The following is a 72,089-nucleotide window of genomic DNA, read 5'->3' as shown; positions in this document are numbered from 1 at the left end:
TCTTCAAGAGATAGGAATACTAGACCACCTTACCTGCCTCCTGAGAAATCTGTATGCAGGTAAAGAAGCAACAGTTAGAGTTGGACATGGAACAACAGACTGGTTCCAAATTTGGAAAGGAATATGTCAAGGCTGGATATTGTCACCCTGGTTATTTAACTTATAGGCAGAGTACATCATGCAAAATGCTGGGCTGGATGAAGCACAAGCTGGAATCAAGATTGCCAGGAGAAATATCAATAACCTCAGATATGCAGATGACACCACCCTTATGGCAGAAAGTGAAGAACTAAAACGCCTCTTGATGAAAGTGAAAGAGGAGAGCGAAAAAGTTGGCATAAAACTCAACATTCAGAAAACTAAGATCATGGCATCAGGTCCCATCACTTCATGGCAAATAGATGGGGTAACAATGGAAACAGTGTCAGACTTTATTTTTGGGGGCTCCAAAATCACTGCAGATGGTGACTGCAGCCATGAAATTAAAAGACACTTGCTCCTTGGAAGAAAAGTTATGCCCAACCTAGACAGCATATTAAAAAGCAGAGACGTTACTTTACCAACAAAGGTCCATCTAGTCAAGGCTATGGTTTTTCCATAGTCATGTATGAATGTGAGAGATGGACCACAAAGAAAGCTGAGCACTGAAGAATGTCTGCTTTTGAACTGCGATGTTGGAGAGTCCCTTGGACTGCAAGGAGATCAAACGAGTCCATCCTAAAGGAAATCAGTCCTGAGTATTCATTGGAAGGACTGATGCTGAAACTGAAACTCCAATACTTTGGCCACCTGATGTGAAGAACCGACTCATGGGAAAGGACCCTCATGCTGGGAAAGATTGAAGGTGGGAGGAGAAGGGGATGACAGAGTATGAGATGGTTGGATGGCATCATCGATTCAATGGACATGGGTTTGGGTGAACTCCGGGAGTTGGTGATGGACAGGGAGGCCTGCATGCTACAAGTCCATGGGGTCACAAAGAGTCGGACATGACTCAACAACTGAACTGAACTGAACTGATAGCTTATATAATTAGGGACTATTTGCCATGCTCCTTCAAAAAGAAATTGGAATAATATTGGGGGGAAAATAAACATCTTGTAAATCCCCAGTTCCTGGTTGTCTTGCAGAGAAAGGCCGCTTACACTGTTAGGATCACCCCTGTCTCCCGTTAAGATGGAGACATTCAGTGCCCACCTTCTTCTAGTGAAGCAGGAGGATGTAGAGAAAGTCCGTTTAGAGACAGAGAGGGAGTGGATGGTGAGTGGTGGCTCTGACGGTGGAAAGGAGAGTTAGACCCCTGTGTTTTGGTGCCTTTCTGCTGGGCAACTTTCAGCATGAGGAGAAAGCTGAAAGGGCTTTGTGAAAGGGCTCGTGCCCTGCTTCTGTTTGACTTAGCTTAAGAGCTGATATGGGCTTCCCTGGTAGCTCAGATGCTAAAGAATCTGCCTGCAATGCGGGAGACCTGGGTTCGATCCCTGGGTTGGGAAGATCCCCTGGAGGAGGGTATGGCAATCCACTCCAGTATTCTTGCCTGGAGAATCCCATGGACAGAGTTGCCTGGTGCTCTACAGTGCATAGTCGGGCACAACTGAAGCAACTTAACACACATGCACAAGAGCTGATACAGTGGATTGTTCAACAGTGATGCAGAGAAGTGGGTGGATGGATCAGCCTGAAGCAGTGGTCCCGGCTCTGATGTGACCTGCAGTGGATCCTGGTGAGAGAGCACAGAAATAAAGATGAGGACAATTAAGAGGCTGTAGTGTGTAGAGCAAATGACCTAAACCACAGACCCAGTGATGATACCAGCACACTGCCCAGAGACCGCATAATACTGGCCACATCTCAAAGGGGCCCTCGATGGCCACCAGTCCACAGAGATGCCATTCTGCCACAGGGACAAATTTGCATCCTGAGACCACGCAGAGATCCGAGGCCTCTCCTCTCCTCCCCACCACAAGGTCACAAATCCTTCTGTACATCCAGACACACTATTTGGAAGAGAAGCAAGGTTAAGGGAAAGTCATGTGAAAGATTTTTGCACCTACCCAAAAGAAAATGTATTATTCAAAAGTAACTATTTATAGGAATTCCCTGGTGGTTCAGTGGTTAAGACTCAGAGCTTCCACTGCAGGGGGCACAGTTGGAGAACTAAGATCCTGCAAGTCATGAGGCCAAAAAAAAGTGACTATTTTTTTAAACTGAAAAAAAATAAAAAGGAAGCTTGTCAGCCTTGAATTGACAAGCTTAAAGGTTGAGTCTTTTTTTTTTCCCTCCCAGTATAGAAGTTTACAAAGAAAATTCGGTCCATCAAAGAAAATAAAGGGCAACTTTTTTTTTTTTTTTTTTTGCATATTGGAAGCACAGTGTGGATACATTTTTGGCCCCACTATACACATCTTTCTTTCACAAAGAGTTAGACACGACCGAGCCACTGAACTGAACTGAACTGATACACATTTTAAAGGATTATTTTTCAGATTGTTTTTTCTCCTGATGTTAATACCCTTCCTTGATTCGCTTGCATTAGCACATCTGAAATTAACTGCAGTCCCCATTGTACTGGCTAAGGAGGTTCCAAACGCAAATACCAGCTTCACCTATTCTGCAACTGGCAGGTGTAAAGCGTGAAGCAAAGGGCGCTAAGTTTGAGGACAGACTCAGTTCTTTGTGATCACAAGAAAATGCCCACCCAGCCATTCTGCTCTTCTTTTTAATTTGTTCCTTTCCTTTGGTTTAAATGCATGGACAATTAGAGCCACAGAAAGCCATGTGCACTGCAACCACCGTTCGTCACCACTGTGACCGTTCCCCTGGGTAACACGAAACATTTAAGAGGCCGGTCCCAGCATCTATCAACAAAGAAAAACCACATGGCAGATCACAATAATGATTTTGTGTCTTTCTGTAATGATGAAAGGAAAACCTGATCCTGCATAATAATCGCTTTGTTATTCATGGAATTTAACCGGCATTTCCTCATGAATTTTAATGGGCCATCCATTTTCTCACTACTTATCCCCACAATTCTTTGTGAGCCTTTGCAGAACATTATTCTCTTATCTCTTTTTTTTCCAACAATGTAATAATTCTATCTAAACCAAAAGGCTTTAGGATGTTGCCTTTTTAACTGTGTTGGTCAGAGAGCTGGTCTAGGTGGACATTAAATAACCTGGAAAGATTAGGCTGTGCACTTAGGATTTTTCTACTCTTTTCCAAAATGCATGTTATTTAATTTTAAAAGCTGCTTACTTTTAAATAATAATCTAGGTCATCATGCAATCATGAATGTGTGCCTTCTTAAAAGAAATTATAATTAGTGGCATTCATGAAGTTACCTGTTATCATTCAGTGTTCTTTTTAGAAAGGGAATTGTTTGCAATATTTTTTCTTCCTGCTGCTGCTGCTGCTAAGTCGCTTCAGTCATGTCCGACTCTGTGCGACCCCATAGACGGCAGCCCACCAGGCTCCCCCGTCCCTGGGATTCTCCAGGCAAGAACACTGGAGTGGGTTGCCATTTCCTTCTCCAATGCATGAAAGTGGAAAGTGAAAAGTGAAAGTGAAGTCGCTCAGTCGTGCCCTACCCTTTGTGACCCCATGGACTGCAGCCCACCAGGCTCCTCCGTCCATGGGATTTTCCAGGCAAGAGTACTGGAGTGGGGTGCCATTGCCCTCTCCTTTTTCTTCCTAGTCCTTTTTAATAGGCATAATACATATGGAAACTTAGTATCATCTTATTTGTAGACAAGTAATCTCAAAACTGCATAAAACTAGACTAGATGTTAAGCTATTTAAGGACACAAACTATCTTACTTTGTATTCTATGAAGTATTTTGCTCAAGGACTTTCAAATAGAAAGCCTTCATAAATATTTGCTTAATAAATTAGAAGTATCTTTTGCTGAAAGTAATTCATGGTTGCCAGATCTGAGGGTTAGAAAGATAGAGCTTCTTGCAAAGGGGGGATAAGGGAACATTTTACAGGGATGTTAATATTCTACATATTGATTGTGGGGTTGATTACATAACTATGGATTCATTAAAGACTGTACGTACACTGAAAACTGATTAATTTTATTGCATGTAAATTATATCACAGTAAAGCTGATTAAAGAATGAGTCTTGTGAGAATATTATGATTTCATTATTGGAAATAACTAATAACAAATGCTGTTAACAAAAAACTAGCACATTCTTTACATGATCAAATAACCCGATCCAGATCAACCCTGAAAATTCCTTATTTCTTGGTTTCCAACAATTTATTACATACTACCATGTGTCTGATCCTATACTAGATGATTTATGTTCTTTTTTAAATTCTTGTGCCAAGGACTTCCCTGGCAGTGCAGTGGTTGAGACTTTTCCTTCCAATGGAGGGGGTGTGTATTCAATCCCTGATTGGGGAGATAAGATCCCACATGCCTCACAGCCAAAAAACCAAAGTAGAAAACAGAAGCAGTATTATAACACATTCAATAAAGACTTTAAAAATGGTCCACGTTAAAAGAAATCTTAAAATTCTTGCACAAACAAATTCTGTGAAATAAGAATTATTATTTCCATTTGCTATGCACTGAGGCTCAGCGAGGTTAGGTAAACTGTCCAAGACCATGCATTTTATTTATTTTAAATCAGGACATGCATAAATAGTTTCAAGGAGGCTAAACTAAACACTTATATTTGTGATTTAGGAATTTCAAGAAGTCTGATGCTTTTGTTCCCAGAAGCACTTATGATAATAAAAATAAAAATTTAACTTCAACAAATAAGTGTTTACTAACTTTGTGATAGGCACCATACTAGATATTTCAGGGAATGTAATGCTGGAAGAATATAGACTTTGCTTTCAAAGTATATACCATTTTATATGGATATGAGGTACATAAATAAATAATAATAATGGAGCTAGAATAGATTAGAAGCAATCTTGCAGTGATGTAGCTTCGATTTTTGATGTTGATTAATTTAAAAAATACCACCAGCCACCAAGAGGAATTTAGGAGAGGTTCAGACTTAGACAATTTTGAGATAAAATGGAAAGGCAAAAGCTTTTCTCTTTCCCTTACTCTATATTTATTCTCAGTTCAAAGCTTGAGACTTCCCTGGTGATTCGGTGATTAAGACTCTGCACTTCTAATCCAGAGGACTTGGGTTCAATCCCTGGTCAGGGAGCTAAGCTCCCACATGCCATGCAGTGCAGCCAAAAAATTAAAAAAAAAAAAAAAAGCTAATCCAACAAATGTCTTATGAGTGTGCAGAGCTGGGTGCTAGTCCTTGGACTTTCCCAAGAATCCTTCTCTGACCCCATGAAAGTCTCAGCTTAGGTTTCCTTCACAGAGAGGCCTTCTCTAACCATGCTCCCCAAAAGAACATTTCATCACTCTTTCCGTCCTCTGCTCTATTTTTCTTCATATCGTTTATTACCACTTGACATTGCATCATCAAATAAAATATTAAGTATTTATTTGTCTGTCGTTTGTCTCTTTCAGTGGTATTTAAGCTTCTTTCAGAAAAAGGGTCCATACGTTTTGCTCACTACTCCAGCACTTGTTATCTCCAGCACCTACCTTAGTGCTTTATACTCTTTGTTGAGTGAATGAATAAATTTTTAGACAACTTTTTCTGACTACAATAACCCATCTTCATGTCTTTCAGTCTTCACTTGAAATTCTACCATTTACTTTATGCTTATTTGACTTTTGCTAGATAGTAATTTTTTAAATTTTTAAAAATTCCAATCCCAAAGAAAGGCAATGCCAAAGAATGTTCAAACTACCACACAATTTCACTTATCTCACAAGCTACCAAAGTAATGCTCAAAATTCTCCAAGCCAGGCTTCAACAGTATGTGAACCATGAACTTCCAGATGTCCAAGCTAGATTTAGAAAAGGCAGAGGAACCAGAGATCGAATTGCCAACATCTGCAGGATCATTGAAAAAGCAAAGGAATACCAGAAAAATATCTGCTGTGCTTCTGATTACGCCAAAGACTTTGTGTTCAGTTCAGTTCAGTTCAGTTGCTCAGTCGTGTCCGACTCTTTTGACCCCATGAACTGCAGCACACCAGGCCTCCCTGTCCATCACCAACTCCCAGAGTCCACTCAAACCCATGTCCATTGAGTCGACGATGCCATCCAACCATTTCATCCTCTGTCATCCCATCTCCTCCTGCCCTCAATCTTTCCCAGTATCAGGGCCTTTTCCAATGAGTCAGCTCTTCACATCAGGTGGCCAAAGTATTGGAGTTTCAGCTTCAACATCAGTCCTTCCAATGAACACCCAGGACTGATCTCCTTTAGGATGGACTGGTTGGATCTCCTTGCAGTCCAAGAGACTCTCAAGAGTCTTCTCCAACACCACAGTTCAAAAGCATCAATTCTTCGGCACTTAGCCTTCTTTATAGTCCACTCTCACATCCATACATGACTACTGGAAAAACCATAGCCTTGACTAGACGGACCTTTGTTGGCAAAGTAATGTTTCTGCTTTTTAATATGCTATCTAGGTTGGTCATAACTTTCCTTCCAAGGAGTAAGCATCTTTTAATTTCATGGCTGCAGTCACCATCTGCAGTGATTTTGGAGCCCCCCCAAAATAAAGTCTGACAATGTTTCCACTGTTTCCCCATCTATCTGCTGTGAAGTGATGGGACCAGATGCCATGGTCTTAGTTTTCTGAATGTTGAGCTTTAAGCCAACTTTTTCACTCTCCTCTTTCACTTTCATCAAGAGGCTCTTTAGTTCTTCACTTTCTGCCTGTGTAGATCACAACAAACTGTGGAAAATTCTTAAAGAGATGGGAATACCAGACCACCTTACCTGTCTCCTGAGAAATATGTATGCAGTTCAAGAAGCAACAGTTAGAACTGGACATGGAACAACAGACTGGCTCTGAACTGGGAAAGGAGTACATCAAGGCTGTATATTGTCACCCGACTTATTTAACTTATATGCAGAGTACATCATGAAAAATGCTGGACTGGATGAAGCACAAGCTGGAATCAAGATTGCCAGGAGAAATATCAATAACCTCAGATACACAGATGACACTTCCCTTATAGCAGAAAGTGAAGAAGAATTAAAGAGCCTCTTGACGAAAGGTAAAGAGGAGAGTAAAAAAACTGGCTTAAAACTCAACATTCAAAAAAACATAAGATCATGGCATCCGGTTCCATCACTTCATGGCAAATAGATGGGAAAACAATGGAAACACTGAGAGACTTTTTGAGGGGGCTCCAAAATCACTAGATGGTGACTGCAGCCATGACATTAAAAGATGCTTGCTCCTTTTAAGAAAAGCTATGACCAACCTAGGCATATTAAAAAGCAGAGACACTACTTTACCAACAAAGGTCTGTCTAGACAAGGCTATGGTTTTTCCAGTAGTCATGTATGGATGTGAGAGTTGGACCTAAAGAAAGCTGAACACCAAAGAATTGATGCTTTTGAACTGTGGTGTTGGAGAAGACTCGAGAGTCCCTTGGACTGCAAGGAGGTCCAGCCAGCCCATCCTAAAGGAGATCAGTCCTGAATATTCATTGGAAGGACTGATGCTGAAGCTGAAACTCCAATACTTTGGCCACCTCATGCGAAGAACCAACTCATGGGAAAAGACCCTGATGCTGGGAACGATTGAAGTCAGGAGGAGAAGGCGATGACAGAGGATGAGATAGTTGGTTGACATTACCAACTTGATGAACATGAGTTTGAGTAAGCGCTGGGAGTTGGTGATGGACAGGGAAGCCTGGCGTGCTGCAGTCCATGGGGCCATAAAGAGTCGGACACGACTGAGAGACTGAACTGAACTGAATATTTTAAAATATATTCTCTCATGTATCTCACTTTCTCTCTCTCTATCTCTCTCCCTCTCTCTCTCCCCCTATATATAGGGATATATATATATATATGGGGAGACCCTATACATATAGGGAGACATATATATATATATATATATATATATATATATATATATATATAGGAAGAGAGAGAGCGGATATGTGGTTTTTTCCTTGGTTGTACCTTGTGGCATGCAGAACTTCCCTCATGTGTGGGATCGAACACATGTTCCTGCAGTGAAATTTTGGAGTTTTAACCACTGAACCACCATTGAAGCCCCTAAAGTGAAGTGAAGTGAAGTCGCTCAGTCATGTCCGACTCTTCGCGACCCCATGGACCGTAATCTACCAGGCTCTTCTGTCTATGGGATTTTTCAGGCAAGAATACTGGAGTGGGTTGCCATTTCCTTCTCCAGGGGAATCTTCCCGACCCAGTGATCGAACCCGGGTCTCCCGCATTGCAGGCAGACCCTTTACCGTCTGAGCCACCAGGAAAGCCCTAATATTTTAACTATCAATATGTTGAAGTAAAAATATACCCTCTTTGCCAATAAGACACATGACAGAACACTTTGAAGGCTAAGATATGTCTTGATAATGTAATGTTTGAAACTGAATTGTGACAAATCCCTCTTCTTTATGCCCTAGCCTGGGTTTTCTAGCCTGGGACAAAGCTTTGTTGTTGTTGTTCAATTGCTCAATCATGTCTGACTCTTTGCAGCCTCATGGACTGCAGCACACCAGGCTTCTCTGTCCTTCACTATCTTCTGGAGTTTGCTCAAACTGATGTCCATTGAGTCAATGATACCATCCAACCATCTCCTCCTCTGTCGCCCTCTTCTCCTGCCCTCAATCTTTCCCAGCATCAGGGTCTTTTCCAATGAGTCAGTTCTTTGCATCAGGTGGCCCAAGTATTGTGCTTTAGCTTCAGCATCAGTCCTTCCAATGAATATTCAGGACTGATTTCCTTTAGGATTAACTGGTTTGATCCCCTTGCAGCCCAGGGGACTCTCAAGAGTCCTCCAGCACCACAGTTCAAAAGCATCAATTCTTTGGCGCTCAACCTTCTTTATGGTCCAATTCTCACATTTGTACTTGACTACTACAAAAACCATAGCTTTGACCTGACGGACCTTGGTCGGCAAAGTGATATCTCTGTTTTTTAATAAGCTGTCTAGGTTTGTCATAGCTTTTCTTCCAAGGAGCAAGCATCTTTTAATTTTGTGGCTGTAGTCACCATCTGCAGTGATTTTGGAGCCCAAGAAAATAGTCTCTTACTGTTTCCATTGTTTCCCCATCTATTTGCCATGAAGTAAAGGGCCGGATGCCATGATCCTACTTTTCTGAATGTTGAGTCTTAAGCCAGCCATTTCACTCTCCTCTTTCACCTTCAGCAAGAGGCTCTTTAGCAAGCTCATTTTTATTGCACATAGGGTATGGGTGGAGAGGGAAGATGAATGCAATTCCAGGGAAGGAAGAGTAAGGAGCAGAGGGCTGTAGCTACTCATAGAAGCACAACTGGTTGCTCGGTCACATGGGACCCTCTGGAGAGGATGTATGGGCCTCAGAACTATCTGTTAGTTCTGAGGCAGGAAAGAGGGGCAGGCAATCCTGTGCATTTTCTGAGTTACCTGCTTCTCCAAGAAAACCCTGGGGAAGCCAGAGCCTGCACAGGTCCAGGTAGGTGGAACCAGGTTCCTGAAACCGCTGTTGCAACCCAGTCCTCATCCCAGGAAGCTACCTCACCCCATTCCCATGGTTATAAAACATTGATTCTACTATCATCTTCTAACTTCTCTGGCCAGGAAGCAAACCAGGTTGCCGAGCCCTGGGGACAGTGAAGATAAGCAGATCAGGAGTGGCAGAAACTTTTAGAAATTATTCAGGGCAATTATTTCTAGCAACCAAGGCCCCACCTGCATGTGTGATAAATAACCAGACTTAGACTGTCCTCAAGTTCTCACTCCTCAGTGGTGCTTCTAGTCTGAACTCCCTAATTCTGTACCTCATTTCTTCCGCTTGTATATATACTCTCCCGAAGTAATGGGCTGTTGTTGTTGTTGTTGTTGTGTGTGTATTTTGCGTTGGAGAATTTTGTCTGACAATTTGAAATGAACAACTGCAGTAAACCCTATGCACAATATAATCTTAAATATTCTTTATTATGTTGATTGGACATCATCAATTTTATGAACAGATATTTACTAAGCACCTACTATGTGTTAAGCACTAAGCACTAGGACTACAACAGTGAATAAAGCAAACAAAAATTCCTGCATTAAGGAGGATGCATTTTAGTGTGAGTAAGTAGACAAATTCTGGGAACAAAATATTTTTTATATTGCAGGATAATAATCATTGTGGGAAAAAAAGAGAAGGTTTTTAAATTATTTCTTTACTTTTTACACTTTTTTTTATATTGGAGTATAGCCAGTTAACAATGTTATTATAGTTTCAGGTGGACAGCAAAGAGACTCAGCCATACATATACATCTATCCACTCTCCCCTAAATTCCCCTGGAAAGGGAGGCTTTTTAAAAATCTGTGATCTTTTGAATAGACAACTATGATGACCTTCAGGAAGAAGGAGGAAGATGTGCCTGGAGCATTTAGGGAATGTAGAGAGTTCTTTAGGACTAGAGCTGCAGGTCAAGCCTGTGGCCAGTGAGTAAAGAAATAGCCTGAGGGATATAGAGCATTGTGGCTTCTCTGAGCAAGACACAACTTTTGATAACAACTTTCTCCAAGCACATTGCACAGAGCATTGTACCCCTGGGAGATACAGTTGTTGTTAATTCAGTTTTCCCTCCCAGATAGGTTATATGAAGTACAAACAGTTGACAGTTCCTTCTATACCACTGCCTGGTGACCACTCCTCCAACTTACAAGAGGCACACAAGTTACGGAACTGAATCAGTCAGAGAAGCAAAACTTTACTTTCCAAGGAGATTTCATGAAATGCATGCTGCACAGAGTTACCTTCCTTCTCTTTGTCAGCTACAAACACTGGAAAGTGAGCCCTCATTTGTAGGATACCTGAAATGTCTTTAGCCAGGAGAAGAATTTGGAATATCTAAAAAACAACTCTGGCCTAGAGGGCTCGGGGTGGTGGTGGGGGGTGGGGGGTGGGGAATTCTCATGTGCTAAATATCAGATTGAAATTAGGTAGAGATGAAAGATTTCTCAAAGAATTAGGCTGCATATATCGGTTTCTAATTATTATCTTGATTGTAAGACATCTAAACATGAAAATCTACAAATAAGATTTACTTAAACTGGACAGGTATTTGATCCCCGAATCATAGAATTGGAAGGTCAAGGCCAGGTTAGATGGTCATTTCTTATGATGTCAAAACTCAGAGTAACGTCTGGATGCCCAGAAACTGAAAAGTACAAACATTAAAGGTTCCTCTTTTAGAACTCACTGTTACAGAAGGAGCTCAGTCACTTTTTTAACTAATTTCAAGTGCTTCAGATTACCTATGCCATGTACTTTGCTAGATGTTGGAAATATAAAAGTGAGAAAAAATTGACCTAACTCTTGCTCTCACAGAGTTATACTTACAACTGTAACTCTCACAAGGGCTATTAAGAAAAGCTCAGTTGAAGGCTGAGAGCATATATTGGAGGACAGACAAGATCCAGGAAGTGAGGCTTGAAATTGAGATTTGCAGGCTAGAGGGAGGCAGGAAAGTGAGTGCTCAAGGATTTGTAGATCATTCAGGATTTTGATCTTTATTCAAAGATCGATTGGAAAACTATTGCAGGACTTGAATTTTTAAAAAATCACTCTGGATGTTGATGGCGAGCCAATTGTAGTTGCACAGAGAAAGTTCAGGAGACATCATTTAGGAGGCTACTGTAGCAGTTCCAGGCAGGAGACAGTATTTTTTGGTCCTTTAATTAATTACTTATTTACTTATTTGGCTGCACCGGCTCTTAGTTGAGGCATATGGAATCTTCAGTCTTCATTGCAGCTTGTGTGATCTTTAGTTGCAGCATCCGAACTCTTACTTGTAGCCTGTGGGGTCGAGTTCCCTGGCCAGGGATTGAACCCAAGCCCCCTGCCTTGGAATCTTAGCCACTGGACCACCAGGGAAGTCTCTGAGATAGCAGGGTTTTTTTTTTTTTTTTTTTTCTGAGACAGCAGTTCTGATCAGAGAAGTGCTCCACTCCCTCCTTTGAATAGCTGCAAAAGCTTTTGACAGTAAACTTAATAAGTCTTTGTCCCTCAGTCTCCATCTCCTTTTCTCCCCATCCCATCTCCTTTTAAAAGCCTTGTTTATAAGGACATGCAGCCTTGCAACAGTGAGGTCACAACCTCCAAAATGCAGATAACTAAATGTTTTAAAATGTCTTTACCTACATTTTTCCGGATCCCAACAGAAGATCTCTAAGCCTCCAGCATTTAATGAGGTTGTTTCAGGCTGATGTGTGTTCCTTGAACCTTGTTTTATGGTTCTGGGTAAAATAATTGAGAAAATGCCCCATAATGAGAGATTTTCTAAGAAAATAAGTGGATGGTGCTTTCCCTTTTTTGAGAGATTCTCTAGGAAAAGTCTTGCTTTCTACTCAGTTATATACTCAAGTCATATTCTACTTACTATGAATACTGTAAGAAATGGGGATACAATGGTGAAAGATACATAGTCCCTGTTCTCATAGAACGTAAATTCTAGAAGGGAAGCAACTGGAATAAAATATACCAAGTACTATAATGAAAGAGGGCTTCCCTGGTGGCTCAGAGGTTAAAGTGTCTGCCTGCAATGTGGGAGACCTGGGTTCGATCCCTGGGTAGGGAAGTTCCCCTGGAGAAGAAAATGACAACCCACTCCAGTATTCTTGCCTGGAGAATCCCAAGGACGGAGGAGCCTGGTGGGCCCCAGTTCATGGGGTCGCAATGAGTCGGACACGACTGAGTGACTTCACTTTCTTTTCAAATAATGTAAGAAGTACCGCAGACTAAAAAAGAAGTGATGACTAAATGCAATATGTTCTCCTAGATTGGACCCTGGAACAGAAAAAGAATATTAGTGAAAAAAATTAGTCTGTCGTTTAATTAATAGTATCTTATCTGTTTTCACATTTTAGTTTTGCCAGACGTATCACTATATGCAAGATGTTATTAGTAAGAGAGGCTGGGTGAAGAGTATATGGGAACTCTATACTGGCTTTGCAAGCTCTTCTATAAATTTAAAATTATTCCAATATGAGAAGTTTAGAAGAAAGGACTTCCCTGGTAGTTCAGTGATTAAGATTCCACACTTCCAGTGCAGAGGGCATGGGTTCAATCTCTGGTTGGGGAACTAAGATCCTGAACGCTGAGCTGTCTGGCCAAAATTAAAAGAAAGAAAGAAGTGCAGGTTTGGTCTCTAGTTGGGGTACTCAATCTAATTAGAGATTCAAGGAAGGTTTTCAAGGGAAATTATGTTTAAGTTGAGAGCTAAAGACAAATAGAAGCTAACCAGAAAGAGAACTACAGGGAAAGATGTCCAGAAATCATATGTAGAATGTTTGGAGGGGCAGAAAGAAGAGAAAGCATGACAACTTCTCAGAAATGAATAAAATTCAGTGTAGTTGGAGCTGAGAGTATACAGGGGGGATAAGAAAGAAGAGAGAGGTGGGAGATAAAGCAGAAGTAGGACGACATGAAGACCTTAAAAAAACCGTTGAGAAATTTGCATTCTGGGGCAATTCCAAAAAAATAAATAAAAATGACTAATATATACTGTTTAAAACTTCCTTTCCTAGTAGTCAAAGAAATAGAAATTAAGGTAACTGGATAATATTTTAGCTTATTTAATTACCAAATATTTCTTAATATTTTTTGCTGCTAAGGGAATGAAGGAGAGTTTCTTATACTTGGCTAGTAATAGTAATCTTTCTACTTGGAAAGCTACTTGACAATTTAAATACAAAGCTCCAAAATATTTAAATCTTCAGTTTTACTTCTGGGATGTTATTTTATGGAAATAATTAGAAATATATTTTAAAATAATACGAAAAGATGTTCCTCATCATTATCTATAACAGTACAAAATTTTATACAATCTCAGTACCAAAAATAGGAACATAAATAAGAAATTATGTTTCCATATTATGAAATATTATGCAAATATTTTAAACTGTTTATAAAGACTTTTAATGACAGATTAACAAATATATTGCATATTTATATTGTAAATGTTATATACTTAGTTGCTCAGTCATGTCCGACCCTTTGTGACCTCATGGACTGTAGCCCACCAAGCTTCTCTGTCCATGGGATTCTCCAGGGAAGAATACTGGAGTGGGTTGCCACTCCCTTCTCTTGGGGATCTTCCCAACTGAGGGATCAAACCTGAGTCTCCTGCATTGCAGGTGGATTCTTTACCTTCTGAGCCACCAGGGAAGCCCAATATGCATGTAATATATGTGTGTATAATCAGTACGTGTGTGTGGGCATGGACATCTGTAGACTAGACAGGTGACATCACTTGCAGGGCCCAGTACAAAATGGAAAAGCAGAAACCCTTGTCCAAAAATCATTAATAATTCCAAGACAGCAACGAGTCTTAAGCCAAAGGTAGGGTTCTTCTGAACGCGAGTACTGTGTGACTGCATGGGTCTCAGGCCCTTGACATGGATCTTATCTGTAGAAAGACGACTGAAAGAAAATATCCCAAAATGTCAATAGTCATTACTTTTGGGGCTTGGGATTACTGATGATTTTTATTTCATATATTTGATAGATAGATAGATATTTATTCACAATAGATACATATTTCTTTCACGATCAGTGAAAAAAACAGTATGTGTCTTTAAAAAAAAAGATTCAAATTATACTGAAAGCAGCTGTACAGTGAATTGCATTCTATTTTCCACTTAGGCTCTTTTAAATATCCATTTTGTGCCACTGAGAATAACAGATACTCTTGAAAATTTCTATATTTCTAAGTCATTGTACAGAAGAGAGCAGGATATAAAAATGAAATCAGTTCTGTGCTTTCAAAAAAGCAAGCCACGCTGAACCACAAATAACCCATTTCCATCTATTTTTGTCCTGTGTAGAATTAGCTCTTTGGTTGGACATTAAACATTTGCCTGAATGGTGCGAGGCTGAAAATCTCTTCTCCAGTGACCTTAGACCTACATTTGTGTAACTGGAAACCCTCACTGGCAAAAGGAAGGAAGACATGCAGGAGGCCTATTGCATCTCAGACACTTACTAGATCTAATGAAGGATTTAGCAACACATTTTTTTTTAAATAAAATTGTATCTCAGTTCAGTTCAGTTGCTCAGTTGTGTCCGACTCTTTGCGACCCCATGAATCGCAGCACACCAGGCCTCCCCGTCCATCACCAACTCCCGGAGTCCACCCAAACCCATGTCCATTGAGTCGGTGATGCCATCCAACCATCTCATCCTCTGTCATCCCCTTCTCCTCCTGCCCTCAATCTTTCCCAGCATCAGGGTCTTTCCCAATGAATCAGTTCTTCACATCAGGTGGCCAAAGTATTGGAGTTTCAGCTTCAGCATCAGTCCTTCCAATAAACATGCAGGACTGATCTCCTTTAGGATGGACTGGTTGGATCTCCTTGCAGTCCAAGGGACTCTCGAGTCTTTTCCAACACCACAGTTCAAAAGCATCAATTCTTCAGTGCTCAGCTTTCTTTATAGTCCAACTCTCACATCCATACATGACTACTGGAAAAACCATAGCCTTGACTAGATGGACTTTTGTTGACAAAGTAATGTCTCTGCTTTTTAATATGCTGTCTCGGTTGGTCATAACTTTCCTTCCAAGGAGTAAGCGTCTTTTAATTTCATGGCTGCTGCAATCTAGAATAAAAGACATCTTAAATGAGAGTAAGTTTAAGTAAGTTAAAAATCATACAAAGGTCATTTGCCATGCATTCTTTTAGAAGTTATGTACTGAGAGTGGGCTCTTGTCTAGCACTCAGAAATGTGTGTCCTAGGAAACACATACTGACAGTGCAAAAGACTTTATTGGGAAGGGGTGCTCAGGTGGAGAGCAGCAGGGGAAGGGAACCCAGAGAAGTGCTCTGCCTGCTCACAGTCTCAGGGTTCCTGGTGGTGAGGTTAGTCCTTCCAGGTACCTCTGGCCAGTCATCTTGCCTGGGCCCATATTTGGTCCAATTCCAGGGCCTTCCTGGTAGCATGGACCTCTCTCAGTCAAGACGGTTTCCAGCGCGAGAGTTTCTGGGAGGTTGGCAGGACATATTATAAGCTGGCATCTCCTCTCTCCTTTTTACAAACTCTCCCGAATTCTCCTGGTTGGCAGCAGCTTGTGTCAGCTCCTTTCTCCTCATCAGGACCTCCTGTTGTGGGATAGCTCATACAAGCGATTATTATCATGCCTGGCCAGGGCAGAAGGTTTTGGCTGATGGTTTCCTAACAGTTACACAGAGAAGCCTTACCTGTTGAGGTGTCAGTGACTTACAGCTAGCCACTTTGGCACTAATGAGGTACAAAAGCCCAGACAAGTCACTTAATCCTTTCGGTGCCCAACTGACCATCTGTTAGGGTACAAAGGATTGTCTCTGCAGGCCTCTGAGGAGCAGGCTTTCTACTTCAGTGTTTTCTCTATGGCTTTGCACACTCAATTCCTCATCTTATGCAATTTCAAACAGAAGGAATATGAAAAAGAAAAATGTCTAGTTATTTGCCATTCCCTCCTTTCTCCCATCTTCTGTTAATGATGAAAAGCCTTTCTTTAGAGTACCTGCTGAGGAGGTAGGGATGCAAACTGCAGATGCCAAAAGAGGGCCGCCTCTTCCCCTGTAGAAATAGGAAGAGGTGGGCAGTTAGGAAGAAATAGGATAAGGCTTGTGAGGCAAGTGTTGTAAACTGAGGGAAACTTAGCAAGTCCTGTCTGTCAGGATTCTTCTTCAGATCCACTTGTCTCAAGAGGTAAGAATGCTCCTCTCCTCCAGGCACAAGGAGGGCACCTCTCACCTGAGGCTTTTATAATCCGCTCCAGGGGAGAAGGGCAAGAGGAAGGTCACCATGACCTTCCTGCTTCTGCTGTTTTTCTCAAACTCCTTCAACTTAAAATATTCAACATGTCAAGGGCTGCCCAGTTGGCGTTAGTGGTAAAGAACTCGCCTGCCAATGCAGGAGACCTAAGACACCCGGGTTTGATCCCTGGGTTGGGAGGAAGATCCCCTGAAAAGGGCATGGCAGCCCACTCCAGTATTCTTGCCTGGAGAATCCCATGGACGGAGGAGCCTGGTGGGCTACAGGCTGTGGGGTCACAAAGAGTCGGACACGACCGAGCAACTGAACAACAAGGGGCCACAGTTTGGGGTAACTTGTCTTGAAAAGAGGAGAGTCACACTGTTTCGTTTAAATGTATCCAGTCTATAAATGGGCACACATTAAAATTTTACTCGCTCACTTATGACTGATATCTAACAAATATTCTGGCAGCTCCTACTATTTGCCTGGTAGTATGCTGATTTTTCCTGGAGATAAATAATAGACATCTGGTCCCTGACCTATTGGAGTTTAATTGAATACCTTATGGTCTAGTTCGAGGTAAAGACTAGAAACAAGTTATGAACAAATATAGCAAGTAAAGATACTATAAGATGTTATTTGTTTCATAGGAAAATCAGTTAATTAATTTTGTATATGTGCTAAATTGTGTCCTGCATTGGCAGGTGGGTTTTTTTTTAACCACTAGCGCCACCTGGGAAGCCCATGTGAAGTGTGTGAAGTGTGAAAGTTGCTCAGGCGTGTCCGAATCTTTGCAACCCCGTGGACTATATGGTCCATGGAATTCTCCAGGCCAGAATACTGGAGTGGGTAGCCTTTCCCTTCTCCAGGGGATCTTCCCAACCCAGGGATCGAACCCAGGTCTCCCACATTGCAGGCGGATTCTTTACCAGCTGAGCCACAGGGGAAGGCCAGGAAGCCCATAGATGGTGTATAAAAGAATGTTCATTTAGGTTAAATGGACAGATGATTGGTTTTTCCAGAATAGAGTCCTAACCAGTTACATTTCAGAAAACTCCTTAAGCATTTTATCAGGAATGCAACATCTTCCCAATCTAGGTTTGGGATCATTTCCCCCTCCTTAAAAAAATTATTTATTTAAAATTGAAGGCTAATTGCTTTACAATATCATGTTGGTTTCTGCCATATTAACATAAGTCAGCCATAGGTATACATATGTGCCCTCCCTCTTGAACCTCCCTCCCCAATTTTTCTCTTATAGTGTATTTTTAAAAGATATTTGAAAGTACTTCTTTATCTCATTTTTTAGTTGTAAATATATTCTATTTTCTTACATCAGCCTATACATAAACACAGTGACCATTTTGCTGTTGTTGTAGAATAAGGGGTTGAGATGGAGATCACAGTGGGAGTCCTAGCTTCTTTTTTTGCAGCTTGTGGGATCTTAGTTCCTTGACCAAGGAACTCGGGCTCCTGGCAAGGGGAGGGCAGAGTCCCAGCCACTGGACAGCCAGGGAATTCCCAAGGGAGAGCTAGTTTCAACAGAACTGTCAGGGAAAACCTCTTTGAGGGGCTCATCTTTAAGTTGAAGAAGTCATATTTGACTTATTGAGAAAAAAATTAATCGATAGTCAACCTAAGAAAAGAATGGAAATTTTTATTCGAGCCAATCTGGGACACAGACAATCTTTCAGAAAGCTCTGAGGACTGTTTTACCCACTAGAGGTCAAAACCCAGTTATACATTTGTGAGACAAAAAGTTAAACATCAAAAGACATAGTGAAAGTGAAAGTGAAGTTGCTCAGTCCTGTCCGACTCTTTGCGACCCCATGGACCGTAATCTACCAGGCTCTTCTGTCTATGGGATTTTTCAGGCAAGAGTACTGGAGTGGGTTGCCATTTCCTTCTCCAGGGGAATCTTCCCGACCCAGCAGTCGAAGCCAGGTCTCCCGCATGGCAGGCAGACGCTTTACTGTCTGAGCCACCAGGGAAGCCCTCAAAAGACATATTGACAGTTTACACAATCTGGGTCTGCAGGTACAAAGCAAGTCATGTGTCATCACGACCCTTTACAAGATGAAGAAGCGATGTTTACCCCCTCGGGAGATCTGGTAAATGCAGACGCACAACACACGCTACCGGGGAGGAAGAAGGCCCAGACGGTCAGAGGAAAATCTTACGTTTAAGTTTTTCTTTTCTTGCCATAAAATGTGACTTTTATTTCATCAGAGGCCTAAAAAAGAGATAAAAGGCTATTTAAGTGAGATGACAGTGAAAGCATTCCATTTGAAGGGAGAACTCGTATGAAGACCCGGAGAAAGGAGAGTGACTTTGAAGGCACTCAGTGTTATCTGAGTAAGGGGGCATAGAAGGTTCCATTCAGTTCAGAAAGTCCAGAGACCAACTCTGATTGTTCCATCCTGAGCTTTATGCCAACCCCTGAGGGTAAAGTACTGTGAGTGAGGTACTTCCCTGGTGGTTCCGTGGTTAAGAATCCACCTTCCAATGCAGAGGACACAGGTTCGAGCTGTGGTCGAGGAACTGAGATCTCACATGCCGAGAGGCCACTAAGCCCTCACACTGGAACTACTGAGCCTGGGGCCTTGGAGCCCACAAGCCGCAACTAAGACCCAATGCTACCAAATAGATAAATATATTGTTTTAAACAAAGGCACTTTGAATGATACGGGCTTCCCAGTTGGCACTAGTGGTAAGGAATCTGCCTGTCAATGCAGGAGATGCAAGAGACGAAGGTTCAATCCCTGGGTCAGGAAGATCCCCTGGAGTAGGAAATGGCCACACACTCCAGTATTCCTTTTTTTTTTTTTTTTAGAATTGAAAGATAATTGGTTTACATAATTTTGTGGTTTTCTGTCATACTCCAGTATTCTTGCCTGGAAAATTCCGCAGACATAGTAGACTGGTGGGCTACAATCCATGGGGCTGCAGAAAGTCGGACATGATTGAGTGACTTAGCTATAGCGCTATAATGTGGGAGGAGCTAGGGTGAGGCGCTAAGGAAGGGACAGAAGGACCCCAGAAGGGGAATGACTCTCCTTCACATTCCAGAGGAAGAGAGATTTCTGTGGAGGTTGGTTTCCTGAGGGCGCCATCCTTTTCTGCACCAACAGTGACTGATGTAATCAGTGACATCAAGACAAGCCACTGGAGACAGGAGCACGGCACTGCGAAGGGAGTTCAGAGGCTTCACCATCAGCTGCGTTTGCCATGCGCTCTGTTCTACATAGCTCCGCTGGTAAAGAATCCGCCAGCAATGCAGCAAGCCCCGGTTCGATTCCTGGGTTGGGAAGATCCCCTGGAGAAGGGATAGGCTACCTGCTCCGGTATTCTGGTGAAGAGTCGGACATGACTGAGTGCCTTTCACTTTCTGTTCTACAGGTGACAGGATTTCTGAGGCAGGTCCACCCAAAGCCAGTTGAGGGAGTGTCTTCCTTGCAGACCCACTCTCCCTAAAGATGGGTTGACAGGCCTTAGAGGAACTGAGGGCCTAGAGGAACTCAGGGAATTGAGATTAGCCCGAATTTAGCCTTAGACTGAAGCCACATTATATCAACACATTTTATTAATATTACTGTTATTATTAGCCGTGCCTCGTAGCTTGGGGGATCTTAGTTCGCCAGCCAAGGATCCAACCCAAGCCCGTGGTAGTGGAAGTGCCGAATCCTAATGACTGGACTGCCAGGGAACCCCCAGCACAGTTTATAAGGAAGAACTCTCTCTACCTCTCCTATCCACTGGGTTAGAATTTGAAGGGGAAGATAGGGGAGAGATTAGCCCCCAGGACTCCAGCAGATAGATTTTGGTTAGATATGTGAATATCTTCAAACAAACTTCTATTAGTGGGGACTCTTAATCATAAGGACAATAATTCAACTCAAACTAGCTAAAACAAAAATAAAAAGCCGCTCACTGGTTCACATATCGGGAAGAACAAGAAGTGTGTTAATTAAAAATTTATCTCATTTCTCCTCTCTGCTTGGCTTGGCTCCGTTCCCTAATTTTGTATCTTCACATCCTGGTTCCATATCTTCATTCTGGGTGCGGTGGGGAAGACGGCTCCAGCAGCCCCAGGCTACATCACAGCACAACTCCGCCACCTTCTTGTCCACACCTGTCCACATCAGGGCTTCCCTGTGCACACTGCTGAGTCCACGTGCCACAACCACCGAAGCCTGCCCTTCTAGAGCCTGTGCTCTGAAACAAGAGGCGCCACCGCGATGAGAAGCCCGAACACCACAGCTAGAGAAAAGCCGACACAGCAACGGAGACCCAGCAGAGCCATAAACAAAGAAACAACTAATTTCAAAGTCTGTTCACATGGAATCCTAGGGAAGGGCTGGTCAGCCCTTCTGGTATGGCCAACCTCTCTGGTTGGCCAACCAGGGGAAGAAAGTGATCCTGGTTAGATCATGGCCAGGTCCTGGTCCTGGGTTAACCTTTGAGACAAAGGCTGTTCGAATTTCGTGCCTCCAAGTCCTATGAAATGGGAACAGTCTGTTCCCCAACACTAAAGGTGATAGACAAAAACAACAAAATCTAGAATGGTAAGGGAAGTTACACATAAATTCTTTTTATGAACATAGCACAAAAGAAGTATAAAAATTCCTACAATCCAGCTTGGCTGTCTTCTCCAAGCATCCAATTAAATTACTCTTCTTAACGAGTAACTTTTTCATGAAGTGAAACTTAGGGTATTGAGAAAATGCAGCAGGACAGGAAATCACCTTGCTCTCCTGAGATGTAGAGAAGGGCTGTAAACGGGTTCCCCCTGCTGGGGTAAAATAGGCATAGAAAGGGACCAATAGCGCAGCAGACACAGCGACAGAGGATGGGCTGGTTGGAAGGCATCATTGACTCAGTGGACTTGAGTGTGAGCAAACTCCAGGAGATCATGAAGGACAGGGAAGCCTGGCATGCTGCAGTCTATGGGGTTGCAGAGTTGCACACGACTGAGCAACTGAAAAACAACACAGGAGCCGCAGAGGCTCGAACTTTCTGGAAGCCGCAGTAAGAGACAGCAGGCTACAGTCCAGGAAAGCATGGGCCCAACACGAGGAAGTTGGAAGGTCTTAGATGGCAGATGTTTAATGCTTCTCTACAGAGCTCTCCAAATACTGAGCGTCACCTATCTGTCAGATATTCATGGGGAGGTCATGGTGCTGGAAAAAAAGAAGAAACAGAAATCTCAACAGAATTGAGAGGCCAGAATGGGGAAGCTCTCACATTCTGCGCGGATAGCAGAGTCCAGCAGGAAGAAAGAAGGCTTCTTTCCTGGCAAGGACTCAGCCGATGAAAAGTTGTGGGCTGTGAAAACTGACTCTCACTGTCCGTTCTTCCCTCTTTAAGAGTGTTCTCCTTCCCTGGCTCTGTGGGGACTTGCACATGGCTCACCGTGGTTGTAGACCCTGAACTGTAATTCTCTGCTAAGCCCACATACACGCATCTTTGCTGGAGAAATATCTGGCAATCTGTTTCAGATCAGCAGTGAGTACCCAGTCCCCGGGATGAGAAGAATGGGGAGGGAGTGATTAAGATCAAAGCAAAGTCTCCAGGTCTAAAGAGAGGTTCCCAACAAGTTTCTAAGTCAGGGATTCAGGCCCAGGAAACAGACAGAGATGTAGAACTGATAACCCATCTAGAACTGATAGCCAGAAAATGTGGCCTTGGACAAGTCAGAAGCCCAGTTATTGAAGCTTGAAGTCAGAGCTGGTCTATCAGTAAGTATGACTTGTGTGTCAAGTCCCTGGACCATTGGTAGGATGCCTTCCAGATGCTGAGGTTTATTTTAGGGGCCAGATGGTTGGGGTCTGTGGGGAGAGGGAAGATAGAGAAGCTGGAAGTCAGGCAGGTTCTGACAGATTCAAGGAAAGATGATTTACTAAGCAAAAGGAATAGAATGTGTTTTGGTCAGATTAAGTCCCAGAGCTGTATTAGAGTTGTAGAGGACTTTCCCTGGGGGTTAAGAATAAGATGAGACTCTGACATGGGATTGATCCCTGGTCCAGGAAGATTCCACAGGCCGTGGGGCAGCTAAGCCCGTGTGCCTGGCGCCTGCGCTCAGCAACAGAAGCAGCCACTGCGATGAGAAGCCTGCACACAGCCCTGGAGAGTCCAGGCCCTGCTTGCTGCAAGCTGGGAAAACCCACGCAGGGCAATGGAGACCCAGCGCAGCCAAAGATAATTACAAACTGAAGTGGTAGAAGAGAGACACTTTTCAAAACACAGGACGAGTCCACACTTGATTTCAAGAATCAGACTGTGAGAATATTATGGCCACCAAATATTAGTACGATGTTGGGGGCACATGTGGATAGAAATAATTTGAGATTTGCATTTATCTCCCAAGATGTGTCTCTCTGTGTAAAGTCCTATGGACAAAGTTGTGATTTCAGTTTCAAGTTGGGCTTCCCTGGCAGCTCAGAGAGTAAAGAATCTGCCTGCAATGCGGGAGACCCTGGAGAAGGGAATGGCTACCCACCCCAGTATTGTTGCCTGGAGAATTCCATGGAGAGAGGAGCCTGGCGGGCTACAGTCCACGGGATCACAAAGAGTCGGCATGACCCAGCGAGCTACTAACACTCCAGTTTCAAGGAACCTGGCAACTTCCATTTACAACTTAAAAATACAATAGAATCATTTACATATCTCCTAGAAACCAAGGATGTTATACCTCCAGCGACTTGGATAATGTTGTGCGTGCTTTCTTTTTTAAATTCTAATTAAGCCATCCATCACGTCAAGGTGATAATTTTCTCAAGTATGCTCTTCATTAAACTACTACGTTTTAAAGCAATTATACCTCAATAAAAATTAAAAAACACAGAGTTTTATTTTGTCTCTAATATCATGAAGACTTTTGACTCCAAGGGGAAAATTTCATGTGAGTGGCCATCTGTTACTTTTGGGGTAGTGGATATGGAGGAGTCTTCGTCCATCCATTCCTTTTGAAAGCTCTCTCTCCCAATTCATGGGATTTGGGTGGACCTGTCAGTTACACAGGTTGATGAACCAGGCTGCCCACTCAGAGTACTTACTGCCCTTAGACAGACACTCAGTTGAGGAGGAAGCAAGCGACATCATCGAAGTTATTTTCAAAGATTGATGCAAATGTTAGGGCAGTAAAAGTTGCACTCTTATTTTTGGAATTGCTACTTGTGAGAATAATGTAAGCCTGGGCTGTTTGGTTGCTATTTTTGTTCCCATATGGAGAAAACCTGTCTGAAAATAAAGCCACACAGAGAGAAACAGAAGCAAGAGGGAGAAACGCAAAGAGAAAGGTGGAAGGAGAGAGCTAATGATGTGATTTGCGCCCTTCGATCCACTTATGCTAGAAGCAGGACCCATCCTCAGACTTCACATTGCCTGGAGCCTTTTCGTTCTCTTCTTGTTAAAATTAGATTGAGTTGAGTTTCCATCCTTTACGATTGAAAGTACCTGGACATTCAAAGATCGACAATCCAGATGCAAGGAGTCTCATGGCAATATCACTGGCCCTGGTCACCACATGAATACTGGCCAGAGGTAAGCATTTTTAGTTTAGTTTAGTTTTGTTTTTTTTTTGCTTTATTAGTGGACCAAAAAAACACTTATTTATATTTATTTGGCTTCCCCAGGTCTTAGCTGCAGTACATGGGATCTAGTTTCTTGATAAGGAATTGAACCCAGGCCCCCTGCACTGGGAATGCAGAGTCTTAACCACTAGGCCACCAGGCAAGTCTCTATTAGTGGACATCTGAGGATCAATTTTGTGTTATATAATTTCTACTTTTTAAAAAACTGTATATACTTCTTGTTGTGATGATTGCTCTTTGGCCGTGCTGGGTCTTTGTTGCCGCGTGGGGCCTTCTGTGGTTGAGGAGGGTAAGGGCTACCCTCTGGAGGTGTTGCTCGGGCTTCTTATTCCGGTGGCTTCCACGGTCGCACCAGCTCCAGGAACGCGGGCTTCACGTGCAGCCCGTGGGCTCTAGGACACAGGCTCAGGAGTTGTGGCACACAGGTTTTAGTTGCCCAAGGCATGTGGAATCTTTCCAGACAAGGGATGAAGCTCCTGTCCTCTGCGTTGGCAGATGGACTCCTATCCACTGTACCACCAGGAAGTCCTATAATGTCATTTTTTGCCTCCATTTTCTACCTGTTAGAATTGCATGCAATGAGGGCACCTTCAACAGACTGAATAGTTAGTGGTTTTAATTTTAATTTGGCACCATGGAACTATATCAAGCTACAAAATTCGAGACATGAACCTGCTTTTCATATCTGATGACTATTTCAGAAGACTTTAGTGGCGCTGGGGGGCTTCCCTGGTGGCACTAGTGGTAAAGAACCTGCCTGCCAATGCAGGAGACATAAGAGAGGCAGGTTCGATCCCTGCGTTGGGAAGATCCCCTGGAGGAGGGCAAGGCAACCCACTCCAGTATTCCTGCCCGGAGAATCCCATGGACAGAGAAGCCTGGTGGGCTACAGTCCATGGGTTTGCAAAGAATCAGACACGACTGAAGCGACTTTGCACGTGCGCACACACGTGGCACAGAAGTACTAGTTTCACATGATATTAAAGTAGATTGTTCTCTGTCACTGTGCATAAATGAAATAGGTTTCTCTGTATCATAAGACATATAAAAGAATGTAAAAAGCGCATGCTGACAACTCCCAACTGCTATCTGACACAGTTCGTGCTTTGCTCTTGGGAAGTTCAAAGCAGCTCTGATTCTTGATCTTATGCATGAATTTTCTCCTCCTCTCTGGAAGCTTTTCTCTGATCTCCTATAGTTTTGCAATCATGTATCTTGATATGGGTCTTTCCCCATTCCTTATGCTAAGGAATCTTTTGAATGTTAAGATCTTTTCACTCTGGAAATATGCTGAAATTTTTCTTGTATCTGATAATTTGCTCCTTTCTATTTTCCCTGTTCTTATGTCTTCAACTCATTTCATTTTTTTAAAAAAGTACATATTGAGGACGTCCTATGTGTCTGGTTTTGTTCTAGGCAATATACAAAACAAAACAAAAAATCCTTATCTTAGAGGTAGTCACGTTTTAGATAGAAATTGGATGTTTTGCAGTGATCCTATACTTTTTTTTCGTCTCCAATTTCCATCTTTTTGAGGTTTTTTTCCTTCTTACTGGAAGACTCCTCAACTGTATCTTCCAAATCATTTATTAAAGTTTTTGTTTCTGCTATAATATTTTCAGTTTCCAAGAGTTCTTTATTATTTCATGAGTTCATATCCTTGTTTATCTCTCTGAGGATGTTTTTAATAGCTTTAATGTTTTCACTTGCTCGAATTATCTCTATGCCTATAAATGTCTTTGTCTTGTTTATGTGCTTTTGTCTCTGTTTTTCCTGAAGAGAACTTTCTTTCTCACTTACTCATATTGAGTTCTGCAACTGAAACTTTAATTTTCATTTTAAAAGCTTAACTTTGGTGGCACGCTATTTTATACTTAGCTGTCTCTATTTTAGATGAATTGCATTTTTAATCAGAAACCATTCTCAGTGCCTACTTTGATCTTTTAAACAGGAAAGACAATCTGAGGGTTGAATATTTATCTAATGAATTCAGTGGAGCCAGTTAAGATAATTCAGGTCAATAGGAAAAAAACAATATATGTTTCTCACTTAGCTATTTCACAAGGCTGACAATCACTCACCTACTATAGCTGCCTCCAAAAAGTCCAGAGTAAACGCAACCTCCTTGGAGAAAAAGATGCTAGAAATTTTACTCAGAACTCATATTTTAAAACTTTATTAATTATACAAAATACACTGAAGTGGTTTTATCTATGCACATTTTGAGATGGTCTTCTCAGGGAGAATAAAGATTTATTGCAATGTTTCAATGGAGGATGAAATGACAACCCACTCCAGTAGCCTTGCCTGGGGAATCCCATAGACAGAGGAGCCTGGCAGGCTACGGTCCAAGGGGTCGGAGAGTTGGACGTGACTCGGCAACTAAAACCGCCACCACAATGGTTTATTATAGACATTCACCTGCTTATATGAAAAACTAATATAGTCATAGTATCTCAAGAAATAGTTAAAATAAGACGAAATATTTCACTAGATAAAACTTATGTTAAAGTGAGAGTGATACAGAGCCTAAAGAACATCTTTGCATACATACAGATTTCTTCAGAAATTTTCTCTCTGGAGATTTTTTAAATTAAACTGATACCTTGCTTAGATATGTGAGGACTTACAGATGAAGGATTAAATTTTAATGCTGAATTTAAATTATTGCTATATATTGTATATAGCAATATATACAGGTCAGAATCATTGGAATGATTTTCGTTTGATAATAGAAAAGGCAACATATAATGGGTGCTAAGTATATGCCAAGTGGACTTCTCCGGTGGCTTAGATGGTAAAGAATCTGTCTGGAAGGCAGGAGACCTGGTTTTGATCCCTGGGTTGGAAAGATCCCCTGGAGAAGGGGATGGTATCCCACTCCAATATTCTGGCCTAGAGAATCCCATGGACAGAGGAGCCTGGTGGACCACAGTCCACAGGTTCGGAAAGAGTCAGACACAGCCGAGTAATACCCGCATGTACATGCCAAATACCCTTCCAAGCACTTCACATGTTTCTCACCTTTCATCGTCACGGCAGCTTTTTGAGATAAGGACTACTATTGGCTCCATTCGTAGATCAGAGACTAGTAAGTGGAAGATCTAGGAGAGCGTTTAGGCCGCTGACCCGCCGGGCTCGCCCTGCTCGATGGCCAGGTACGGGCTTTGTGTACAGCACGAGTACAGCAGAGAGCATTTAAAGAACTAGGCATCTTCCCCAGCACCCGGGGGGTCCTGTTAGAGCTCCTTGGTTGTGAGAGACAGAAAGTAACTTTGGCAACTCGAGCAGAAGGGGATTTACCAGAAGTTAGGCGACAAGCTTACAGAACCCACGGGCAGGGTGGCAAAGCAGGCTTGGATACAAGCTGGAAACAGGGCAGATCTGAAGGGTCAGGGATGAGAATTCAAGAAAAGTTGGTGGGACGGGTGGCCTGTCAGGATAGCCCCGCAACTGGGATGTCCCGACGCCAAACATTTGCAGCCTTTTTCCCTGTGACTTGGGACAGGAATTACGGGAAGAGTGTTCAGCTGGCCTAGGGTGACCCAGCTTGGATCAGGGAGGAGGGTGGGGGTCCGATCACTGTCTCAGGATTGTATCCAATAGAGAAGAGGTTACAACCATGAGACCCAGACTTCTGAAGTTTAAAATTAGCCTTACCACTTCATTAGTGGACAACATTGGTAATTTATTAATATTAATCTCTCTATGGCTCACTTTGGATATTTGTAACACAGGCATAAGAATAGTATTGATATCTTGGTGTTGTTTAAGGAGTAAACAAGTCAATACATGTGAAACTCAAGAGGGGGCATGACACACGGAAAACCTAAGATAAATGTTTACTTTGATTATATATGAAATTAAGTGCTAACAGATATGTTATTTAGTGACTAAATAAAAGGCAAAGCTGGGTTTTCCCCCCCACCTTCCTCTACCTGTCAAAAAACTATTAGGCCTTTGGATCAAAATAAAAATATGCCTCAGGAATGCAACAATACACTGGTAACACTGATCTGAATATTTTTCCATTTGTATCTGCAGTCTTTTATTTATAATAATTTTGCTTTCTCTGAACTTGTGAAGATTTTCATCTGGGTCCCCACACTGAGAATTGGTAAGTTTTTCAGTGATAAAAAATTAACAATGCCAGTAGGAACATGAAAATATTATAAAGAGTACAACTGTCTCTGATGGTCATATTGTATGAAGTTCTATACTAAAAATGAAAACGGCTCCTCTGTGTTCCTTTGGGCTGTTCTGGGACATGTATTTCTCAGGACAGAGTTCTGACAAGTCATAAAAGCTTCAATTTGGATTTATTTAGAAAAACACAAAAAAGGATATGCATGACTCTGAAATATTAAATGCAGTTGCAGGAACTCTAAAAAATCTCATTGATTGAGATGAATGAATTGGGGTACTCAATAAGTAAAAAATTTATTTAGTAAAGATTTAGGAAGTAAAAGATTTAATAAAGGAAAATAGTTTATTACACAAAGTTTATTACATAAAAAATATGTATTATTATTACATAATAGTTTATTACATGAAGTTGTCATATCAGATAAGATAGACCTATTTCTAATTATTAATAAATAATAGCATTTCTCAAACTAGTACAGCCACTATGGAGAACAGTGTGGAGATTCCTTAAAAAACTGGAAATAGAACTGCCTTATGACCCAGCAATCCCACGCTGGGCATACTCACCGAGGAAACCAGAATTGAAAGAGACACATGTACCCCAATGTTCATCACAGCACTCTTTATAATAGCCAGGACATGGAAGCAACCTAGATGTCCATCAGCAGATGACTGGATAAGAAAGCTGTGGTTCATATACACAATGGAGTATTACTCAGCCATTAAAAAGAATACATTTGAATCAGTTCTAATGAGGTGGATGAAACTGGAGCCTATTATACAGAGTGAAGTAAGCCAGAAAGAAAAACACCAATACAGTATACTAACACATATATATGGAATTTAGAAAGATGGTAACGATAACCCTGTATGCGAGACAGCAAAAGAGACATAGATGTATAGAACAGTCTTTTGGACTCTATGGGAGAGGGCGAGGGCGGGATGATTTGGGAGAATGGCATTGAAACATGTAAATTATCAGATGTGAAACAAATCACCAGTCCAGGTTCGATGCATCATACAGGATGCTCGGGGCTGGTGCAGTGGGATGACCCAGAGGGATGGGATAGGGAGGGAGGTGGGAGGGGGGTTCAGGATGGGGAACACATGTACACCCGTGGCAGATTCATGTCAATGTATGGCAAAACCAATACAATATTGTAAAGTAAAAAAATTAATTAATTAAAAAAAATAAATAACAGCATTTCTTATATGTTCCTCATATCAATGAGTAATTTAGAGAGCAAGAAAAATGAGCATTTTTTCTTCTAATCTAAGTAGCTTAAATATCACTCTTCCAATATCATTTTCTTTAAAGACTGTTCAAGAGTATTATCTCAGTCTAGGTGACGGTATGTGTGTGTGCTAAGTCACTTCAGCCGTGTCCTACTCTTTGTGACTCTGTGGACTGTAGCCCGCCAGGCTCCTCTGTCCATGGGATTTTCCAGGCAAGAATCCTGGAGTGGGTTGACACGCCCTCCTCCAGGGCATCTTCCCGACCCAGGGATCAAACTCACATCTCTAATGTCATCTGCATTGGAAGGCAGGTTCTTTACCACTAATGACACTTGAGAAGTCCCTAGGTGACGGCGACGAGATCACAAATTATGAAGAGGGGGAGTTTAATTGTCAAGATTGTTACCTGTGTCGGGAGATGACAAACCATTTTTATCTAGAAGGTCAGCCCCAGTGTGTCAGCTGTAGTGACCAGGAGTGCATTGAACAGTATTTTAAATCCCCACTCAGGGTCAATAGGAAGGAGAGCCACGATCAAGTAGTGATTTTTCCCAAGCTGGGCAGAAAGAGGTGGTCCCGCTTCTGCCAGAAGCTACTACTCACTGGATAGCCTTCAGGCCCTACTGTAGAACTTACAGAGGGAAGAATGGTATAAAAGTGAATATATATGTATAAGCTAAGAAAAGAACTCTTAGAGAGTAAAAAAGAGGAGCAATGAAGGGGTAGAAAAACCAACAAAAAGCAGAGGGAAGAGGAGAGGGGGACAAATCGGAAGATTAGGATTGATGTATGCTAGCTCTGCGGGGAAAGAACCCACCTGCAATGCAGGAGAACCTGGTTTGATTCCTGGGTCAGGAAGATCCTCTGGAGAAGGGATAGGCTACCCACTCGAGTATTCTTGGGCTTCCCTTGTGGCTCAGAAATTGTAAAGAATCTGCCTGCCATGCAGGAGACCTGGGTTCAAACCCTGGGTTGGGAATCAAATGGGCTTCCCACTCCAGTATTCTGGCCTGGAGAATTCCGTGGACTGTACAGTCCACGGGGTCACAAAGAGTCGGACACAGCTGAGCGACTTTCACTTTCATGTACACTACAGAGCTTCCCAAGTGGCGCTAGTGGTAAAGAATCCGCCTGCCATTGCAGGAGACATAAGAGACAGCAGATTAGATCCTTGGGTCAGGAAGATCCCCTGGAAGAGCAACCCATTCCAGTATTCCTGCCTGGAGAATCTCATGGACAGAGGAGCCTGACGGGCTACAGTCCACAGAGTTGGACACGACTGAAGTGACTTGGCACGCACACACACAAACTATCTATTTTACACATAGATAGTTAGTGGAAGCCTGCTCTAAAGCACAGGAAGCTCAACTCTTTGCTTTGTGATGACCTAGAGGGGTGGGATGGGAGGGAGGTCCGAGAGGAAGGGGCCATATGTATGCATACAGCAGCTTCACTTCATTGTACAGAAAAGACTAATACAACATTGTAAAGCAATTATACTCCAATTAAAAAAAGAGAGAGAAAGGGTATAGTCATGATTTTGATGTGTAAAGCAAGGAGAAAATCATAGGGATGTTCAAAGCTTTTTTATCAGTGGTATAGTGGGCAGAAGAGTATATACACTCTTCAGTTCAGTTCAGTTCAGTCGCTCAGTCGTGTCCGACTCTTTACGACCCCATGAACCACAGCACGCCAGGCCTCCTTGTCCATCACCAACAACCGGAGTTCACTCAGACTCACATCCATCGAGTCGGTGATGCCATCCAGCCATGTCATCCTCTGTTGTCCCCTTCTCCTCCTGCCCCCAATCCCTCCCAGCATCAGAGTCTTTTCCAGTGAGTCAACTCTTTGCATGAGGTGGCCAAAGTACTGGAGTTTCAGCTTTAGCATCATTCCTTCCAAAGAACACCCAGGACTGATCTCCTTTAGAATGGATTGGTTGGATCTCCTTGCAGTCCAAGGGACTCTCAAGAGTCTTCTCCAACACCACAGTTCAAAAGCATCGGCGCTCAGCTTTCTTCACAGTCCAACTCTCACATCCATACATGACCACTGGAAAAACCATAGCCTTGACTAGACGGACCTTTGTTGGCAAAGTAATGTCTCTCCTTTTGAATATGCTGTCTAGGTTGGTCAGAACTTTCCTTTCAAGGAGTAAGCATCTTTTAATTTCATGGCTGTAATCACCATCTGCAGTGATTTTGGAGCCCAGAAAAATAAAGTCTGACACTGTTTCCACTGTTTCCCCATCTATTTCCCATGAGGTGATGGGACCGGATGCCATGATCTTCGTTTTCTGAATGTTGAGCTTTAAGCCAACTTTTTCACTCTCCTCTTTCACTTTCATCAAGAGGCTTTTTAGTTCCTCTTCACTTTCTGCCATAAGGGTGGTGTCATTTGCATATCTGAGGCTATTTATATTTCTCCTGCAATCTTGATTCCAGCTTGTGCTTTTTCCAGCCCAGCGTTTCTCATGATGTACTCTGCATAGAAGTTAAATAAGCAGGGTGACAATACAAAGCCTTGAAGTACTCCTTTTCCTATTTGGAACCAGTCTGTTGTTCCATGTCCAGTTCTAACTGTTGCTTCCTGACCTGCATATAGGTTTCTCAAGAGGAAGGTCAGGTGGTCTAGCAGGTCCATCTCTTTCAGAATTTTCCACAGTTTCTTGTGATCCACACAGTCAAAAACTTTGGCATAGTCAATAAAGCAGAAATACATGTTTTTTTGGAACTCTCTTGCTTTTCCCATGATCCAGCGGATGTTGGCAATTTGATCTCTGGTTCCTCTGCCTTTTCAAAAACCAGCTTGAACATCAGGAAGTTCATGGTTCACGTATTGCTGAAGCCTGGCTTGGAGAATTTTTAGCATTACTTTGCTAGCATGTGAGATGAGTGCAATTGTGCAGTAGTTTGAGCATTCTTTGGCATTACCTTTCTTTGGGATTGGAGTGAAAACTGACCTTTTCCAGTCCTGTGTCCACTGCTGAGTTTTCCAAATTTGCTGGCATATTGAGTGCAGCACTTTCACAGCATCATCTTTCAGGATTTGAAATAGCTCAACTGGAATTCCATCACCTCCACTAGCTTTGTTCGTTTCGTAGTGATGCTTTCTAAGGCCCACTTGACTTCACATTCCAGGATGTCTGGCTCCAGGTAAGTGATCCCACCTTCATGATTGTCTTTTTGTACACTCTTAGGTACTATTATTTTAGAGGTATAATTTTATTTTAAATTATAAAAGTATTCCATGTGAACTGTAAGTTTTCAGAAAATACACAAAACTTTTTTTCACCTAAAACTCCAGTCATTCTGCAGGCATCAATTTGGAAGAGGGGTGAGGCAGTGAGGGACCAGAGTGGTGACGACAGCCTAAATCTCTTAAACATCTCCAGGTAAAGCTTGTCAGTCAAAGGCCACTGGATGGACTCCCTCGGTAGCTTAGTGGTTGAGAATCTGCCTGCCTATTCAAGGTACACAGGTTCAATCTCGGGTCCTGGAAAATCCCTCATGCCGCAGAGCAACCAAGCCCGTTTCACAACTATTAATTGCGCCCTCTAGAGCCCACCAGCTGCAACTACTGAACCCCGTGTGTCTGCAGCAAGAAAAGCCACCACAATGAGAAGCCTCCGTGGTGCAACTAGAGAAGAGCCTGCAAGCAGCAACTAAGATCCAACGCAAAAAAAAAAAAAAAAAAAGCCACTAGAAATCCTGAAGAAGGAATTCATAGGGCCTGGACTCCATCTTAGGCCTGTTCATGCTGATCATGCTCGGCCACCTTTCCAATGGACTCTGAACTCTGTGTTTAGCGCCTATGAAAACAACCACAGAAGAATAAGACCCTCTCAAGACAGGGGAACCTTGAAAATTGTATATGGGTTACTCATCGCCTAAGAGAAAACATACACTAATCACCCTTTCCTCCAGACAGGCCATAAATTTTTCTGTATCTATCGGAGTGTAACCTCGGGTTTATTGATTATTGGCCAATTGTTTGACTGTTTGAGCACATAGCACGTGAGTGATGGGGTTATTGGGACTGTATTTTCCTTGGTTTATGTAAGTCTCAAGGAATTTGGAGTGGTGGGTTCAGACACGTACACATGGGGTATAAAAGATTTTCACAAATGCTAGTCGGGGTCCTTGGCTAAGAGGAGACTCTGCCTTGGGCCCAGCGGTGTAATAAACTGCACTCCACTTTTGCATTGTCCTTCTGAGTGAGTTTGTTTCCCGGAACGCGTGGCTACAATACCACTGTTGTCAGATAACAGTTAGGTTTATAATCCTGCAGACAGGAGGGATGCACACTCCAGGACCTGGGAGGGTCAAGGCTAAGAACAAGTCAGGAGGGTCTCGTTAGCATCTGGACTTGGGCTGCTTGACTGACGGGGAGGCAAAGGCTTGTTCTAGATTGAGGTCTGTCCTGAGGAAGGGGTAATTCAATGATTGGGGATTTTAATTTTTACGTAGGAAGGTACAGTCACTCATGCAACTAGAAAAGGGAGGTGTTTGGACATTTCTGTGGTGCTTGGATGCCTTGATTTCTAGCTGTGTTTCAATACAATTATGGCATGGTCTAGTTAATGCCTTGTTCCACCATCAGAATGACTGCCTGATAACTGTAAACTCTTGTAAAATTGTTCATTTTCAATGGGGGAACACTGCGGCCAGCTATCAGTGTCCAGCTATCAGTTGTTAGAGCTTTTTTTTTTTTTTTTTCACTTTCTCCATCAATTGTTAATTTTGGATTCAGACTTGTGCTTGAGTTTCCTCACAGGGCTCTAGAAACCAAAGGGACAACGTGTGATCAGAAACTATATGACAGACACACCCCTGTTTCTGTGCAGTAATTGCCATGCAGCGCTTTGAGAGTTCAGTTCAGCTCAGTTCAGTCGCTCAGTGCGTCCGACTCTTTGCGACGCCATGGACTGCAGCACGCCAGGCCTCCCTGTCCATCACCACCTCCCAAAGTTTACTCAAACTCATGTCCATTGAGCCATTGATGCCATCCAACTATCTCATCCTCTGTCGTCCCCTTCTCCTCCCACCTTCAATCTTTCCCAGCATCAGGGTCTTTTCCAATGAGTCAGCTCTTCACATCAGGTGACCAAAGTAATGGAGTTTCAGCTTCAGCATCAGTCCTTCCAATGAACACCCAGGACTGATCTCCTTTAGGATGGACTGATTGAATCCCCTTGCAGTCCAAGGGACTCTGAAGAGTCTTCTCCAACACCACAGTTCACAAGCTTCAATTCTTTGGTGCTCAGCTTTCTTTAGGGTCCGACTCTCACATCCATACATGACTACTGGAAAAACCATAGCTTTGACTAGATGGGTCTTTGTTTGGCAAAGTGATGTCTCTGCTTTTTAATATGCTGTCTAGGTTGGTCATAGCTTTTCTGCCAAGGAGCAAACGTCTTTTAATTTCATGGCTGCAGTCACCATCTGCAGTGATTTTGGAGCCCCCCAAAATAAAGTCAGCCACTGTTTCTACTATTTCTCCATCTATTTGCCATGAAGTGATGGGACCGGATGCCGTGATCTTAGAGCTGAGGCTTCAAAAAAGGAATTGGCCTCGAGGCAGTGTCATCACCAGAGCGAGGGTAAAGAGTGGGAGGGAGCTGCTGCCCTCCAGTGGCTTCTCCAGGAATTACATCAGTCACTAGAACACTTCCACCACCGACCCCCACCCCACGCCGAGACCCCCGTAGTTCATCCAGGGGTTTCCTGAGGACTTTCAGGACCAACCGCAGGCAGGGAAGAACAGGAGGAAGGAAGATCTGCCTGGGAGCAAGAGGCAGTAAAATTTCAGGTACTATTATTAATGTGACCACATCAGTACTCTAAGCTTGGTGAAACCTGGAGAAACATGGATTATATGAACTGTAGGTTTTCAATGAGTAAATATTGATTTTATAATCAAAGAAGGTAGATGTGTCGAATAGAATAATAAGAATTTGAACATTTATATCAGACTGAAAAACAACCATGCCACCTAGAAATGCAGAATAATTATTTAAAGACGAGGGGATTAGAAAACTTTTTAATATCGAGGGTTATGTAAATAAAGATTAAAATTTTACTTAAGTTGGAGAGGATTTGAGAAACTTTAACCCTGGTGCATTGCTGGTGGGAATGTAAAATGTTGCAGTTACTGTGGAAAATAGTAAGGCAGTGCCTCAAAAACTTAAACATAGAATTACCATATGATCCAGAAATTTCACTTGTAGGTACAAACCCAAAAGAATTGAAAGCAGAGACTCGAACAGATACTTGTATACCCACATTCACAGCAGCGTTATTCACAATAGCCAAAAAGTAGAAACAAGCCAAATGTCTATTGACAAGTAAATGGATAAACAAAATATATATACAAGCAACGGAATATTATTCGACCTTAAAAAGGAATGAAATTCTGAGACAAGCTACAAGATGGGTGAATTTTGAGGGCATTATGTTAAGTGGAAAACAGACACAAAGGAAAAATATTATATGGTTCCATGTATAAGAGATACCTAGAATAGACAAATTCATAGAGACAGAAAATATAAAAGATGTTACAAGCGACTGGAGGAGAGGAGAATGGGGAGTTATTGTATAATGGGTATAGAGTTTCTATTTAGGGTGATGAAAAGTTCTGAAAATAGATACTGGTGATGGTTATACAACACTGTGAATGTACTTTTTGCGAATGAATTTTTTTTTTTAGGCCACAGTGTGCAGCATGTGGGATCTTAGTTCCCCAGCCAAGGATCACACCCATGCCCCCTGCACTAAGTACAGAGGCTTAACCACTGGACCATCAGGGAAGTCCCTTATTGCTGCTGAATTGAACACTTAAAAACAGATAAAATGGTAACCTTTATGTCAAGCATATTTTACCACAATAAAAAACTTACATAAGTAAAATGAACTCATCATTTTATCTTTAAAGAAATATGAAACGTTCCTTTTGTCTGCATTTTAAGTCATCTTTTTTGGACTTTCATGAATTATTTTCATTACACAAAAATACATTTTAAGGGCATTGCTATTATATACTTTAAAGTAAGGTTATAATTTCATGGCCTTAGGCATAAATTCTTTGGATTTTTCCTATGGCCAGATGAAATCAAATTGAAGGCTGGAGTTTTCCCACCCATCTTTTAGAGAAATAGCATCTTAAGGCTTTCCTTTTATTTCTTTATTTACCAGGTAGCTCTTGGTTTAGAGGATAAACTTAAAGTTACTGTAAATCAGCTATTCTCAACTAAATTAATAGTTTGGCTTGATTCGTGATTACTATATTCAACTTTGATTATAATTAGAGAAAGTAAAATGATTCTAAATAGAACTCTAAATAAAAACATATTAAAAATTGGTTCCCAAAATAGCCCCAGAGTCTAAAGTACTATTTTACTGCTATTGAAGTTTGAAGTTTTTCAAACACAAGGAAAGCGGCGTATAGGGCAACCTGTGAAGCTTCAGAGTTCAGATCGGAAGATCTGAGTCCCAACTTACTCGGAACATGGTAAATGAGCGGTAAGTAGGTGCTGGATGAGAGGATGATAAGTGAAGGTCACTTCCTCTCTCTGAACCTCAGTTTTCTCATCTGCATAAGAAAGGATGTGTGTGCTCAGTTGTGTCTGACTCTTTGCAACCCCATGGACTGCAGCCCACAGGCTCCTCTGTCCATGGAATTTTCCAGGCAAAAATACTGGAGTAGGTTGCCATGTCCAATTCCAGGGGATCTTCCTGACCCAGGCATCGAACCCTCATCTCTTGGGTTTCTTGAGTCTCTGGCATTGGCAGGTGGATTCTTTACCACTGCACCACCCAGGGAAGCCTCAAAGAAGAAAGGAGTTGGATGAAATTGAGTGGGTCTCAGCCCTCGTGGCATGTCATTAGAATCACCTGGGGAGTTTTTAAAACTACTGATGGTACCAGCTTGCAAAGGAATGCCTTCTGGTACCTGCTACTATGGGGATGAACCTTGAAGACATGATGCTAAGTGAACTAAGCCAGATACAAAAGGACAAATCTTGCATGATTCCACCTGTGTGAGATACCTATCATAGTCAAATTCATAAAGACTGCAAGTAGGATGGTGATTACCAGGAACTGGGAGGAAGAGGGAACCGGGAGTTATTTATTAATGGGTACAGAATTTCTGTCTGCAAAGATGAAAAAGTTCTGGTGGTGGATGGTGGTGTTAGTTGCATAACAATGTGAATATCCTAATGACGCTGAACTGTACTCTTAAAAATTGTTAAAATGGTGAATTTCATATTTTGTACAATTTAACACACACACAGAGACACACACAGAGGCACTCATATTGATGCTGTGCCCCACGTCAGACTGGTTGAGTTAGATGGGTGGGACTATGGGTATTTGTTTAAACTCCTTAGGCAGTTTTTTTCTCTTTTGGCTGCCCTGAGGCTTGTGAGATCTTAGTTCCCAGATCAGGGACTGAATCAGGGTCTCAGGCGATGGAAACACACTGTCCTAACCACTGGACCACCAGGGAATTCCTTCTCAGCTAATTCCGATGCACAGTGAGAGTTGAGAACCCCGGACCCAGATAATGTCTAAGATTCTGTTTTACTTTAGTCATCCATGATTCTAAATAAGATTGTCCAACAAGAGAAAATGAAAACTATCAATATTTTGGCCCAATTTCATAAGTGCAAATAACAACTTCCTTGGATGAATTCAGTTAGTTCGGTTCAGTTCAGACTCTTTGCAACCCCATGAACCACAGCACACCAGGCCTCCCTGTCCATCACCAACTCCCCACAGCACACCAGGCCTCCCGGTCCATCACCAGCTCCAGGAGTTTACCCAAACCCATGTCCATTGAGCTGGTGATGCCATCCAATCATCTCATCTTCTGTCATCCCCTTCTCCTCCTGCCTTTAATCTTTCCCAACATGGGGGCCTTTTCAAATGAGTCAGCTCTTCACATCAAGTGGCCAAAATATTGGAGTTTCAGCTTCAACATCAGTCCTTCCAATGAACACCCAGGACTGGTTGGATCTCCTTGCAGTCCAAGGGACTCTCAAGAGTCTTCTCCAACACCACAGTTCAAAAGCATCAGTTCTTCGATGCTCAGCTTTCTTCACAGTCCAATTCTCACATCCATACATGACCACTGGAAAAACCATAGCCTTGACTAGATGGACCTTTGTTGGCAAAGTAATGTCTCTGCTTTTGAATATGCTGTCTAGGTTGGTCATAACTTTCCTTCCAAGGAGTAAGTGTCTCTTAATTTCATGGCTGCAATCACTATCTGCAGTGATTTTGCAGATTTTCCAGAAAAATAAAGTCAGCCACTGTGTCCAGTTTCCCCATCTATTTCCCATGAAGTGATGGGACTAGATGCCATGATCTTAGTTTCCTGAATGTTGAGCTTTAAGCCAGCTTTTTCAGTCTCCTCTTTCACTTTCATCAAGAGGCTTTTTAGTTCTTCTCACTTTCTGCCATAAGGGTGGTGTCATCTGCATATCTGAGGTTATTGATATTTCTCCCAGCAATCTTGATTCCAGCTTGTGCTTCTTCCAGCCCAGCATTTCACATGATATACTCTGCATACAAATTAAATAAGCAAGGTGACAATATACAGCCTTGACGTACTCCTTTCCCAGTTTGGAACCAGTCTGTTGTTCTATGTCCAGTTCTAATTGTTGCTTCCTTAGCTGCATATAGGTTTCTCAAGAGGCAGGTCAGGTGGTCTGGTATTCCCATCTCTTTCAGAATTTTCCACAGTTTCTTGTGATCCACACAGTCAAAGGCTTTGGCATAGTCAATAAAGCAGAAATACATGTTTTTCTGGAACTCTCTCGCTTTTTCGATGATCCAGCAGATGCTGGCAATTTGATCTCTGGTTCCTCTGCCTTTTCTAAAACCAGCTTGAACATCAGGAAGTTCATGGTTCACGTATTGCTGAAGCCTGGCTTGGAGAATTTTGAGCATTACTCTACTAGCGTGTGAGATGAGTGCAACTGTGCAGTAGTTTGAGCATTCTTTGGCATTACCTTTCTCTGGGATTGGAATGAAAGCTGACCTTTTCCAGTCCTGTGTCCACTGCTGAGTTTTCCAAATTTGCCGGCATATTGAGTGCAGCACTTTCACAGCATCATCTTTCAGGATTTGAAATAGCTCAACTGGAATGCCATCACCTCCACTAGCTTTGTTCGTAGTGATGCTTCCTAAGGCCCACTTGACTTCACATTCCAGGATGTCTGGCTCTAGGTGAGTGATCACACCATTGTGATTATCTGGGTCATGAAGATCTTTTTTGTACAGTTCTGTGTGCTTGCCACCTCTTCTGAATATCTTCTGCTTCTGTTAGGTCCATACCATTTCTGTCCTTTATCGAGCCCATCTTTGCATGAAATGTTCCCTTGGTATCTCTAATTTTCTTGAAGAGATCTCTAGTCTTTCCTATTCTATTGTTTGCCTCTATTTCTTTGCATTGATTGCTGAGGAAGCCTTTATCTCTCCTTGCTGTTCTTTGGAACTCTGCATTCAAATGGGTATATCCTTCCTTTTCTCCTTTGCTTTTCACTTCTTTTGAATCCAAATCATTCATAGACTTAACAGCTTTTTTCCCCTAAATATTTTTTCTCTGTTTAGTAATTTTACTTCTTTTCTTAAAATGAATTAACCTTTTCACAAAACTTCATTGGACAGCTGTGCAAGTCTCCACTCAGTTACGATTTGTACAGATAACAGTAGATTCTATTATAAATTATTCTTACAAAGAATGTGTATATCTGCATTCAGCACACTATCTCTTCGCCAAAGCCAGTCTTTTCTGAAGCCTGACATTTTCATGCCACATGTTTTCTTCAGTTCTCACAGATCTCCAAAGAAGTTTTCAACTCAAGGTCTTTTTAAAAATAGTATTTACAGAACAATTGTGGGGTTTTTTCCTAGAAAATTTTATTTTAAAGTAATAGATTTGTAACCATTAAAAGTAATGGAAAATTTTCAATAATGAATATTTGAAGTGACCCAACGAAAGAAAATAGCATGAGTTCTTTTTCTAGGAATCTAACTGTTTTATAAAAGAAAGTTTGTTTTTAAGTATTTCATTGTTTTGATGCAGTAACCACAGGATGTTGAGCCAGCCTAAAGAATTAGACCTAAACAAAAATGGAAATGGAAACTATTTTTAAATGTTTCTCATCTAAAATGAGAGAACCGATGCATGTGAAATACAAAATAATACTTTTTTATTCTGGAGTTTTTATATATGTTGCATAAAAATCATCTAATGAATTGTGAATGAAAATTGTTCTCAGCAAAACAAGTGTGAGTCAAAATTCTTTTTGACAATCTTTTTTTTTTTTGCTTTTCTTTCATTTAGCACTTCTGACTTGAAATGTCCTCTTTAAAACATATGTGACGTTATAAGTGATCAATGAGCTATGTAACTTAAGTGTGCCATTGACCAACACTAGATCTGAAATTACTGCACTGATTTCACACTAACAGAGGAGTTGTTATCTGTTCTTTTAAACCACATCAGACTCTGCCTTCTAAGTTGTTGAAACAAAGCATTTATTCTTCAGTTCAGTTCAGAGTAGTCAAAAGTCTTGATAACGATATGGTTTCAAGGATTAAACATAGCATTCTCTGGGACTTTCTTGGTGGGCCAGTGGTTTTAAAAAAAAAAAAATCCATCTTCCAATGCAGGGGAGGTGGGTTTGATGCCGGGTCAGGAAACCAAGAGCCCACATGCCATGGGGCAACTAAGCCCGAGCACTACACCGAAGACCTGGTGCAGCCAAATTTTTTTCAGTTATCAGCACCTTGTGAAGTCTAGTACCCCCCCATGAGCACTGATTTTCAAAGCACCAGGACTTCGGTCATCACCACCCCAAGATGTCAAATATCAATACATCAATACCAATACCATTCTGGGCATCTACTAAGGTGACGGCCAAATATTCTGGGCCCAAAGGTACTTCAGGTTATCACCCATTGACTTTATTTAACATGGAAAGAAGCGCAAAATGGCAGGAGTCTGTGCTGTTGCCCAATCCAGAGCAACAAAGGAAAACAAATATTAACCCTCCATAGTTGGCTTCTAGCCCAGGTCGCTTGAGCAATAAGCCAGAATAATTCCACGGCGACTGGTTATCCCACCTCCTCACTCAGCACATTTTTTCCCCTGCTAAAGGCCAATCTTGTTTAAAATATAATCTTTACCTACTTTAAACCTACAAGATCCTTTAAGAGCTTCCTAGTTAACCTTTTAAGGTGAATGCTTGGATCACCATGAATTTGCAGTTTTTCCAAGCTTTGGCATCTGCTCTAGCCGATGCTGTGCCTTCTGTAAGATTCAGATCAGATCAATCTAGGGAAAAGTAGGTGAAGAGGGAGTAGCCTCACCAAAACCTACCCATCTTGGGTCTACAATGTAATGGTACTTAACTATAGAATCTACAGTAAGACAAAAAAAAAGGCCTCAAAGCTATTACATTTTAATGTTAACCATAAGAATAAGACTCATCTCAGGGCTTCCCTAGCCATTCAGTGGTTAACAATCCACCTTGCAATGCAGATTGCAATGCAGGGGACACGGGTTCGCTCCCTAGCCCGGGAGGATTCCACATGCCGCAGGGCCACTAAGCCTGTGCCCCACAGCTGCTGAAACCTGTGCTCTAAAGCCCGCGAGCTGCAACTACTGAGCCCACCAGTATGTCTGACTCTTTGCGATCCCATGGACTGTAGCCTGACAGGCTCCTCTGTCCATGGAATTCTCCAGGCAGGAATACTGGAGTGGGTTGCCATTCCCTCCAGGGGATCTTCCTGACCCAGGGATTGAACACGTGTCTCCCGCATTGAAGGCAGATTCTTTACTGTCTGAGCCACCAAGGAAGCCCAAATATAATGTAAGTGCTAGGTAAATAGTTGAAGGTGAGTGGAAAATTTAAAATGTAAGGACATGATAAATTCGAAAGTAAAAGGATAAAAGGAGCTATATTAAAAAAAAAAAAAAGACTAATCTTAGTGTATTATGACCCTTATTCCATCCTGTGTCTATGTGCTCAGGTGCTTCAGTCATGTCCGACTCTTTGCAACCCTATGGACCATAGCCTGCCAGGCTCCTCTGTCCATGGGATTTCCCAGGCAAGATTATTAGAAGGGGTTGCCATGCCCTCCTCCAGGGGATCTTCCCAACCCAAGGATCGAACCCATGCCTCCTGAGTATCCCGTATTGCAGGCAGATTCTTCACTCACTGAGCCACCTGGGAAGCCCTATTCCACCCTGAGACACATGCCAGTGCTTTTTGTTGGAAATGCAACCTACCAGCAACATTTCCTGTTTTGGGGGTTCCTCAAATCAATGAAACTTCCCATGTCAAATGAGTTATATATCTAAATAAATTTTGCATGTCACTGTGTTCTGGTCCATGTGACCCCTTCAGATTTACAAAGCATTAACAGTCCTCACTACGTAGTGGACATGGTTTGGGGTACATTCTCAAACATATTATCATCTGCCTCCTTTTATGAATAAGCAAACAAAAGCTTAGTGAGGTCAAATTCTTTGCCAAATTCTCAACATAATTCAAAATCTAATGCTACACCATTACTTCCTCTACTGAAATTTAAATGCAAGCTATTTTTGTACAAAGAGGAATAGAGAAATAAAATGCAAGTTTTCTTGTTTTTCACAAATTTCCATTCAGGAAATACTTATTGAGAAATATTTGTTGAGCACTTACCATATACTGGGCACTATTAGGCAACTAGGAATGTAGTCGTGAACAAAACGAAATGTGGCAGAGGTTACATCTAAATGGGAGGAGATGGAAAATAAACAAAGGTCAGTTGATAGTATGTAAGTAGCAGTTGAGTGCTAACAGCTCCACATTGCTCAATCCAGTCATAAATTTCCTGCCCTCATTTCCAAAACGTGCAAACAGCACATTTTGTACCTTTAACACAACTGGTCACTTTCACTGATCACAACTGATCTTTCTTAAAGCATTTTTTCCCTATGCACAAAAGCAGCTGCCACAATAGCCATTCCTCCTCAGTTTTCACTACTGGTTCCTTCTCATGTCCCTGAGCTCTGAACATGGGAGTGTCCACGACTCAGCCCTCATAAATCTTCTCTGTTTATACTCAGGTTTCATTCAGTTTCACAGCTTTAATTACCATCCATGCACTGATGACTTGTTTCTCTCCTAGGTCTCTATCCCGAACACCTTTGGTGGCAAGCCTTAGATAACTCAAGCATCTCAGACTTAATAAAAATGAACTGCAATCTTATTCCAAACTTCCAGTTGCTCAGGTATAAACATTAGAGTCATCCTCGACTTGTCTCTTTTTCCCTCCCCACGTCTAATTCATGAGCAAATCCTGTCTGCTTTACGTTCAAAATACACCCCATGTCTGTCCAAGTCTCCGTTTCCCCTGGACTATCTCTCCCTCAGTCACCAGCATCTAATCTGGATTACTGCAGTCTCCTAAGAGAATTACCTCCTTCTTCCTTTGCCCTCTCCGTTCAACAAACAAATTAATTATTTTTTAATAATGATATATTAAACTATTTAGTTTTATTTATTTATTTGGCTGTACCAGGTCTTAGTTGCGGCCCAGCATGTGGGATCTTCAATCTTTGCTGAGCATGGACACTGTTAGTTGTGCGGCATGTGGGATGTAGTTTGCCGACCAGGGATGGAACCCGGGCCCCTTGCCTTGGTAGTGCAGAGTTGTAGCCACTGGACCACCAGGGAAGTCTCCAAATTAATTCTGTGGACCTATGTCGGCCCATGTCATTCCTTTTCTTAAAACCCTCCAACAGATTCCCATCGCACATGATGGAGAACCACAGAGCTGCTTTTCTGACGACCTCCTTGCTCACCACACTCCCAGCACTGGCCTCATTGCTCTGCAAGCAAATGCCTCCTCAGGGCCTTTGAACGTGTTGTTTCCTCTTCCTGAGATGAAGAGGTTTTCTTTCTTTTTTTTTTTCTGGCTGCACTATGCAACTTGCAGGATCTTAGTTCCCTGACCACGGACTGAACCTCAGTCCTAAACAACGAACTGTCAGGGAATTCCCTAGTTGAAGAGCCTCGAACATGACTGAATGCTCAGCTGACTCTGTTATGTCCTGGCCAGGACCCTGGGATATGACCCCTGGGACCCTGACTAGTGGGATGAGAGGGTCTGGTGCACCCCCCTGACTATTCTGACTGCCTCGACCTCTCTGAACACTCAGAGATGACAGAGGGGCTCCCCTCTCCACATAGAGCGAGCACTCCTGGGGGTAGAAAGATACCGTAGAAGCCTCGGCCTCACAAAAAAAGAAGGATCTTGTTCAGCATCTGCCTCACCTCCTCTCCTGGCTGCAAAGTCCACGGCTGTGTTCAGTTCAGCATAATTCTGCTGGATCTGAGAAGAGGGAAAAGGAGCTCTCCTGCAAAGGAGCTGCTAGAAAAAGCCAGCATGTTCCAGTAGGAGCCAGAGTATTCCTGGGACAGGATACACTAGAGAAAAAAATTTCTTGAAATCCTATATGCCTACTCTCCCAGCATATGGGGTTTATGCCACTGACAAGGGGGCTTTCCTGGTGGCTCAGACAGTAAAGAATGTGCTTGCAGTACGGGAGACCCAGGTTTGATCCCTGGGATGTGAAGACCCCCTGGAGAAGGGAATGAATGGCAACCCACTCCAATATTCTTGCCGGGAGAATTCCATGGACAGAGGAGCCTGGTGAACTTCAGTTCATGGGGTTGCAAAGAGTCGGACACGACTGAGCGGCTAACACACACACAAGGGCCCTAGGGGAAGGGGAAAACTCTCTGCTGGGGTGGCTCTTCAAGGCATGTGTACTCTCAGTGAAGTCAAAGTGTCTGCGTTGCCCTGCCAGATGGTAGAAGAAGGGATACAGAAGCTGAGGGAGGCGGGCACGTTGGAATAGATATTTTAAGTGAGCCCGAAAGACCCACCAAGGGATTATGTTCTACACATAGGCCCAGAGTACACTGCATTTGCCAAAGCTCTCAGGATTATGCTAGAGAGAGGGACACCAGCATCAGTGAGATAGTCAGGGGCGGCAAAGGCTGCCAGGAGGCAAGACTGTCACACGCTTGGCTTACTGACAAGAAACGAGGTTGGGGCAGCACTTAACCACCAGGATTGAGGGGGTCAAAAATTACTATAATGACCAGCAAAGTGGAATGGCAGGCCGGGGGTCTTGACCCAAAGAGAGTTGTGGAGATCTTGGTGAATAGGATATGAAAATGCTCCTCCAGCCCACTCAGATACCCCTACCACCCCCCTCCCCCCCCCAAAAAATTATGACATCTCATGGGGTAAAATAGATGGATAGCTAAAGTGGATATTACTGTATATAATCAAAAGAAAGCAAGACTGGAGAAGCAGGAGGCTGAGATCAGTCACCCTAACAAAAAGTCATGAATGGGGAACCAACAAGAGCTTCATCTGGGACTTTGCTGGTGGTCCAGTGGTTAAGAATCCACTTGCCAATGCAGAGGAAGGACATGGGTTTGACCCCTGGTCCAGGAAGGTTCCAGATGCCATGGGGCAGCTAAGCCTATGTAGCACCACAAGAGAATCCAGCACAATGAGAAGCCCAAGCACCACAACTAGCAACTAGCCTGCTTGCCCAAACTAGAGAAAGCCCACGAGCAGCAATGAAGACCCAGTGCAGTCATAATTTTAAAAAATCAAAAAATGGCTCTGATTAGTAGGAGGAGGAGAAGACCTGTTTGTTGCAACAAAATAGGGACAAGGAAGAATATGTATGGAGCTCAGGTGACCCACTTGGCTGCTTTATGGTACTCCTTTGCCCGACTAAGAATGTATATGCACAGTAGAGCACGCTCAGCCTGAGAAAGGGATGATTTACCAGCGGGTCAGACCCCTCAGAAATGAGGGTTATGTTCCACCACCAGAGAAGACACTGAATCAAATGGAGATGATGGCAGGTGGCAAGGAAAATTAGAATGGATGGTGAAGAGGGGAGAGCCTGAGAACCAGCTGTGGCCCCAAGACCAACTGCAGGGCTGAGGACTATAGTTTATCCCACTAACATCCCCTTCTAAGTTTCTCTACAAGAAGAAAGGTGTACCAGGACGCTGGAGGGGCCGTTGCCCAGATGTGAAAGAAGGGGGCCTGCATGGTCCACGGGGGTGGGCTCTGGCAGGCAGGAACATGAACCACTTGGATCGCTCATCAAGAAAGAACTTCCGCCCATCCAGCTGCTGGGAGAATGACTGACTTGACCGCTTCCAGCTGCAGCCTTGGTTTTCAAGCTGAGGCCACATTCTTGCTGAACAGCCCCTTAGACAATAATTGAACGCGGTTGTTTGACTAGGGCTTGAACTCTTGGTACCCAACCTGAATCCCCTCTAATTGGCAATCTTTGCTCCGGAGCCTCCCACTGAGTGGGTCAAAACTTTGTCAGACCTGCATTATGTTCTGAGTCACTCCTTGTTCCATCCTGTTTTCTCCCCACTTTTCTTTGACAAGCTTCAGGTTCAAATCACGGTCCAAAGGGCTTTGCTTATCTTATCCTGCTTCCTCCCCATTTTTTAATTTCACAGGCATTTTCCCCAAATCAACTCTTTGCACTGTTAGCTTCTTAGAAGACTGACACAGATGGTTGTGAGAGATGACTTCCTCCCTGTGTGATTTTGGGCAAATAACTTAAATTCTCTAAGCTGCAGTTTTCTCACAATGAAATGGGGCTCTTATTATCTCTCTCATTGGATTGTTGGGGGGGGCTTAAATATATAAAATATTCAAGGGTTTTATGAGAATTAAATGATAGAAGGCATGTAAAATGTTTAGCAGGACAACCTTGCACATTTGGTAAATGTTAGCTCTTAGGCTAATAAAGAGCTAAGGCAGACTATGAATGGGAACTCTTTAGTTTTCCTCCATCCTGGGGGAATATATTCATTTGCTTAGGAGTAGAGAGGACTGTTACTGTTATTTCCCATGCCATTAACACCTTCACCTATGCTAAGCCAAGAAAGTTTTTAAAAAAGCAGAGCCCAGGGCTTCCCTAGTGACCCAGTGGTTAGGAGTCCACCTGCCAATGCAGCGGACACGAGTTCGATCCCTAGTCTGGGAAGACCCCACAGGCCTCAAAGCAATGAAACCTGTGTGCCACAACTACTGAGCCTGTGCTCTAGACCATAAGCTCCAACTACTGAAGCCTGCACACCCTGGAGCCGGGCTCGGCAACAACCAAAACCACCGCAATGAGAGACCTGCGCACCAACGAGAGAGTAGCCCGCTCACAGCAGCTAGAAAGCTGCACCCAGCAAGCTTACCCAGTGCAGCTAAAAAGAAAGGAAGAAAACAAAAATAAAGCTCAGTTCAGTTCAGTCGCTCAGTCATGTCCGACTCTTTGCGAACCCATGAATCACAGCATGCCAGGCCTCCCTGTCCATCACCAGCTCCCGGAGTTCACTCAAACTCACGTCCATCGAGTCGGTGATGCCATCCAGCCATCTCATCCTGGGTCGTCCCCTTCTCCTCCTGCCCCCAATCCTTCCCAGCATCAGAGTCTTTTCCAATGAGTCAACGCTTCACATGAGGTGGCCTAAAGTATTGGAGTTCAGCTTCAGCATCAGTCCTTCCAAGGAATACCCAGGACTGATCTCCTTTAAGATGGACTGGTTGGATCTCCTTGCAGTCCAAGGGACTCTCAAGAGTCTTCTCCAACACCACAGTTCAAAAGCATCAATTCGTCAGTGCTCAGCTTTCTTCATAGTCCAACTCTCACATCCATACATGACTACTGGAAAAACCATAGCCTTGACTAGATGGACCTTTGTTGGCAAAGTAATGTCTCTGCTTTTTAATATGCTGTCTAGGTTGGTCATAACTTTCCTTCCAAGGAGTAAGCATCTTTCAATTTCATGGCTGCAATCACCTTCTGCAGTGATTTTGGAGCCCAGAAAAAGAAAGTCAGCCACTGTTTCCACTTTCCCCATCTATTTGCCATGAAGTGATGGGACCAGATGCCATGTTCTTAGTTTTCTGAATGTTGGGCTTTAAGCCAACTTGTTCACTCTCTAATGGAGACAAAATATGTATGTATATATACATATATATATAGGGCCCACATACAAATAATGGTAATGGTTTCTAGAAATGAGATTTTGTATTGATACGATCATGACCATCAAAAGTGAGATGGAAACTGAATTGTGATTATGTAACCAAATGTAAATCTACCTGTAAGAACATGAGGAACACGATACATTTTCCATATCTAAAAACTCTATTACAAGGGTGGGTAATTTATCCTCCTGCAGTGAGTTTGGACATAGCATTCACAGGTCCATTACTGTGATATATTTCAGTTTTCAATAACATGTGGTTTCCTTTTTAAATCAAAACTTTTCATTTGACCTCATTTTCATATATAAACATGTATACATCTATTTGGGCTAAAGTTTTCACAAAGGTAGGAAGAAGGATACCATTAGAAACTACATCCAAAAGGTTAGAAAATTCTAACTCGAAAAAAAAATTTACCAGTCCAGTGCCTATAACTTGTCTATGATTGAGGTCTATTCTGACTTTGTCACAGCCAACTAAATTTATGGTACAGGGCATTTATTAAAGTGCTTATTACTTCCTCTGGTGAGTCTTTCAGCTAGTGGAATTTTAAAAGACATGTAACCTGAAGGATTTGCTTAATTATATTCTGCGTTTGATTTTAACGGAGAAACCAGTCATTACAGTGCAGTAAGCCATGAGATAGAAATAACCATCCTTTAGAGGAAAGCTGGCACCCTTTTATGTTTAACTTGGTAATTTTCTGACAGCCATGCCACTTTCTGCCTCTGTTGCTTTTCATTAATTTCGAAGAAATTTCCTTACTATTGGTGGACAGCGTGAGGATGAAAACGACTCACCTCATAGGAACATCCAGAGTATTTTATTTAGCCTTTCCTCCAAGAACTCACCCCCGCCCCAACTCAGATGAATGAATTCACAAATTGGAATGCACATGCTTTTTCTGGAAAAAAAAAAAAAAAACCACAACTCTCCAATTTAGTCAATTAGAATGAAAAATGATTGCTCTTCCTGTTTCTTAATACTTGCTCAGATGCTCAGTTGTGTCCAGCTCTTTGTGACCCCATGGACTATTTCTCACCAGGCTCCTCTGTCCGTAGGATTTCTTAATATATCATCCTAAACTTCTGTTACAACCAGTGTCCTAACAATCTCCTTGATGTTGAAATCATAAAGACACACCTGATCCAAAAGAACAGTTAAACACATTGCTCTCCACATCGTCTACTTTAAAAAGACATTAAAGCTTAAACATTATATACATAGCTGACAGATTCCATACCTAGTCATCAGTTGCTATTTTGCAAAAGTAAAGCCACTGGCATGGCATATAATATTTCTTCTTGTTCCACTGCAGCTCCCTGCAACTGTTGAGAAGCTTTTCCTATCCCTATATTTGCTTCCAGCGCTGCACACATTTTCTTCTCAGGCTTAAAAATAAATGTCAAGTTCCTGATCTTTTGTTAAAGATTCATTGCCAAAGATGGTTTCACAGCAGGAGCCTTCTTAGGGAAAGAGCTGGCTCACATTTCTGCTAAGAATGTAACCTGGAATGATGGAAAAATAATTATAATCAATGTCATAGAGCATATGGGTTTCTACCCAGACGTCTGCCAAATAGGACCTGCACTAATCTTTTCCATCCACTATCCGTCGGTTGACTCTAGCACATAAATTCCTCATATTTGGGTAAATGAAAGCCCAAAGCTCACACATATTTCTCCTATATCTGAGAGGTTTCTGAAAGAAACCAGTAAAATGCCTTGCATTTCTTAAGCTTAATTTCCATAAAACTACAGCTATTGTGTTTTGGTGTCTCTAAACATAGAACTGCTTTATTTCTACTTCATCCTTCAACTTGGGTGATCCATGAGGTCAGTCCACAGATAGTGAAAGAACGGGGGAGAAATATATACCACACATTTTAAAAGCACTGTACTTGGGAGTGGGATGAATTGGGAGACTGGCATTGACACACACACTCTATTGATATTATGTATATGGGCTTCGCTGGGGGGCTCAGATGGTAAAGAATCTGCCTGCAATGTGGGAGACAGGGGTTAGATCCCTGGATTGGGAAGATTCCCTGGAGAAGGGAGTGGCTACCCACTCCAGTGGGTCCTAGAGAATTCCACGGACAGAGGAACCTGGTGAGGTACAGTCCATGGGGTCGCAAAGAGTTGGACACAACTGAGCAACTAACACTCTCACTTTCACCTACAGTAGATAACTAATGAGAATCTACTATTCCCTTGTAACTCAGTCGGGAAAGAATTTGCCTGCAATGCTGGAGACCAGGGTTTGATTCCTGGGTAGGGAAGATCCCCTGGAGAAGGAAATGGCAACCCACCCCGGTATTCTTGCCTGGAGAATCCCATGGACAGAGGAGCCAGGCAGGCTACAGTCCATGGTGTCGCAAGAGTCGGACATGACAGCGACTACACCACCACCACCACTACATAACTCAGGGAACCCTCCTCAGTGGACTGCGGTGACCTAAATGCGGTGGGGAATCCAAAAACAGAGGAGATATAGGTATTGCTGATTCACTTTGCTGTATAGTAGACACTAACACAACATTGTAAAGCAACTATTGTCCAATAAAAATTAACTTAAAAAATAAAATAAAAGTATTGTACATGTTGATATGTGTTTTAGCTGGATACACCCCAACAGTATGTGTCGTTTCTAAAAGGGAGCTAATGCTGAGCTGATTAAATAGAAGCAGAAACACCTGGTGCATATCATTATGGAATAAGGTCCTGGGTGATTTAATTAAGATCTTTATTGTTATTTTTCCACTGAGCTTATATTTCACTCTACCATCCACCCTGCTTTGCTTCTCTCAGGGTATGTGCCCGGTGGTGTGCAGTTCTTTTAGGAGAGAATTTTTTTTTTGACTATGCAAACTCAGAACACAAGGAAATCAGAGGCAGATTTTAATTTTCCTTACAAGCTTCTGTGTTTCGAACATTGGAAGGCTTAGAACAATTTGTCTCTTTCCTACACAGCAGAGAGAGAAAATCCAGCCTCTCTTAAACTAGCACTCTTTTGTTTTCTAAGCATAAATAAATAAATATAATAAGTATGTTGTATGCTTTCTTGTTATACAAAGCAGAGTAGACAAAAGGGGGACATTCCAATTAAATATTGGTAACTTTGTTTTCAATATTTAGGACATTTTAAGCAAAGAGAAAAATGAATTGAAAATGAGGTTGCTGTTTGCCATTACGGTGCTCCCTTCACAGATCGAGCACTTAATTACAGTAAATTGGGCGCCGCTTCTCTGTCCTAAGGCCCCTCCGCTCCTATTGAGACATTCAATACAACTGTCTCAGTGTTCGTCACACTCTAAAATGAAGATTTCTAGACAGGAGTTGTATCTTAATATTGTGAGTCCCCCCAGTCACACAACTCAGCTCTAGGTCTGACTGCTAGAGTTACAAAGATGAAATGACTTTTTCCCCCCACGCAGCGCTGTCGTCTTTCAGGAAGACTTACATCTCACTTATTTTTCCCCCAGCGTATATCTGTAAAACCTTACCAAAACTCCAAGATGGCCCATATCCTTGAAATCGGCTGGGTACAAGTCTTAGTCAGCCATAAAAAAGAATGAAATCATGCCATTTGCAGCAACAGGGATGGACCTAGAGAGGCAAAGGTGAAGTCAGTCAGACAGAGACAAATACCGTAGGATATCACTTATATGCGCAATCTAAAATATGGCACAAAGGAACACAGCTATGAAACAGAAACACACTCCCAGACACAGAGAACAGACTTGTTGCCAAGGGAGGGGCAGGGAGGGAAGGACTGTGAGTCTGGGATTAGCAGATGCAAACTACTGTGTATGGGATGGGAAAACAAGGTCCCGATATACAGCACAAGGAACTAAACTTAACATCCCGTGACAGACCACAATGAAAAAGAATGTATATATACGTATATATATCTGAGCCACTTTTTTTTTTTTTGCAGAAGTTAACATTGTAAATCAATTATGCTTCCATAAAATTTTTTAAAAATCAGCTGGTTGCAATTCTGTATTTGTAGAGTCCAGTGAGTCAGGAATGGACATTCTCACACAACAACTGTTCAGAGCAGGGTAGAAACTAGAACTCAGAGACTTCAAAGCGTTTTGCCTCAGGAAAAGTTCTAGCTCCATTTTCTCTGTAATTGGTTTGAAAGAACCTAGAAATCAAATTTGCCAAATACCAGTCTCATATGTTTTATGAGGATACCATGTATAGCATCGAAATGCTTCATAATTTGATTGATGGTTAGCCAGATAAGATTATAAGAGTTTCATTTTACTGAGTAGGCTGTGCTCTGCTTATTAATAATAAAAAACATCTCACCCACTCGTCCACTCTAAAAGCAGGCTTCAACGCTCCAGTGAATTGTGTTCCCAAGTTTATTACTTAGTCGGTTGTTTAGAAATTTAAATGTTTTTTTCCCCCGCCTCAGGCCTAATAGTATAAGTGGTAATTAAATTCCAAGCATAAACTTCAAATCTGATTGACCTCTAAGTCATAGGAGCAAGACCAGCCTGGGTTCCGGCTGCTAGGAGACAAAGTCTGTGCTGATGATTCTCCATGCATCACCTGCTCTGTGCTCTGGAAGACTGGGCTACAAACGGATTTGTTTCCCGGGTTCCCTGGCTTGACTTTGGCCAAGGAGGGGCGTGACTCAGAGATAAGAGAGTAGGAGAGAGAGGATGGGATATTTCTTCATGGGTTCCTATCCCGCTTTGCTGCCGTCAATCTGGCAGTGGCTGTGTCCCTCCAAAATGACATGTCTAGCTGGGCAGCCCCTCCACAGATTTAGTTCTCACTGGGCTCTGGGAACATCATTTATTCATTTCCCTTCCCTGTCTACCCTCCACCCCATCCCCTCCCCTTTTCTTGGGGGTATAAACCCTTCCCTGTTCTTCCTAGTCTTTGGTATCTAGCATCCTAGATCTCTCTCTTTTTAGAAAAATATTTATTTGGCTGCACTGGGTCTTAGTTGCAGCACGAGGAATCTTTAGTTGCAACATGTGGGATCTAGTTCCCTGATCAGGGATCGAACCCAGGCCCCCTGCATTGGGGGCATGGAGTCTCAGCCACTGGAGTACCACGAAAGTCCCCATCCTGATCGTCTTAACCCCAACCATGCCTCAGGCAAAAATCTCTTCGTTAACATTTCTTCCTTTGTACCACCTGAGTGGAATTTCATCCATCAAGACCTCGGCTGAGAGAACGAAGGAAGAAGGGGAAGAAGAGTTTCTTATTCCTTTCTTGGAATTTCTGAATTCTTCAGAATTTCAGGCAGGATCATTCATGTATCTAACAGATATTAATTCATGTCCCTCCTGCAGGCATGTGTGCTAAGCTGCTTCAGTTGTGTCTGACTCCTTGTGACCCTATGGACCGCCCTCCAGGCTCCTCAATTCATGTTGCTCCTACATGTTACCAATTGTGAATAAAACAGATAAAGTTCCTGCCATCAAGGAATGTACGTTCCTAGTTGGGAAAACTTGGTAAATACACAAATGAATAAACAAAAGAGCTATATGTCCTGGGAAATATTAGATAGGACATAAACAGGGTACATTGATAGAGGACCGTGGCAATTTTGGATTAGGGTGGTCAGGGGAGGCCTTGCAGAGAAGATGACTTTTTTTTTTTTAGGAAACTAATTTTTTTTTTTCCTGAAAACATTAGGAACTATGAAAAACAAGCTGATATCTGGCCATATCAAAAGCAAAATACAAGTAAAAAAAATTGAGAAATCATGTTTAATCATAGAGAAAAATGTTTTAAAATATCATATTTAACAGTCTCCTCCATAAACCACAACACCGAAGTGGAGTTAAAGAAATTTTTTTAAATAAAAATTAAAAGAGAAAAAGCACTCCATTCCCACCCTGGAATCCCATCATATATAAAGTAATATGCTCAAAAATTAGTGGACATAAACAACTGGTAAACCTGAAAATAAATCTTTCAACGAATGAACTCAGATTCCAACGGAACACAGTACTGCCTTATGTTTGCAGGAGAGCTTTTGTCACACTTCAGTTCAGTTCAGCTCAGTCGCTCAGTCAGGTCCGACTCTTTGCAACCCCATGAACCGCAGCACGCCAGGCCTCCCTGTCCATCACCAACTCCCGGAGTTCACTCAGACTCACGTCCATCGAGTCAGTGATGCCATCCAGCCATCTCATCCTCTGTTGTCCCCTTCTCCTCCTGCCCCCAATCCTTCCCAGCATTTAAGTCTTTTCCAATGAGTCAACTCTTTGCATGAGGTGGCCAAAGTACTGGAGTTTCAGCTTTAGTATCATTCCTTCCAAAGAACACCCAGGGCTGATCTCCTTTAGAATGGACTGGTTGGATCTCCTTGCAGTCCAAGGGACTCTCAAGACTCTTCTCCAACACCACAGTTCAAAAGCATCAATTCTTCAGCACTCAGCTTTCTTCACAGTCCAACTCTCACATCCATACATGACCATAGCCTTGACTAGACGGACCTTTGTTGGCAAAGTAATGTCTCTGCTTTTCAATATGCTATCATAACTTTTCTTCCAAGGAGTAAGCATCTTTCAATTTCATGGCTGCAGTCACCATCTGCAGTGATTTTGGAGCCCCCAAAAAGATAAAGTCTGACACTGTTTCCCCATCTATTTCCCATGAAGTGATGGCACCAGATGCCATGATCTTCATTTTATGAATGTTGAGCTTTAAGTCAACTTTTTCACTCTCCTCTTTCACTTTCATCGAGAGGCTTTTTAGTTCCTCTTCACTTTCTGCCATAAGGGTGGTGTCATTTGCATATCTGAGGTTATTGATATTTCTCCTGGTAACCTTGATTCCAGCTTGTGCTTCTTCCAGCCCAGGGTTTCTCATGATGTACTCTGCATATAAGTTAAATAAGCAGGGTGACAATAAACAGCCATGATGTACTCAGGCCTAACCAAATGCAAATACAAAAGAGGATTAAAAACAAACTACTAAATCAAAATCTTTCTGTAGAGTAGCAGTTTTCACAAAATAAAACGAACTTAGTTCCATAGAATTGTATGCATATAGCCAATTTTATTCCCAGGGTCCCAGAGTCTTGTACTATGAAAATAAAAGTATCTTTGTCTTGGAAAAAGTCTGATGAAGGCACCAAAATCCTATTATTCATGTTCCCCCAATGATACCTAGAATGCTCTTATCATCCTTTCAAGATGTGTGTGTGTGTGTGTGTTAGTTGCTTAGCTGTGTCTGACTTTTTGCAACCCCACAGACTGTAGCCCACCAGCCCCCTCCATCCATCGGATTCTCCAGGCAAGAACACTGGAGTGGGTTGCCATTTCCTTCTCCAAAAGGGACTATAGAAAGAAAGAAAGTCGCTCAGTCATGTCCAACTCTTTGCGACCCCATGGACTGCAGCCTACCAAGCTCCTCCATCCATGGAATTTTCCAGGCAAGAGTACTGGAGTGGGTCGCCATTTTCTTCTCCTCCTTTCAAGATAACTTCAACTTATTAAGAGTTAACATTCTAAAGATATATAAGGAAGTGTCAGCTTCATCTGCATTGGCAAAGTCCTTTCTCTATTCACAAAGCATGGGTGTGTCTGCTCACTCACCTCTGACTCTTTGCAACCCCATGGACTGTAGCCCACCAGGCTCCCCAGTCCATGGAACTCTCCAAGCAAGAATACTGGAGTGTGTAGCCATTTCCTTCTCCAGAGAAGGTGACATTTAACGGAGATCTCATAGTTGGGAAGGAAACAGCATTGTGTAAAGAGCTGGCAAAGGCAGGGGAAATGTGTTTCAGGCAAAAGGAACTGAGGGGTAAAGGCTGAGAGTTGAGAGCTTGGTGGGAAAACCAGGATGATGGCAGCTGTTTGACCTTCAGGAAATTAAAGACATATTTACAAGGCACATGGGGCGCTGAAGGAAGGAAAGCGTGACTAGGGGTGGGGGGGAGCAGGTGGAGAGTGGTAGAGAATGAGGTCAGACAGTTGCTCAGGGAACTCAAGGCAGGGCCCTGAAGGCCAGGATGAAAAATGTGGATTTTATTCCAAGTATGTGGGAGGCAGTAAGAGTTGTTTTGGACTATAAGGAAAGCTGAGCACTGAAGAATTGATGCTTTTGAACGGTGGTGTTGGAGAAGACTCTTGAGAGTCCCTTGGACTGCAAGGAGATCCAGCCCGTCCATCCTAAAGGAAATCAGTCCTGAATATTCATTGGGAGGATTCATGCTGAAGGTGAAACTCCAATATTTTGGCCACCTGATGGGAAGAACTGACTCATTGGAAAAGACCCTGATGCTGGGAAAGAGTGAAGGTGGGAGGAGAAGGGGACGACAGAGGATGAGATGGTTGGATGGCATCACCGACTCAATGGACATGAGTTTGAGTAAGCTCCGGGAGTTGGTGATGGACAGGGAAGCCTGGCGTGCTGTAGTCCATGGGGTCGCAGAGTCAGACACGACTGAGCAACTGAACTGAACTGAACTAAGAGTCTTATTTTTTTTTAAATTAATTAATCTTTAGCTGTGCAAGGTCTTTGTTGCTGCGCACAGGCTTTCTCTAGTTGCGGGAAGCGGGGCTTCTCTCTATAGTTTTGGCGCACTGGCTTCTCATCGTGGTGGCTTCTCTTGTTGCGGAGCACCCACTCAAGGTGTACAGGCTCAGTAGCTGTGGCTCACGGTCTTAGCTGCTCCACAGTATGTGGAATCTTCCTGGACCAGGAGGGACTGAACCCATGTCCCTTGTATTGGCAGGCTGATTCTTAACCATTGGACCACCAGGGAAGTCCCAGGAAGCATTTTTAAAGAGCAAAATGATATGGTCTGATTTCTCTTTTCCAACGCTTACTCTAGCTGCTCTAGGGAGAAGGGCTCCAGGGGAAAACAGGTAGAATCAAGCAGAAGAGTCAGGAGTCAGAATGCTACTAAAATGACCTAGGTGGAAGATATAACTAACTGCATTTTGTTCTAAAGAGATGGGAGTGGAGATACAGAGAAGCAGACTGGTTTGAGTTTTTGTAGAGGCAGAGTTCAGAGAATTTGGGAAGGACTAGGTATGGAGAGAGGCTTCCCAGGTGACACTATTGGTAAAGAACCCACCTCCCAAAGCAGGAGATGTAAGAGACATGTGTTTGAGCCCTGGGTCCAGATGATTGCCTGGAGGAGGGCATGGCAACCCACTCCAGTATTCTTGCCTGGAGAATCCCATGGACTGAGGAGTCTGGTGGGCTACAGTGCACAGGGTCACAAAGAGCCGGACACAACTGAAGCGACTTAGCATGCACCCGGGCAGGTATGGAGGGAGGCAACGGAGGATCCAGGATCACTCCCAGTTTCCTGGCTGGGGCCACTAGCTGGGTGTTGGAGCTGTGTATATAGAGAGAGAACTAGGATGGAAAGACGGATAAGATGAAGATGAGTCGGATGGCAGGCAGATGACTATCAGAGCCTGGGGCCCAGAAGACAGATCTGAGCTGGAGGATCTTTTCTTTCCAGGCTCTTAGTGGTCAAGCAGATTTCTCAAGCCAACCTGGCTTAGGCCAGGAATCTCCACCAGCCCTGGATATACTTACGAAAGCTGGGGTTTAGATGTGAAGCCCCAGTTAGTAAAAAAGCATTCCTATACCTTGCCCTGTCATGAGTGTGCATCATTCCTTTGAAGATTTCAAAGAAAGATTTGAGAATTCTTAGGTCCTTGACCAAATTCCATCAGAATCTTGCCTCCAGAGTTCCAAATTCAACATCATTTAATGGTAAATTTAAAGGACAGCCCCTGGAATCCAGTTTGGCTAATGTACAAAAACGTGCTTGTGGGGAGGCACGTACCCGTAGTAAGAGATAAGATTCCGAGGTTTATTCATTTCGGTTGCCATGGCAACAGCAACCTGGAGGCAGGAAGAAGGAACAGGGAGGAGAGAGGAGAAACCAGAAGCTGTGTTGGCTGTTAGTCCTTGGGAGATCATTGAAGGCAGATATTTGTAAGTTGCATGGAGAGTGCACCCCGTAAATCCGGGCCAGTTAGAAGTACACAGGTTGTGAGTAGACAGTTTGTTCATTTTAAGGACCAGAGATACATATGAAAGCTGTATAGACTCAGGGGCTAGAAGTACATCGTGGACCTGTTTTACCCCTGTGCCCACTATACTGCTTGGGGTTCCACGTACTTTGAATGAGCAAATGAGATCCCCCCCCAAAAAATCTGTATTTTCCTTGCTTTGTATGGGTTCTAAAGTTGCTAGGTGAACAGATTCTTTGGGGAAAGATTCTATTTTTACATCAAAACCATCTTCATATTATGGTTAGCAATTCTAAGGTGACGCATCTGAAAGGAAGACTCACCTCCAGACCAAAAGACCAAGTCAGGAGATCTCCCTCTCTGGGTTGATTTTGGCGATCATTCACTAAAAATGGATGGGACACCATCTAACTACATACTTCCCAATGAAGGTCCATAGTAGAACAGGCTTTGATTAGATTCTTGAGGTGATTACATTTTATCTACAAACTGAGAATCCTCATTGTGTTGAAAGCTACAGGTGGTGGTGTGATAAAGAATACAGACAGATGGGCAATCAACTCTAAGAGAGAAGGAAACCTGAGGAATGAAAATTTGTTCAAGGCACGGTAGTCTATCTGGTACAAACATGCAGACACTTAAAAGGAAAAATCTCCAATGTGTGGACGCTTTGGTAACTATGTAAAATATCCCTCAAGACCTTTCATTTAACTTTGCTCTCTTTTTTTGGCTGCACTATGTCTTTGCTCATTGCAGCACGTGGGCTTTCTCCAGCTGTGGAGGAAGGATTCCTTTCGTGGTGGAACACAAGCTCTAGGACACTTAGGCTCAGTGGTTGGGGTCCATGGGTTTAGCTGATCCCATGGTATGTGGGATCTTAATCCCTCAACCAGAGATCGAACCTGAGTCTCCTGCATTGGAAGGTGGATTCTTAAACCACTGGACCACCAAGGAAGCCCCTACTTTTGCTCTAATTCTGTCCTCACCAAGCAGCCAATGTTTTATTTACTAATTCTGTTTTCTTTAGATGCTGAAGACAGTACCCTAGATGAGAAACGGGCATATCTGATCACTGGAAAAGTATATCCTCATCTCTAAATCGCAATAATAACATTCAAACAAGGTCTCTAGCCTTCATGACCGGGGCCCTGCTGATTTCTCTGACCTCATGCTTGTTATGCTCCGAGCCCCTATCTCCGAACCGACCAAGAGAGCAAAGTCCACCACAGTAATGCAAAAGCAAGAAGGGAGTTTATCTCTAGCACGCTAGGGCTCAAGTCTCATCCCACACAAGGGAATCCGACAAGAGCCACGAACAAAGGAGTATGGCGGCTTATATACAGGCAGTTCTTTGTCTCAGTTACAGGAGTAGCTGGCGTTACATGATTGGCCAGGCAGGATGAGCACATATCCTGTCTCTTTTTGGGAAACATGACTCAGGTCCTAGAGACCGTCGTTTGGTCCCTAACATTCCCCCCTGTCCTTAGATCATATAGAGGAATCTTCCTCTTGGTCCTGAGACACAGTTTGATATTGTTGTCGAAGCACAAACAGCTGTACTGTATTTATGCATTCCTTTACAAAGGCTACAAGTCTATTGATAATACATGGGCCAAAGGTAAGCATCAGAAGTATTAGCAGGGGTCCCAGCAAGGTGGAGATTAGGGTGGTCAACCAAGGGGATTGTTGAAACCAAGACCCAAACCATCTTTGTTGAGCCTCACGTTCTCATTTACGTTGGGCTAGTCCTTTTTTCACTTTGGCCATAGATTTTTTAACTATTCCTGTATGATCCGCATAGAAACAGCACTCTTTTCCTAGGGCAGCACAGAGTCCCCTTTGTTGCAGAAAGAGCAGATCTAATCCCCTCCTGTTTGCTTTTTTCTGGATTGAACCTTATTTTGACTTGTGCATAATTGCAACTTTCACAGCTAAAAGTTGGATCTCCGAGGACCCTAGGAAGGGGCTTGGCGAATGAAAAATTAAGTAAATCTCGATTTCTTATTTCCCAGCGCCAAGGTCCATCATTAGAAGTAACACAATCCCAAGTTTTACAGTGAGTCTTGTGCCCCCCCACAGGTCTTCCAGTCATGCCTGGGTGCACCTGGGCATGCCCAGAACCCTTGTTCTCGGAGATAAACCCTAGCCCAAGGCACATTTACCATCGGCTTAAGGTCAAAGTACAAGTCTGGCCACCATGTGTTTGGTGGATGTATTGCGGTAGTGGAGTTTAGCACCTCTCGTGTTAGTCCATTTTGCAGCTTTCAGGTGATTTTGATGGGTTGATGCGGGTTCATGCTGGCAACTCCGGAGCAGAGTAACTGGGTCATCCACAAGATGGCCCAGCCGAGTTGTCCTGGTCCTGTTGGCGCCTTTGAAGCTTTAGCCTCAAGGGGTTGAACGGGTGCAGAGATGTTTCCCTTTTTTTTTTTAGCGTCTTCTTGCTCTGCTGAAGCAGCTGGGCGTACGTGGTTGCAATGCACCCAAGGCCCGATACCGTCGACCTGGCCTTACCTCGGTGAAATCTATTTCCCAGTGTTGCCCTGGTCCTTCTCCCCGATACCTCAGTCCTGCATGTTGTCCTTTTTCTGGCCTCATCTGTTGACATGCCTTACAAGCATGCACTATGTTCTTTACAGCTGTCTGGTGCCGGGGAAATCGCAGGCGTGCAGTTTGAAAGAGCATCAGAGTCTTTTTTTTTTCCAGATGAGTAGACAAGTGCAAATGTTCACATAGTTGCCGTCCCAACTGAGCAGGGAGTATCAAGTAGCCGTCTGAGTCTCGGTACCATCCATCTTTATCTTTTTGAAAGTTGGTGTGTTTTTGGATCCAAGCAAGGTCTGTGGATGAATACTCAGGGGTTGGGGGCAGAGTTCTCATACCTGGAGGTGGAAGTCCGATCGCCAACACAGGGGTGATGAAATCTTCATCAGCTACTTTTTGAGCTGCCAGGTCTGCGGCACGATTCCCTCGTGCCGTGGGGCTGTCACCCTTCTGATGTCCAGGTACGTGTACTATTGACACAGCCCGAGGCATCTGTACAGCCTCTAAAAGTCTACGGATTTTAGGCAAGTTTTTAATTTTTTTTTTTTTTAGCTGTCGAAAACCCCCGTTCCCAATATATCGGGCCCTGGATGTGTACCGTGCCAAAAGCATAGCGACTGTCAGTGAAAATAGTTATTTTTTTTCCTTTGGCTCTCTCTAATGCTTGAATCAGGGCAATTAACTCTGCCTTTTGTGCTGAGGTATCTGGGGGAAGGGCCTCTGCCCATATCGTCCGTCCAGAGTCATCTACTACTGTGGCTCCCGCCCGTCTCTGTCCATCTTTTACATAACTGCTGCCGTCTGTGAACCATCTTAGCTCACTGTTATCCAGTGGAGTATCGGTTAAGTCCTTTCACATTGCTGTTACCCCGGCCAGTATCTCATCACAATCATGGAGGGGGCTGTTTTTCCCCGGATTGGGCAAAAGAGTGGCCGTATTTAGAGTGCAGGGCGTCTGGAAATGAATCCGTGGGGTGTCAAGTAGCAAGGCCTGGTAGTGCGTCAAGCGGGCATTAGAAATCCATTTACCTGGGGGTTGCTTTAAAACTCTCTCTATGGCATGAGGAGTGTAGACCAAGAGTCTCTGTCCATAAGTCAGTTTATCAGCATCGTGGACTAAGAGCACGGTGGCCGCGATGATACGGAGGCAAGGTGGCCATCTGGCTGCCACTGGGTCCAGTCTCTTGGAAAGGTAAGCTACAGGTCGCTTTCATGGTCCCCATCTCTGTGTTAGTACCCCTTTTTTTATCCCCTGCTTTTTATCTACAAATAATTGGAAAGGCTTAGATGGATCAGGGAGGGCAAGGGCAGGAGCTTTTAGCAAGGCTCACCTGAGCTCTTGGAAGGCCTCTTTTATTGGCTCAGTCCATTTCTAGTCTTTGTTGTTTTTTTTTTTTTTTGGTCCCCTCATATAGGGGCCTGGCCTTTTCTGCAAACCCCAAGATCCATAACCGGCAATATCCCACCATTCCCAGAAATTTTTTCACTTGTCTAGGGTTAGCCGGCTCAGGGATCTGGAGGATGGTTTTTTTCATAGCCTGTGTTAGCCACCTCTGGCCCTGTTCTATCTTATAACCGAGGTATGTAACCTCTTGCTTGGCAATCTGGGCCTTTTGGGCACTGGCCCTGTAACCTAAAGTCCCCAAGGTTTGGAGAAGGTCACCTGTTGCCTCTCGGCACTCTTTTTCTGTAGCCGCTGCCAGCATAAGGTCATCAACATATTGTAATAAAACAATGGTAGGGTCTTCAACCCGATACTCACGGAGGTCTTCGTCCAGGGCCTTATTAAATAACGTGGGCGAGTTTTTGAAACCCTGTGGTAAGCGAGTCCATGTCAGCTGCACAGGGGTCTGACCACCGTCTTCCTGCCATTCGAAGGCAAAGATCTCTTGGCTTGCGGGGGCAAGAGGCAAACTGAAAAAGGCATCTTTTAAATCTAAAACAGTGTACCAAATGTAGTTTGGAGGCAAGTTGCTTAGCAATGTATAAGGGTTAGGAACCATAGGATGAATATCATTCACCCGTTTGTTGACTTTTCGTACATCTTGAACCGGTCTAAAATCAGTTCCCCCAGGCTTTTTTACAGGCAACAGGGGAGTGTTCCATGGGGACCGGCACCTTTTTAGGACCCCAGCGTCTATGAGGCGTTGTATATGAGGAGTAATTCCTTGTCGAGCCTCTTGACTCATGGGATACTGTCGTACCCTCACCGGGGAAGCACTGGCTTTCAGTTCCACAATGATAGGGGGCCTCTGTTTGGCTAGTCCCATTCCTGCAGTTTCAGCCCAGGCCTGAGGGTATCTTTGAACCCATGGTTGTACTTTGGGGCTTATTGTCACTGGGGCCTCTGGCAAGCAGAGTCTGTATTCATCTTTTAATGCCAGAGACAAGACCTGAAGAGGATGCCCGGTCCCATCTAAAACCGACACTTGTCCGTGGTCGAAATGAATTTGGGCATTTACTTTAGACAGTAAATCTCTTCCCAACAAGGGTGCTGGACACTCAGGTATCCCAGAAAAGAATGGGTCACCTGGTGGGCCCCCAAGTTCACATGCCGTTTTGTAGCCCATCCATATCGTTTAGTCCCGGTTGCTCCCTGCACCCAGCTACTTTTTTAGACATGGGTCCATCTTTTTGGTTTAAGACCGAGTATTGGGCTCCTGTGTCCACCATGAAGCCAACCGGTTTCCCCTCCACATTTATAGTTATCCAGGACTCAGGGAGGGGCTTCGAGCCCTGACCCCCCTAGTCGCTATCCTCACCCGCGTAGAGGATATGACTGTCTGGAGAGGGAGTCTCGTTCTTGGGGTTCTTGGGCCCCTCTTTTAGATTTTTCTTGGGGCATTTATCTTTCCAATGTCTAAACTCTTTACAAAACGCACATTGGTTTTTTTCAAGCTTACACCTTGTCTTTTTTTTTTTTTTTTTTGCCTTTCTCCGAGTTCCCTAGGCAGGGCCCCTTTTTCTGGGAGGAGCTGAAGGCTTGGTTCTCTTTTTGGCTTCTCCCGATGAAACCTGTGGAACCTGTGGAAGCAAGGGCGGGGAAGAGGGAAGGGAAGTGAGGGGCTGAAAAACAAAAGGTTTTAGCCAGGCCAGGGGGTTTTCCACCAGGTCCTGTCAGACCAAAATGTATGGAGTTTGGTCTGGCTGGGTGTCCTGAAGGGTAGGGGGTGAGCACCTTCTCTCTGACCGCTTGAATAGTAGGCAGGCTGAAGGTGCCTTCTTGTGGCCAGCTGACATCAAAAGCAGGCCCCTCGGCAGAACAAAAAGTTACTAACTTGCTTTTTTTCACCAGCAATGATAGATTCTGAGCTCTAGACTTGAAATCAGAGAAGTGGTTAATCATAAGAGATAAAGGAGTAGAAGTTGTTTGTCCCATGATCACAGAAAAGTACACTGGGAGCCAACAGAGCACACAGAGAGCAGCGCAGACACCACAAATAGACAAACAGATAACAAACGCAAGGTGGCCACCGACAATGCACTCAATCTTACCTGCAGGATGTTCACAGAGCCAGCCGCCTCCCCAGCACAAAATTGGGCCCCGGCCTTATGCTGACTTAATCCAGTAACCAGAGCCAGCTGCCTCCCCAGCACGAAACCAGGCCCCGGCCTTACGCTGACTTAATCCAGTAACCAGAGCCAGCTGCCTCCCCAGCACGAAACTAGGCCCCGGCCTTACGCTGACTTGCCTCTGCACTTTACAGCCAGATGCCTCCCCAGTACGATACCGGGCCTCGGACTTAATCTGGGCTTCTGCAACGTTAGCATCGGTGCTCAGAGCTCTTATCTCCCAACGAGGTTACTCCCTTCTACCAGGAGAGTTGTCCTCCCCGGCGGGACGGAGATCCCAGACGAGCCCCCAAATGTTATGCTCCGAGCCCGTATCTCCGAACCGACCGAGAGAGCAAGTCCACCACACTAATGCAAAAACAAGAAGGGAGTTTATCTCTAGCACGCTAGGGCTCAAGTCTCATCCCACACAAGGGAATCCGACAAGAGCCGCGAACAAAGGAGTATGGCGGCTTATATACAGGCAGTTCTTTGTCTCAGTTACAGGAGTAGCTGGCGTTACATGATTGGCCAGGCAGGATGAGTGCATATCCTGTCTCTTTTTGGGAAACATGACTCAGGTCCTAGAGACCGTCGTTTGGTCCCTAACAATGCTCCGTCTTCACTCTACGTTCTGGTCATATGAACTTCTTTCCACTCCTGAAACACCCCAAACTTTCTCCTGCCTTCCAGTTTTACCTACCAGCAGAGCTCTCCTCTGAGATCTCCCCATGGCTGGTCATTTCTTACCAATCAGGTCTCAGCTCACGTGTGCCTGCTCCTACAAGGCCTTTCCTGATCTTGGTGTCTGTGGTTGCAACTTTTCTCCTTTGATGTCCGTTCCCTCCCTGGATGACCAGTCAGTAGCTACACTTAGCCTGTTTGATTTATTACTATGTGTCTTATTTGTTGACTTGTTTATTATCTGATTCTTAAACTAGAATGAAAGTGCAACACAGCTCCAGCCTCAGCAATGAGCAGTCAACACTGAAATGAGCTGAATGTGTGTGTGTGGGGGGCGGGGAATGAAGTATGAGTTGCTTTAGACTTGAGCGTGCAAGCATGCCCAGTCACGTCCAGCTCTTTGCGACCCCATGGACTGTAACCCACCAGGCTCCTCCTCCATGGGATTTTCCAGGCAAGAATATTGGAGTGGGTTGCCATTTCCTACCCTAGGGGATCTTTCTGACCCAGGGACTGAACCCACATCTCCTGCACTGGCAGGTAGGTTCTTCACCACTGTGCCGCCTGGGAAGTCTTAGAGTAGAGACATAGAGCGATCTGAGGTATATGGACTTCCCCTGGGCCCACACTGTTACTTTTATAAAGCACCAATAAGGTATAGTCATATGTCTTATTTTTGTTTGTTTTTGTATATTTATTTTGCTCCACTCCCCTCTAGACTGTGAACAGCTTGGGATAAGGACCATCTGGTTCATTTTGACACTTCCTGTATCCAAATACATGCTCACAGGACCCCTTATGGCCCTGCTGATGGAAACAGGCAATTCAGACAAAAATCAGAGACTTTCTGTTGGGTGATCTTGGCTTCACTGGCTGGACAAGTGCCTGCTAGAATAAGCAGAGAATGCAAGATAAGAAAACAGGTATGTAAACAGGTAGCGGCAGCACCAAAACATAGCCTAAGGTGAGCTCTGCAGCCCTGTCTCCTCTGTAGTCTCCATCATACCCTCCAAGTAACCCCCCAAAAGATTCCAGGCAATTCCCCAACCAGACTGCTGTCCTGAACTCTTCCTGCTTAGAAAACCTAGAGCCATCTGGGTACATGGAAGTCAGACAGAAGCAGCTCCCACTTGACCCAAGTCCAAAAAGAGACTTATGAAAACAGGCCAGCTGAGAGTCAGGGTGCACCACGGAGGCACCCGTGAGGACCAGCGTCCAACAAAGAATGACTGGAAAGGACTGTTTAATGTTTTCAACATTGCCAAGCTGAGTAACATGACACTGAACTTGTTTTCTTAGCTCAACTATATATAGTTTGCGCCTGGAATTCACTCATACTATATATAGTAGAGTTTTATTCATGCACCCGAACTGATTATGTGTCCTGGACTGAAATGTTCCAGCAGCGCCAAAAATGAAGAGAAAATGGAACTCTTCCCTGGACTTACCGGCATGTTCTTTGTGCCCATTGCCGACTTCACTAATGCATGGCGGCAGCCGAAAGCTAATTGAGATCTGTCATGGAATAACAGGGCAGAGCCTCCCCTGGAAAGAATGCCTCCTTTCAGTCTTTTCCTTGTGGAGTACTTATCGATTTATTTATAAACTGGCTACGGTCACTGTTCAGAATTAATACACATTAAGGAAGGTTTAAAGGCCAAACAATGACCCAACTTTTATAAGAAGAGAATCACACAAAGAGAGTTCGTTGTCTAACTCAAGACAGACAGTTCTATGAAACTGCCCACTATAAATTGTTTCAGTCTTTGGGATATAAACAATTTTTATTTAACTTTTGCTCTTCGTTGATTGGGAGAAGGCAATGGCACCCCCACTCCAGTACTCTTGCCTGGAAAATCCCATGGACGGAGGAGCCTGGAAGGCTGCAGTCCATGGGGTCGCTGAGGGTCAGACATGACTGAGCGTCTTCACTTCCACTTTTCCCTTTCACGCATTGGAGAAGGAAATGGCAACCCACTCCAGTGTTCTCGCCTGGAGAATCCCAGGGATGGGGGAGCCTGATGGGCTGCCGTCTATAGGGTCGCACAGAGTCGGACACAACTGAAGCGATTTAGCAGCTTCCTTGATTAACACAGCAACTTTTCTGACCTGCTTTGAAAAGTAAAATGTTCTCTGCTTCACGTATTTCAGGCTGAGAAACTCCTTTTAATTCTAGAGTCTCAAATCTCTTTTTAAAAAAGCTACTTTTTGGTTATTTCGCCATAACTGGAGGCTTCCCTCCATAGCTCAGTAGGTAAAGAATCCGCCTGCAATACTGGAGACCATGGTTCAATTCCTGGGTCCAGAAGATTCCCCTGGAGAAGGAAATGGCAACCCACTCTAGTATTCTTGCTTGGTGGGATACAGTCCAGGGGGTCGCAAGAGTCGGACACGACTGAACGACTGCACACCAGCACCACCACGGGAGCTGTCTGGTGGGAGTGAGCACTGAGGGTCTCTAAGGGGTGGCGGGGGTCTTCCTGATGGGGTGCTATGGGGAATGTTTTGAGCCCAGCATTTGACATCCTTACTGACAGACTTTCCTGGTGGTCCAGTGGTTGGGGACCTGCCTGTCAATGCAGGGGACACGGGTTCAATCTCAGGTCCGGAAAGATTCCACAAGCTGCGGGGCCACCACAATGAGAAGCCTGCACACTGCAACTAGAGAATGCCGCCTGCTCGCCTCAACTAGAGAAAGCCCGCACACAGCACTGAAGATGCAGCACACCCAAAAAGAAAAATTAAACAACAATAACCCTTCCCGACAATACACCTCGGTTTAAGCTTGGGGAATCCTCTCTTAATGACCTTCCCATGAAGCCCACTTGTTCCTGCTTCCACAGTGGAGGGTGTGGCCGAGACGCAGCCAATGACGGCACGCTATTTCCTACCTTACCGTGATTGGTTGGGATATGGGCACATGATTCAAAACAGGCCAGTCAAAACCCACAAGACTCAATTCTGGGACTTTCATTGGAGCTATTAGAGGAAAAGTGTAATTGGTTGTTGTGATGTTGATAGCCTGTAGTGGCCAAGGACCATTTCGTTGGCCACTGCAGAAGAGAACTAATTCTGTTAAGAAGCTGAGGACTGGATCCCAGTGTTTTCTAGTTTAATGCTTGAGTCAAGCTGTGCCTTAAGATCTATGCCTGGACTTTCTAGCTTACCGCAGTCAATAAATTTCTTTTTTGCTGAGATCAATTTGAGTTGGGTTTTCTGTCACCTACATCAAATATAGGTGCCAAGAATTTAGTACCTTTGCAAAAGGCTGAGGATTCATGGGACTGGTAGAAGCAGTTGGCATGAGGCTCTACCCAGATAGCTTAAAGACAACTTTATAGATCCCAATCTATTGATCCCAATCTACCCGTCTTCCAAATAATTTTTAATATATTTTTTCATTTCATGTATTTAGTTTTGAAAGTCAAGCTAAATAGGGACTTCCCTGGTGGTCCAGTGGCTAAGACTCCGTGCTGCCAATGCAGCGGGCTCAGTTTCGATCTTTGGTTGGGAAACTAGCTCCCACGTGCTGCAACTAAGTGTAGACGTGCTGCACTAAAGATCCCGCATGGTGCAATTGAAAAATATCCCAGCATGCCACAACTAACAGCCGGAGTTGTCAAACAAATAAAAATACTGCTTTTAAAAGTCACACTAAATAAAAAGTTATATACAAAATATTCTATGCCTTCCCTTTTCCCCCTTTAGCTCTTTTACTTCGTGGCTAAAAATTTTTATAATTTTTTTGTTTATTCTTCCATTGTTTCTCATGCAAATATCATCAAATATGGATATATTTTTTATTTCCCCCTTTTTGTTACACAAAAGATAGCATGTTGGCTCTTTTACATGCATTTCATTTCTTCAACATAGGTTCATTCAGAGTACTTTCTTTGATATTCTATAGTGCCTTTGATTATTCCTGGGTGCTTTCCACATAATATTTGAAATAGCTCAGAGCCCTATTTAGCATATTTTACCACTTCTCTGCTCTGTTACCCTGGAGACATCTTAGTTTAACACTGGAGAATCCTTTATCTCACCAGAATTAGAGAATTCAAATCAAGGAGCCAAAATAAGGGTCTGACTCTAAAGTTAAAAAGAAAAAATCTAGAAAGTCCAGTCTGAATACTAAAAAACAGACTATTGCAGGTGGTAGAGGGAGGATAGCTATGAAAATTAAAATGCTGAGAAGACTAAAGTTCTCTACCAAAAAGAGGGATTAGCATTGACAAGGATATAGGCAAATATCCCAGAAAGAAGAGTGTATATTGCCACAAAATGACTTATAATTTTGAATAGAAGTCAAATTTAGTCCTCTTGGTTGGGAAAAATCTCTGATCAAAGTAATACACTGAGGACTTCCCTGGTGGTCCCCAGTGGCTTAGAATCCACCTGCCACTGCAGGGGACAGGGGTTCAATTCTTGGTCCGGGAAGCTCCCACATGCCAGGGAGCAACTAAGCCCGAGCACCACAATTACTGAGCCCATGTGATGCAACTATTGAAGCCCTCATGTTCTCGGCCCTGCGTTCCACAGCTAGAGAAGCTACCACAATAAGAAGCCCACACATCACAATGAATACCCAGAGCATCCATAAACAAATAAATGTAATACACTGACCTAGAGGGTCTTACATTCACAGATATCTCAATAACTCACCAGACAGTGGCTTAAACAGGACTGACAACCTCAGAACTCAGCCCTGAAAATACAGGATAATTTACTTGGAACAACGTGAACAAACACTTTCAGATTAAGTCAGCATGGTGGAAGATCTAAAATTAACCTTTTCCCGGCATTCTCTGGCAGGCTAGTGATCTGGACTCCGGGCTCTCACTGCAGGGGACCCAAGTTCTATATCTGGTTGGGGAACCAAGATCCCATAAGCCACGCAGTGCAGCTGAAAAATAAGTAAACAAAATCAACTTTTTAATAAAAATCATACTTAGCCTTCAACATGAGAAAAAAATGTCTAAAAGAATATGAATTTTAATTAAACAATGGGTTGAAAATGAAAGACTATCTAAAGATACACTTATACGGACTTCCCTGGTGGTCCAGTGGCTAAGACGGGACCCAGCGCAGGGTTCCTGGGTTTAATCCCTGGTCAGAGAACTAGACCCACATGCTGCAACTAAGAGACTAGGCACAGCCTAATAAATAAATAAATAAAATTTTAAAGATATAATTTCACAGCAGAGAGACTTGATAATTCACCCTATTCTATTAGGTATTGGGCCTTGGCTACGATGAACACAGGGTTTGGCACACAACTGACTGTTAAATAGCTACGGGTGAGAAAAGAAATCAATTTCTTTGCACAGTGTGTTTACTATTGTTTTATCTTAATACCTAGAGGCAAAACAACATCTGCAGATATTAACTTAGTTCATTTGGGTACTCATGCTTTTAGTAGAGGAAAATTGTTTTAAGAAAAGAGACCAGCCATTGAATCTTTATTTTTCGTATCATTTTCTCTTTTCTTATATTACAAAATTGTGTGTTGACACACCCAGTGAGGGCTGTTTTCTGTGGATTGGTTAGCTTTTAAGTGGGTTACATAAACACATTTCCATTTTTATGGTTTCATGCAGGCCTTAATTAGAAGTAAATGAGCTAGGCAGTCTGTTCTTTTATCCTTAAAAAAAATTAGCATTTATTGCTTACTTTCCCTTTGATCTTCTAAAATTTCAATTGGGGAGTTAAAAGAGTCATGAGAAAAAAAAAAAACTTAAAAAAAATTTTTTAGGTAAATGTATTTGCCACTGTGCTTTACCAAACCACAAACCCCAAGGAATAAATGAAAATTCAAAGCAGACATTCTCAAAGAAAATAAAAGAAAAAAAGAACTTACAGCAATATACTATAGTTTCTGTAAAACATAAGCTTGATAATTAAGGGTTAAAGCTTCATCTTTTCAGTCCTCAAAATGAAATATTTGTTTGCTGGTCAGGCGACATTGTGAATGCATTTCCAGATGCTGAGATCTCAGGAAACAATTATTGAACATACTTTATGCTCAAATACATACTATTATTAATTAAGGTAAATGTTTTATGCTATTGTCAAATGTCACTAATTTTTGGGGGGGTGCAATAAAGCTACCAAAGAAAATATATTTGAGAGCTAATGCTATTATTCTAAGATAGAACATTTTCTAAGAGCTAATTCAGCATTAAGCTTATTCCAGTCATGAATCCTTAGGCTCAAAATGTGGTTTAGCTCATAGATTTACACTTTAAAATAAACAAGCTTTCAATTAAAAATCAATAGGTTATGCCTAAGTATCAATTAAGTTTTGCCCTGGGGCACCTACCATTTTCTACATAATAGAAAACAGTTTATTTTCAAAGTTTTATTTCTTCACTAACACACCATGTGTGAAAAATACATTCTTGGCACAATATTTGATACAATGGAGTTTGATTACTTACATGTGTTTCTGACA

The 72,089-nt window shown here is 43.0% G+C and overlaps 1 long non-coding RNA gene across 5 annotated transcripts; it reads right to left on the bottom strand.

The window, feature by feature from the left end:
- Positions 1 to 14,523: 14,523 nt before the first annotated feature.
- LOC138447174 (uncharacterized) lies at positions 14,524 to 52,477 on the bottom strand. 5 transcript variants are annotated; one of them, XR_011259700.1, is made up of 9 exons: positions 52,385 to 52,477; positions 50,123 to 50,387; positions 45,114 to 45,171; positions 43,497 to 43,566; positions 18,983 to 19,035; positions 16,567 to 16,622; positions 16,262 to 16,455; positions 15,899 to 16,162; positions 14,524 to 15,662 (listed from the first exon to the last, which is right to left on the bottom strand). It is a non-coding gene; the product is annotated as an uncharacterized lncRNA (long non-coding RNA). The 5 variants fall into 5 exon arrangements; XR_011259699.1 differs by lacking the exon at positions 45,114 to 45,171 and having other exon boundaries at positions 18,898 to 19,035; XR_011259703.1 differs by lacking the exon at positions 45,114 to 45,171 and having other exon boundaries at positions 15,899 to 16,043; positions 18,898 to 19,035.
- Between the last annotated feature and the right edge of the window lie 19,612 nt (positions 52,478 to 72,089).

Source organism: Ovis canadensis, chromosome 11 (genome assembly GCF_042477335.2).
Source record: "Ovis canadensis isolate MfBH-ARS-UI-01 breed Bighorn chromosome 11, ARS-UI_OviCan_v2, whole genome shotgun sequence".
Classification (NCBI taxonomy): Eukaryota; Metazoa; Chordata; class Mammalia; order Artiodactyla; family Bovidae; genus Ovis; species Ovis canadensis.
The sequence above is the reverse complement of the archived record's forward strand: the minus strand, read 5'-3'. Positions and strand labels throughout refer to the sequence as shown.